The sequence below is a fragment of the Protomyctophum parallelum genome (genome assembly GCF_964188405.1).
Source record: "Protomyctophum parallelum genome assembly, chromosome: 3".
Taxonomy (NCBI): Eukaryota; Metazoa; Chordata; class Actinopteri; order Myctophiformes; family Myctophidae; genus Protomyctophum; species Protomyctophum parallelum.
This window is the reverse complement of record NC_139698.1, coordinates 56,730,287-56,802,375: the sequence shown is the minus strand read 5'-3', so window position 1 is coordinate 56,802,375 and position 72,089 is coordinate 56,730,287. Positions and strand designations below refer to the sequence as shown.

The following is a 72,089-nucleotide window of genomic DNA, read 5'->3' as shown; positions in this document are numbered from 1 at the left end:
CCTCTTCTCACAGGTACTGAAGCAGCTTAATGTCAAGCACAACCTGGCCTCTGCTTATCATGCGCAGAGTCAAGGTGCATTGGAGCGGTTCCATCAGACATTGAAGTCATTGCTGCGTGCCTATTGCACACAAATGGAGGGGGATTAGGAGGAAGGTTTGCCTTGGTTGATGCTTGCAGCCAGGGAGGTTACACAGGAGAGCACTGGGTTTAGCCCAAATTACTTGGTTTTTGGCCACACTGTACGGGGGCCTTTAGCCATTTTGAGTGACCAGTGGAAAGGTGTTGAAGCTCCTCGTAACCTGCTAGACTATGTCAATGGTTTCCGGCGTCGACTTTATGCAGCTGCAGAGATAGCTAGAGAAAAGTTAGAGTGTGCCCAAAGTAAGATGAAGAAACTTTATGACAGGCGCACAGAGCTGAGGGTTTTCAGCCCTGGCGATCGTGTGTTGGCATTGTTGCCAATCATAGGCTCGCCATTCCAAGCCAAATTTTCAGGTCCTGTAGTCAAGAAAATTTCTGACTTGAACTATACGATTTCCACTCCTCTGCGGAGGAAATCCACTCAACTGTGCCATGTTAACTTGTTAAAGCCGTATCATGATCGTGCGTCCGCTTCGCCTGATGCACAGTCGAAGGTGGATGGTGTTCATGCTGCGTGCTTAGCAAGTAGAGCGTCGGTGATCACTTCTCCTCATTCGGTTGCGGATGAGGAAGAAGACGGTTTGCCTGCTGTTGACCCAGCATTGTTACAAGGTCGGTTAAGAAACTCTGAGACACTCGGTAATCTGGATGCTTTGTTACATCATTTGCCAGGGAGAGAGAGAGCAGATTTGACTGAGGTTATCCGGGCTTTCCCATGCCTGTTCAATGATACCCCTGGTCAAACTCACCTGATCGAGCATGACATTGAGGTCGAGGGTGCTCTCCCTATCCGGCAAAGGTTTTACAGAGTAAATGTTGAGAAACGAAAGCATCAAGATGCCGAGATCACTTACATGTTGGAAAACGGTATAGCTGAGCCGTCAAGCTGGGCGTCGCCCTGTCTCCTTGTTCCGAAATCTGATAACACTTTCAGATTTTGCACAGATTTTCGAAAAGTAAATGCTGTTACTAAACCAGATTCATTCCCTCTTCCTCGTATGGAGGATTGTGTAGACGAAATTGGACATGCCAAGTTTGTAAGCAAATTTGATCTACTGAAGGGATATTGGCAAGTGCCTTTGTCCAAACGGGCACAGGAAATGTCAGCCTTTATCACTCCAAAAGGTCTGTTTTCCTACAAAGTAATGCCATTTGGGTTGCGGAACGCACCTGCGACATTTCAGCGACTCATGACATATGTGCTGGGAGATCTTGAGGGTTGTACAGTCTACCTCGATGACGTTGTGTTTTCGGACTCATGGTCTCAACATGTGGAACGCATTCATGCTCTGTCCAGGCGCCTGGCCGAGGCTGGTCTCACTGTGAACCTGGCAAAGTGTGAATTTGCCAAGGCCACAGTGACCTACCTTGGTCGAGTGGTTGGACAGGGTCAGGTTCGACCAGTTGTGGCAAAAGTGAGTGCAGTTGCACAGTACCCAGCTCCAACCACAAAAAAAAGAGTTACTGCGATTTCTTGGTCTAGTAGGTTATTACAGATGTTTCTGTCGTAATTTCTCTACTGTTGTGGCTTCCCTAACTAATCTGTTAAAGTCCAGTGTTGAATACATTTGGTCTGAAGAATGTCAAAAAGCATTTGAATCCATCAAGGGTCTGTTATGTTCTGCTCCTGTTCTTGCAGCACCTCGTTTTGACCGTCCATTCACTCTACAGGTGGATGCCAGTCACGTGGGTACTGGTGGGGTTTTATTACAGACAGACGACTTGGGAATCGACAAACCTGTGAGCTTTTTCTCAAGAAAGTTTAACTCCTACCAGTTGAATTATTCCACTATAGAAAAGGAGGCTTTGGCTCTAATATGGGCATTGAAACATTTTGATGTCTATGTAGTGTCTGGGGCTGCGCCTGTGGTGGTCTACACTGACCATAACCCGCTAACCTTTCTAAATTCACTGCAGTGTCCCAATCAGAGATTAATTTGCTGGTCCCTAATGTTGCAGTCTTATTGGCTGGAAATCAGATACATTAAGGGGGTAGAAAATGTTGTGGCAGATGCCCTTTCCAGAGTGCCTTAAAATGGAGGCAAAAATGTAACTTGTGTTTTTCTTGTCCCATCTTCTGGTCCTCCTTTTCTGTCTGCTCCTGCCTCCTGCTCCTCTCCTCTTAGATGCTCCAGGAATCCATGGTCAATCTTGGTTGTGCTGGTTGTGTACAGGAATGGTTGGAACGGAAATAGTTTGGAGGCAAGTTGGGTTTAAATTCACTTTCAAATTTTCATTATTGTTATATAGTAAAAAAAAAAAAAATCTTGATTTTGATTTGTTATTAAGTTAAGGTTTTGACCAACTCGGTCCCTTATGGTCCCTCATTTTGAAGGGGGAGGGTGTCACGGCCCCTTGGCCTGGCCTGCAGGGCCTAAGCTGTGTACATGGTGTACTGCCCTGTCTGTGTGTTTCTCCCACAGATCATGTGGGCGTCGGCCCACTTGAGACAACTCATTAGGTGCATTAGGAGCACCTGATCAGTGCTCCTGAAACCCTATAAAAGAGGGCTTGCCAGCCATTCTCTTGGTCCCACTCCAGATGACAGCACCTTTCTGTTTGTTGCTCCTCACTGTTTGATTTGCACACTACAACACACCTTCACATTAACCACACATCCACACTGACACCACTGATCTTACTGACTTCCACATCTCATACATTCTGTAAGCATTATCCTTTATATTAAGTTATTATTAGTTCTCTCTTACAAATAAATTATTGTTATTTTGAACACTGCTCTGTGTCCTCCTCAATTTGTCATGGCCCAACGGGCCGGGTTATGACACATCTCAGACAGCGAGGTCAGCTTGCTGCAGTTAGAGGTTGTTATGTCTCAAGTGGTGTTGTCACGTCATTAGGATCCAGCTCTATAAATGTTCCTGTGTGTGTAATTAACTTTAGTGAACCTTTAGCGTGATACTGTTTCGTGTCCCGTTATTGTTCTCCCGGGCCCGTCGCCACTGTCGCCGTACCAAAGGTATACTTCAACCGGATTGTCACACACCACCCAGCCGGCACACACTATACCTGTCTGTCAAACCAGATGAGGGTCCAGCACTTAGAGTTTTACAACAGATGTTTTTCAGTATAAAAGTGGTGGTATTATAGGGTCTGTGTGTGTGTGTGCCTCACAGCGGTAGAGTATCTACTATCTGCTTGCTGGTTGTGGTGACCCTGTCACGGCCAAATGTCAGGGCTGAATGTTTTACCCAGTTCAGCCCTGTCGAATACCTTTTTTCACTGACGAAATCTATAACAACTAAGCTGTACTTAGTTTGCATGTTCTCCCCGTGTCCCCTATAGGGTAGGTACCCTCACATGTTCTCCCCGTGTCCCCTATAGGGCAAGTACCCTCGCATGTTCTCCCCGTGTCCCCTATAGGGTAAGTACCCTCACATGTTCTCCCCGTGTCCCCTATAGGGTAGGTACCCTCACAAAAAACATGCAGTAATCCTGGTCTCTAAACTGTCTCCCCCTGGCCAGCTGGGGCGCCTGATGGAGGGGAAAGGAACTGGTTGGAATAACGTGTTCCTTCCACGCGCTATACGTCCAACCAGGGAACCCCCCCCCCCCCTGCCAAGGTGTAAAGGAGCAACTTGGACACTCAGGCATGCAAGGAATGCATGAGTTCAAGTCCGTTGCTCTCCCCAGGTTGGCGGAAGGTGTGTAGAGCCCAGGATCACATTAGATAATTGACACAGGGCTGAAAAATGGGTTACAAAATCGTGGGATAGAAATATTAGAAAAATAATAATAAGCTACTGCATTACTAAGGCCCAAACCACAACAACCACCACTAATTGCAACTCCTTGCAACAGAAACTGTTTTAAAGGGACACTTCACCCTTTTTGCAAAAAAATATATGTTAATGACGTTTAGAAGCTTTAGAACACTTTCCTGGAGATCTTTATGTGTGTAATATGTGGTTTTAGATATTTTAGATTGTAGCAGTGAGCCTGTTGTCTCTGATGTCATGGACACTGGGCTCACTTCCTTCCTGGACTACATGTTGTCTCAGTAAGACAGCTCTCCCCATATCCACAAGGAGGAGCAGTGCACCATAATTATGGGAATTGTAGTCCAGGAAGGTAGTGAGACCAGTGTCCATGACATCAGAGACAACAGGCTCACTGCTACAATCTAAAATAACTAAAACCACATATTACACACATAAATACCCCCAGGAAAGTGATCTAAAGCTTCTAAACGTCATTAACATATATTTTTTTTGCAAAAAGGGTGAAGTGTCCCTTTAAGGACGTGTCACACCAATGCAATACGATGGCTATACAGCAGTCCGCTCCGGCAACCCGAAATGGATCAGTGCTCGATACATAAACCGGCTCGCCGTCGCAGCCCTTACTACTACGGCAGAAACTACGCTTACACGCAGTGACTACAAACGCCATGTCATAACCATGTTTATTGAAATTATAGCTGTCATACATTTACACCGATTGCTCCATCACCTCTCTTATGCTGTTTATATTGTGGCGTCAATGCTCTGAATGAAGAAATAACACTAATACCATATGTCAGGGGTGGGCAACTGGCGGCCCGGGGGCCACATGCGCCCCCCCACCTTCACTTAATGTGGCCCTCAGGTTAATGTGAGAATACTGATACAATGTTGGTTTCAGCGGTCACTATTCCACAACATGCAAAAACGACTCGCTTTTATTACTTCCGTCTAAATTAGTAGCTCATTGCTTCAACACAAGTATAATTAAAGGCATTTGAAATTACATACAAATGTACATTTTCAGGATTCCAATTCAAAAATAGCAAAAAAATCTAGATTTCAATTTGAATATAGCAAAAATAGCCGATCTACAAGCTCAATAGATCGGCTATTTTTGGTACGACAGTAATATATGCCCCTAGGGAGTGAGTGTGGAAGTATAGTGGCCCTCTCCATCGTCAAAGTTGCCCACCCCTGCCATATGTCATATAAACCAATGAAACCATGTTTATTAGAACGGTTTTAGAATAACACAGATTGCTCCAGCACCTTCCTCTTTCCACTGATGATCATGTCCCGCACATCGGCAAGTTAGCTGACGTGCGATGGGGGGGGGGGGGGGGGGGGGGTGTTAAAGAAATAAATAATAATAATGTGTTTAAGTTTGACACATGCTGCATAGACGTGTCACCATGGGAACCAATGGGATGTCGTTTACATTGCATTCCTCTTCACATACAACTCAATTTTGTTCAAGATTACTCACTTTACTTTTGTTTTGTCTATCTTCTTCTCCATCCCATCGTTCCAGTGTTGTATCTGTGTGGAGCGTTACATAGCGGTGGTTCACCCCGTGGTGTTTCTCAGGTACAAAGCTCTTCGGTACAGGGTGGCCTGTTGCTGCCCTGTCTGGCTGACGGGGCTTGCAGTCAGCTTGTTAACTGTTATATTCGATGCTAGGTATCCTTACTACTTCTTGCTGGGTTTTTGGGTGGTGTGCATTTCTGTGGTGTGTTTCTGCTGCCTCTCGGTCCTCAGAGCACTGAAACAGCCTGGACCAGGAGAAGGACAGAGGGACAGTGGGGAGGGAAACAACCTGAAGAGAAGAGCTTTTAGAATCATTCTGATCAGCTTGGTGGTAATGTCACTGACTATAATGAGCTGTGTTCCTGCTGTTCTGTTTCCACTACTGAATTATTCCAACTCAGTTGTTAGATGGGAACCCGTCGCCTGTTTGCTTAACAATTTTGACAGCTACGGCGATTGCGTCATAGCCGCCGTACTTCCGCCTAGCGGAAGCATTGGTGTGGTTTTGGGCTTAAACTACGACTAATAAAAAAAATATATTACTAAAATGACAGGCGCCCGTTTTTCCGGCGAGGCGGGCTGTAGCTGGGTCCCTTTGAAGTTGACCCCCCCCCCCCCCAAGGGAGACAAAATGCCCCCCCCCCAACCCCCCAAACGCACCATCGGGGGCTGGGGTGGAAATTGCCCACCATCGGTGGGCCTCGGTTGGCCCATCAGCCTCCTATTCGCAGTCGTTTTTTTTTTTTTTTTTCAACCGGGGCTGCCTACCTATAACTATAGTTACAACCAGCATCATGGGTCGTTGATAAACAAATGATCGGAAAAATAGGTGCTGCCTGAGTTTATCCAACTTAGGACAAAGTTTGCATAATGACCATATACATTTCCATGGAATCCAATGCTTGACAAATCCTCTTTAGTGCAGGTGTGCAACAAACAGACATCAGTGGAAGGAGGAGCAGGGAAAGGCATAGTTAGAGAAGGCAAAGCACAGAGTTCATCATTTGGAGGATCTGCTCTCATCGGGAAGAAAGTGACCGTCGGACGAAGAGACTTCACCAAAACACCAACTCAGGGATCTGAGACACTCTGCTGGCATCAAAAGGTGAGATCCCTTTAACCTTGTGTTCACTGTTCATTAGAATACTTGTTGTTTTCAGAAGAACATTGAGAAGAGTTGTTAAAAATGTTTACTTGTGTCATTGTTATATCAGGTCAACTGTGCTCAAATCCATCTTCTGTCTCGGTTACAGGACGCACACAGAGCCTGAAGATGAACGACACACTGGCGAATGGCACCAACTCCTCCGTCTCCTCCGGTCTGGCCCTACATATTACTCTCGGCTCGATCAAGCTCCTGGGTCTGCCCCTCAACAGCTACATTCTGTGGCTGATACTGAGTGGAGCTGGTGGGACGATCGCCTCAGAGTTCTTCTATCTCAACCTGATCGTATCTGTGATCCTCTCTACCTTGACCGATGTCTTTTACATTGCATTCCTCTTCACATACAACTCAATTTTGATCAAGATTACTCTATTTACTTTTGTTTTGTTTATCTTCTTCTCCATCCCATCGTTCCAGTGTTGTATCTGTGTGGAGCGTTACATAGCGGTGGTTCACCCCGTGGTGTTTCTCAGGTACAAAGCTCTTCGCTACAGGGTGGCCTGTTGCTGCCCTGTCTGGCTGACGGGGCTTGCAGTCAGCTTGTTAACTGTTATATTCGATACTTTGTATCCTTGCTACTTCCTGCTGGTCTTTTGGGTGGGGTGCATTTCTGTGGTGTGTTTCTGCTGCCTCTCGGTCCTCAGAGCACTGAAACAGCCTGGACCAGGAGAAGGACAGAGGGACAGTGGGGAGGGAAACGACCTGAAGAGAAGAGCTTTTAGAATCATTCTGATCAGCTTGGTGGTAATGTCACTGACTATAATGAGCTGTGTTCCTGCTGTTCTGTTGCCACTACTGAATTATTCCATCGCAGTTGTTAATACCATCGCATATGCAGTTGCCTTGATTTCAAAGTTTGTTCATCCTTTGCTCTACCTCCACAAAGCTGGGAAACTGCCATGCTTCAAGTAGTCACAGAATATTAAAATAATAATAATAATCCGTTAATAAATTCCTTACCAATGCATGTCTTCACCAATGTGTTTGTAAAGGTGTCTTCAATCTCAGATTGAAATTCAGTTTCCCCAGGAATTAATTTCAAGCATTTGTTTTGCACTAAAAGCACTCCTTGGGCTATAAACTGCCATAGCCACTTTTTCATCATCTTTACAAACACATTGGTGAAGACATGTCTTGGCAAGGAATTTATTCACAGATTGGACATTGTTTTGATAATATTCCCTGACTAAAGGGCCTCTGAAAGCAGGATAGATCTCTTACCAGACCCGTGTGTGATAATAGACTCTAATCCATACACAAATCTATTCCAAGTATCACACTGTGTCAGAGAAACCTACTTCAGTTATTCAGCTAATTGATGTGTTTTGTTTATTGAATTACTCATCATGGTAGAGAAAATTAGTAGTGATAATTACACTTTAATAATGACATTATTCAGCATAATTAGATTTGTTTAAATTGAAAAAAAAAACATTGTTTCTCAGGCTAAATGCATGTGCATCTATTAATTATTGTAAAATTGCACAGAAGCTGAAATGATCTAGCAGGTGATTTGACACCTCTTTATGAAATGATTGGTGGAGAATATTTAACCATCGGATAATATGTGTGTCTTTCGATCAGGGCCGTTAAGGCCGTTATAAATAGACATGTCTTTGATGTGGTTTAACACATTCAGGACGAGAACCCCTTTGTGTTTTAAGCATATGTTATACTTTAGCTATTGAAAAATAGTGCCACGCTACGAGCTTGTAGATCTATTTTTGAAAAATCTTGAAAATGTAGCGCACATCTTTGAATATATATTCTTCCAGAGCGAACGTTTTTAACTCAAATCTTTGCTTCTGAGGGGAAGCCCTGGAACACCATATTTTCAGATGGGGGTCGGTGGCCAATTACATATATACATGAGGCCAAAATGGGTTAATCTCATAACTTTATTTAACCCATTAAGACCCTGTTACGACCCTATAGAAGAGTCATCGTTCCTTTTCCCTGCAGTGCCAAGGTGATCGGAGATACAGCACCTGGTGGTCATCACCAATCAGCCAATCCCTTTGTTGTTGTTGAGATTCCTCACCCTACTGACATAATGTGACCAAATTTGACTGAGGGACTGCCATTGGACTTTTTTGTATTTCATTTTTTCATGTTATATGAAAGCAGGGAATCATAGCTTCAAAATGACACATTGGTTGTTCAGTTTGACCCAACAGTTTTGGAGATATGGCTTATAGAGTAATGTCTTGCAGAAAACAACGAGTTGAGAAAACATGAAAGGTTGAAAGGTTCACTTCTGTGGTCTCTAACATTACACCTCGCTACATGTTTAAGCATTTATTTCATATTTACATGTCGATTTCAGCTCTGACACGTATTTCAGACATGCTCTAGTATGTGAAGAGTCTGCCTGTGCTATTAACTAATTTTTTTGTGGGGGAAAAAAACGCTTTTGTCTGGTGAAAAGCTGGAATTTGCGCGATGGCAGGCTCCCAGTCAAATCTGGTCACATATCTGTCTGCAGGCAGTGTGCCTTATTTTGTTTGAGGGTTTAAAGTAGAAGAAAGGTGTTTGCACACGGTTGCATTTTTTTTTCTTTTTTCTCCTTTTCTTCATTTTTTTGGCCAGATATCGTTGCAAATTTCGACGGGCGTAAAAAAAATAATCAACCTGCACCATTCAATCACACTGTCGCCGAATATTTCGTCTGTATAAAGTTTTTTGCAGCTTTTTTCTGCAGCCGTCTAGCGGGGTCTAGTGCACGCTTGGCACAATATATGCTGTGTAGAGTGCATTGCTCTAATTTGGATTTCATTATTTTCTCCCGTTTCTCTGTTAGCCAGGGAGACTAGAACTGTAATGTATCTGGGAGCAGGTTGGTGTGTTTATTTATTATTTAGAGTGGTCTTTGGTTTGTTGTTGTGACCACCTCGATGTCTAATATCCTTTCCCCATTAAAATGTGTATGCCGTTCCTGTAACCTCGACTTCAATATTGTTAATAAATGTACACTTTTCCCCCTCCGTGTGTGTGAAAGTAGAACTACTCTATTACAAGTAAAAAAAGATCTGGAATTCAACATGCACTCGAGTAAAAGTACAAAAGACTTTTGGCATCAAAATGTGCTTAAAGTATCAAAAGTATAGAAAGTATACTATTCATGCTGAATCACCTGAATGTCTCATTTCAAGTTTTCAAATGCATACAAATATTTAAATAACTAATGATCAAAAGGTAAAGCTGGAGTGAAGGGATGCCCTCAACAGGCCCGAAAATTAATGCCCGGCCCTATCTGGGCCCTCATCAAACCCTGTACACTCAAGACACTGCCCCCGCTGCCACCCGTATATCTCCATATATGGAGCTGACCTGTTCTGACATTCCATATGTTGCTCTGACCTCATCACACCCTGTACAGTGTACACTTAAGACACGCTCCATATATGGCCAGTACATAATTCATTCCATAATTATGTTGATCTGACCCCCCATGTCAAAGCGCCAGCGCTCGCTCAGAAGACTGCTGCCACCCAGACGGATGCCTGCCGCGGCCAAATACAGATAATTCTGGGGGTCCTTGACATGAAAAAGGTTGAGCACCACTGACATAGAAACATAGTTTTTTCAGAAGACTTTTAGGATTCAGAAGACATTTGTTTTACAATGTGCCTCAGTCCTAAATGGGTTAATACTGTGTGTTCTCAGAAGATGTCTAATGTCTCCAAGCTTCTCCAATTAGTGGTGGAAAAAAGTATTCAAGTAAAAGTATCAGTACATAAATGTAGAAATACAAGTAAAAGTCCGGTATTCAAAATGTAGGCCTACTTAAAAGTACAAGTAAAAAAGTAATAAAGCTAAAACTTTTCAGATGACTAAAATATGACTAAAACTAAATGACATATGTTACCGTAACCAGTATGAGTAAAACGTAACGGGGGGGCACCTGTTTTTCCACAGGAGGCTGTGGCCGGGTCGGTGTTGGGTACCATTGAGGCCGGGCCCTCCCCCAAGGGTGACAAAATGCACCCACCCCCCCCCCACCCCCCCAGCCGAAAAACATCATTGGGAACTTGGGTGGAGATTTCTTTTTTCAACCGGGGCCACCTACCTATAGCTACCTACCTAGAATAGTTACAAACAGGATCATGGGTTGTTGATAAACAAATGATCGGAAACATAGGTGTTGCCCGAGTTTATCCAACTTAGGACAAAGTTTGCATAATGACCATATACATTTCCATGGAATCCAATGCTTGACAAATCCTCTTTAGTGCAGGTGTGCAACAAACAAACATCAGTGGAAGGAGGAGCAGGGAAAGGTATAGTTAGAGAAGGCAAAGCACAGAGTTCATCATTTGGAGGATCTGCTCTCATCGGGAAGAAAGTGACCGTCGGACGAAGAGACTTCACCAAAACACCAACTCAGGGATCTGAGACACTCTGCTGGCATCAAAAGGTGAGATCCCTTTAACCTTGTGTTCACTGTTCATTAGAATAGTTGTTTTCAGAAGAACATTGAGAAGAGTTGTTAAAACTGTTTACTTGTGTCATTGTTATATCAGGTCAACTGTGCTCAAATCCATCTTCTGTCTCGGTTACAGGACGCACACAGAGCCTGAAGATGAACGACACACTGGCGAATGGCACCAACTCATCCGTCTCCTCCGGTCTGGCCCTACATATTACTCTCGGCTCGATCAAGCTCCTGGGTCTGCCCCTCAACAGCTACATTCTGTGGCTGATACTGAGTGGAGCTGGTGGGACGATCGCCTCAGAGTTCTTCTATCTCAACCTGATCGTATCTGTGATCCTCTCTACCTTGACCGATGTCTTTTACATTGCATTCCTCTTCACATACAACTCAATTTGGAGCAAGATTACTCTATTTACTTTTGTTTTGTTTATCTTCTTATCCATCCCATCGTTCCAGTGTTGTATCTGTGTGGAGCGTTACATAGCGGTGGTTCACCCCGTGGTGTTTCTCAGGTACAAAGCTCTTCGCTACAGGGTGGCCTGTTGCTGCCCTGTCTGGCTGACGGGGCTTGCAGTCAGCTTGTTAACTGTTATATTCGATACTTTGTATCCTTGCTACTTCCTGCTGGTCTTTTGGGTGGGGTGCATTTCTGTGGTGTGTTTCTGCTGCCTCTCGGTCCTCAGAGCACTGAAACAGCCTGGACCAGGAGAAGGACAGAGGGACAGTGGGGAGGGAAACGACCTGAAGGGAAGAGCTTTTAGAATCATTCTGATCAGCTTGGTGGTAATGTCACTGACTATAATTAGCTGTGTTCCTGCTGTTCTGTTGCCACTACTGAATTATTCCATCACAGTTGTTAATACCATCGCATATACAGTTGCCTTGATTTCAAAGTTTGTTCATCCTTTGCTCTACCTCCACAAAGCTGGGAAACTGCCATGCTTCAAGTAGTCACAGAATATTAAAATAATAATAATATTCCGTTAATAAATTCCTTACCAATGCATGTCTTCACCAATGTGTTTGTAAAGGTGTCTTCAATCTCAGATTGAAATTCAGTTTCCCCAGGAATTAATTTCAAGCATTTGTTTTGCACTAAAAGCACTCCTTGGGCTATAAACTGCCATAGCCACTTTTTCATCATCTTTACAAACACATTGGTGAAGACATGTCTTGGCAAGGAATTTATTCACAGATTGGACATTGTTTTGATAATATTCCCTGACTAAAGGGCCTCTGAAAGCAGGATAGATCTCTTACCAGACCCGTGTGTGATACTAGACTCTAATCCATACACAAATCTATTCCAAGTATCACACTGTGTCAGAGAAACCTACTTCAGTTATTCAGCTAATTGATGTGTTTTGTTTATTGAATTACTCATCATGGTAGAGAAAACTGTATTTTGATAATTACACTTTAATAATTACATTATTCAGCATAAGTAGATTTGTTTAAATTGAAAAAAAAACATTGTTTCTCAGGCTAAATGCATGTGCATCTATTAATTATTGTAAAATTGCACAGAAGCTGAAATGATCTAGCAGGTGATTTGACACCTCTTTATGAAATGATTGGTGGAGAATATTTAACCATCGGATAATATGTGTGTCTTTCGATCAGGGCCGTTAAGGCCGTTATAAATAGACATGTCTTTGATGTGGTTTAACACATTCAGGACGAGAACCCCTTTGTGTTTTAAGCATATGTTATACTTTAGCTATTGAAAAATAGTGCCACGCTACGAGCTTGTAGATCTATTTTTGAAAAATCTTGAAAATGTAGCGCACATCTTTGAATATATATTCTTCCAGAGCGAACGTTTTTAACTCAAATCTTTGCTTCTGAGGGGAAGCCCTGGAACACCATATTTTCAGATGGGGGTCGGTGGCAGTGGTGGAAAAAGTACAAAAATATTTTACTTAAGTAGAAGTACTGATTCTCTACTTGAAAATTACTTAAGTGAAAGTACAAAGTACCCATTGAGAAAGTTACTTAAGTAAAAGTACAAAAGTACCTCAAATTAAATGTACTTAAGTACAAAAAGTACCCGGTGTAAAATGTACTTAAGTATAAAAGTAAAAATTACAAAGTACAAGTACAAAGTACAAGTAAAAAGTACAACATGCTTTTCAAAATGCCTACAAAGAAATGAAGTCCAACAGTGGCTTTATTTCAACACTCGTCTTGAAACTGGCCAATGGCATTCAATGTTTGTGTTGGGATAAACACTAGAAACTGTCCATTCATTATCAATGGCATTTAATGTTTGTGTTGGGATAAACACTAGAAACTGACCATTCATTATCAATGGCATTTAATGTTTGTGTTGGGATAAACACTAGAAACTGACCATTCATTATCAATGGCATTTAATGTTTGTGTTGGGATAAACACTAGAAACTGACCATTCATTATCAATGGCATTTAATGTTTGTGTTGGGATAAACAGTAGAAACTGACCATTCATTATCAATGGCATTTAATGTTTGTGTTGGGATAAACACTAGAAACTGACCATTCATTATCAATGGCATTTAATGTTTGTGTTGGGATAAACACTAGAAACTGACCATTCATTATCAATGGCATTTAATGTTTGTGTTGGGATAAACACTAGAAACTGACCATTCATTATCAATGGCATTTAATGTTTGTGTTGGGATAAACACTAGAAACTGACCATTCATTATCAATGGCATTTAATGTTTGTGTTAGGACAATGTTTGTGTTTACTATATCATTACAAACATTACAAACAACTCAGGTTGCAAGCAGCTCACACAAAAATATATTTCAGATGGGGGTAGACAGTCATTTAGGGGAGAATGGGGAGAGCCATTGCAATTTGCAAAACAGACATTATAATTGCGTGAATTCACACATTATAATTAGTCCTTAACTATTTAAGCCCCACCCACTCCACTCTGTGAGGGCAAACTGTCTCCCATTGAGATGCATGTAAATGATTTCTCCATAAAAATAATCGGTCATTTCAGTAGCAAGAGCTTGAAAATGTCTTCTAAATCTAGTCAAAAAAGCCTACAGTAGGCTATAGGCCTATGCACAAATGTGGATTACATTATTGGGGAGAAAGTTAAAACCGATATCAACTTTAACAACCATCCCGTTTGACAGACGTTTACATGCAATGCACTAGGCCTACAGTGATTATTATTGCAATCACCTGGATCGGTGAGTGTAACGTTCCTGAAGTTAAGCTCGGTATGTGACGAAAACAGAACTGCAATAACCAGCAGATGCAGCGCACGTCACACACACACACACACACACACAGCGCGGCTCGCTGTAATTTATTCACCGCGCGAGAGAGATAGACGGGCGCTTCTGTCCAGCTTTTTCACCCCACCGCACCAACATGCTTCTGCATGAATGTGAACCATAGAGTATTAAAAGGATAGAGACTGATCTGGCGCGAAGCTCCGCCCCTCCGCTATTCATGTCAGTGGAAGTTGCTCAGTGGCGTTTTGAAGCAGCCCCTTGATGTGAACGAATGAGTGAGGCGATCAAGCGAGCCCCGCATATTTCTCATATTGTGCGCGGAAATGTGTAGCGAGTAACGAAAGGTGTCCAATTTTAATGTAGCGGATTAAAAGTACGATTTTTTACTTGTAAATGTAACGAAGTAAAAGTAAAAATACAGCAAAATAAAAATAGTAAATAAAAGTACAAATTCTCAAAACGTGTACTTAAGTACAGTAACGAAGTAATTGTACTTCGTTATTTTCCACCACTGGTCGGTGGCCAATTACATATATACATGAGGCCAAAATGGGTTAATCTCATAACTTTATTTAACCCATTAAGACCCTGTTACGACCCTATAGAAGAGTCATCGTTCCTTTTCCCTGCAGTGCCAAGGTGATCGGAGGTACAGCACCTGGTGGTCATCACCAATCAGCCAATCCCTTTGTTGTTGTTGAGATTCCTCACCCTACATGACACATTGGTTGTTCAGTTTGACCCAACAGTTTTGGAGATATGTCTTGCAGAAAACAACGAGTTGAGAAAACATGAAAGGTTGAAAGGTTCACTTCTGTGGTCTCTAACATTACACCTCGCTACATGTTTAAGCATTTATTTCATATTTACATGTCGATTTCAGCTCTGACACGTATTTCAGACATGCTAGTATGTGAAGAGTCTGCCTGTGCTATTAACTCATTTTTTTGTGGGGGAAAAAAACGCTTTTGTCTGGTGAAAAGCTGGAATTTGCGCGATGGCAGGCTCCCAGTCAAATCTGGTCACATATCTGTCTGCAGGCAGTGTGCCTTATTTTGTTTGAGGGTTTAAAGTAGAAGAAAGGTGTTTGCACACGGTTTTTCTTTTTTCTCCTTTTCTTCATTTTTTTGGCCAGATATCGTTGCAAATTTCGACGGGCGTAAAAAATAATCAACCTGCACCATTCAATCACACTGTCGCCGAATATTTCGTCTGTATAAAGTTTTTTGCAGCTTTTTTCTGCAGCCGTCTAGCGGGGTCTAGTGCACGCTTGGCACAATATACGCTGTGTAGAGTGCATTGCTCTAATTTGGATTTCATTATTTTCTCCCGTTTCTCTGTTAGCCAGGGAGACTAGAACTGTAATGTATCTGGGAGCAGGTTGGTGTGTTTATTTATTATTTAGAGTGGTCTTTGGTTTGTTGTTGTGACCACCTCGATGTCTAATATCCTTTCCCCATTAAAATGTGTATGCCGTTCCTGTAACCTCGACTTCAATATTGTTAATAAATGTACACTTTTCCCCCTCCGTGTGTGTGAAAGTAGAACTACTCTATTACAAGTAAAAAAAGATCTGGAATTCAACATGCACTCGAGTAAAAGTACAAAATTCTTTTGGCATCAAAATGTGCTTAAAGTATCAAAAGTATAGAAAGTATACTATTCATGCTGAATCACCTGAATGTCTCATTTCAAGTTTTCAAATGCATACAAATATTTCAATAACTAATGATCAAAAGGTAAAGCTGGAGTGAAGGGATGCCCTCAACAGGCCCGAAAATTAAGGCCCGGCCCTACCTGGGCCCTCATCAAACCCTGTACACTCAAGACACTGCCCCCGCTGCCACCCGTAGATCTCCATATATGGAGCTGACCTGTTCTGACATTCCATATGTTGCTCTGACCTCATCACACCCTGTACAGTGTACACTTAAGACACGCTCCATATATGGCCAGTACATAATTCATTCCATAATTATGTTGATCTGACCCCCCATGTCAAAGCGCCAGCGCTCGCCCAGAAGACTGCTGCCACCCAGACGGATGCCTGCCGCGGCCAAATACAGATAATTCTGGGGGTCCTTGACATGAAAAAGGTTGAGCACCACTAGGGATGGGTATCGTTAGGATTTTTGCGAGTCCGGTACCGATTCCGGTTCTGCTTATCGATTCCGGTTCTTAACGGTTCCCTATTTCGGTTCCAAAATGATATAAAAGAGGTCAAATGTTTAACAAAAAAGCTCAATGTCAATTTAAGACATGTAATGAATAAATAGTGTAACATCCTCTTCCACAGTAGACTACCACAGTACTGTGGTAAAGGCCTACAGTTAGGCTACTGACAAGTTCAGATGCAAATAATAACATAAAAATTAAATGTATGATAGGCTATTTCATATACCGGTAATATCACATCAGAACAGTGCAACACTACAGTGCTTCAACGGGAGGGAGGGGGAGAGAGAGAGAGAGAGAGAGAGAGAGAGAGACGTGTTAGAGAGAGCGTCTCTCTCTAACGAGCGTGCGAGAGAGAGAGAGAGAGAGAGAAAGACGTGTTAGAGAGAGCGTCTCTCTCTAACGCGCGCGCGCGCGAGAGAGAGAGAGGGAGAGAGAGAGACGTGTTAGAGAGAACGTCTGAGAGAGAGAGAGAGAGAGAGACTTGTTGCTAACAGGGTCCCGTTAGCAACAAGCTAACAGCATACCGGTGGTACGTTCGTTCCATAAAATGAGAGATCCACAACGCGCATGGAGCTGCGCCAGTGCGCCAGGCTGCAAAACCCCCCATGCGCTCATCGATATGCCCTTCGTTGCATGAAGGGCAGATCTGTGGGGGCTCTCTCCCGAAGTTAACTTTGTTGTTGTATTGTGTGCGAGCCGAGCACCGCGGCCACGGCATCTGGACAGTGGACGCTAACTGCTTTGATTGTCTACTATAGTGAAGCCATACTTTTGAGCGACAAGAGCGATTACCACGGTCCATTCTGTTGCTGGCTCTCCGAGTAGCAGGATCTGATTATAATCAGCTGTTTTATGTGCGTGCGCGCGTGCATGGTGTCACCCAGGAACCGATAGAGAGAACCGAAATTGAATTATTGTAATGGGTACCCGGTACTCGAGCATGTTCGGTTCGGTACCGGATTGGTCCCGACCCTATCAATGCCCATGTGAAAGTTCTGATCAATTGGTCAACCCACTGAGGAGCAAAAGTGGAGCAATTTCCTTCTTCCAATTGGCTTTGCAACGCAAAGTAGAGTTGGGCCACCCGGAGGGCAGCAAATTCTAGTATAATGCACATACTTGCATGCATGCACACATACACACACACACACACACACACACATACACACACACTCAGATGTCCTGTGTGTCTCTGTGTGTTTCAGTGTGGATTCTTCGACCGTGCGCGACCACCAGCCGACGACGACATCTCAGACAGGGAGCAGCTGACGTCCGACCAATCAGCAGATGGGATTCTACAACAACACAGCTCCTGATTGGTCGTTGCTTGACTGAGGGGTCATAGCACCTCCGCAGTGACTTAACCACTTGAACCCCAGCTGGGAGAACAATCGCCAAAAATAGCCCATCTACAAACTCACGAGGTTGTTATAGATCGGTCATTTTGGGCGAAGAGAGTTGGTTGTAGAAGGAGAAGAAAAAGCGGTCCAAGTACAGTTGTAACTCAGGTCCGTTTCTACTGACAATAGAGGGTTTAACCCATTAACACTAGGAAGGCTGAAAAAATTTCACTACTACTCAGTCGGCTGAACGGTCAGGGGGACCGTGTTTTTGGTGCGATTTGATTGGCCACTCTCTCCCCCACTCGTCCCTCTCCAGCTGGAGAAGACATTGTTCAAGCCTGCATCCCATTTCCAACAAATTAAATCATATATGTTTCTAAACACATGTTTTCACTCCTAAAATGTATAAAACTAATAATACATGTGAAAAATATATATTTTGCCGTTGCCCGTTAGTGCTATATTGCAACATAGCCATGGAAGAGTGTCGCGTTGCTGCCTTCTGTTGTTTTTTTTTTCCTTCCAAAAGAGCAAGATCACTTGTCTTTTCTTGTGTGTTATCGATGTAATTAATATATGTGACCCCACGCGATGTACAGACTGCTTGACTAGGCATGTAAACATGACATAATTGTATTAATGTTTAAGTGTAATGATGTTATTTACCGGATTGTCCGTAGTCCTCCAGCCGTTAGCTTACAGTTGCTAATATTATAAGCTAACAACATTACTAAAGCCAATGTATTGCATTAAATGCGGCCTGTCCGCGGTAAATTACTTATACAAGTGAGTCGCGTTATATTTACCTAAATTACCAGCCAAAGTACATTCCAAATAAACAATTATTAGCCACGTTATGTTGTTATATCAGTTTAATTAATAAAAAACATCGTTCAGAATACGGCCGTTAGCACTGTGAATTCAACATCCGGTGAGGAGAGGATACGGATCGTGTATGTGTTGTGTATGGAAATCAGCGCATACAGTGGCTTACCGGATGTAAGCCTTGCACACTAAATAGAAAGCCTGCAGCCTGGTGATACAAAAAATAAACTCCACACGTGAAATGCCACTGCATGTTGAGGAGAAACCCCAGCTCAGCTGCTGTTTATAACATCGTGCAGTTATTGAATTCATGAACATTTGCATGCTTCCCTGAGAGGGAGAGAGAGAGAGAAAAAGGAAAGTTCCACGGATCTGGTCGCTTGCAGAAAAGTTTACAGATAAAGAAGGACGGACAGGCTGAACTATTTTGACTGACAAAGAGCTGGCGATATTTAGCCTATATGCCAGAATAGGCTGTGCTGTGAAACAAATTAATCCACAGCAGCAGGCCTACATACGTTCCACGTCGCTTGCAGAAATAACTGTTATTTTGACTGACAAAACATTTAGCGGTTCGGGAGGTCTATCTGGTTGGAATTATTTCACACACTTTTTATTTTGTATCGCGCATCGGCAAGCGTTCTCGCTTCATGGAAAGTAAATGTCGGGTCGAGTCTAACCGAGCATTCAATAATAATAATAATAATAATAACAATGATAATAATCATTGTATTCATATTCCTATAATCTTATCAAAATAATAAGATTATACCAATTTCATTTGGTATATAAGGCGCTATATAAGGCGCTCTCTACGAAACGATATCAAGTGAAAAGGAAATGTCGGGGAATCACCATTAACGTCACCATTATCAAGCAGCGCAAACAAAAGGGGGAGAAAGGGTGACGGCGGTCGATTGTGCCGATTACAGTTAGACTGAGTAAGAGATATATGCCTAAAATCATATTTACAAAACGTTTCAAATGGAAAAAAAGATGATTTCAATCGAATATTTAGACAAAGTCATGCAAGGGGAACTTTCTCTGGACTCCATGGGCTGAGAAAATAAACATTGAAATCTCAAATTCGGTCAGAACGGCTGCTCAGACTTCCTAGTGTTAAGGCCTGAGGCCGATTCTACAACTGTCTTCTACATCAGACACACACGAAAACAGTTTTCGGAAAACAACCTTTGTCAGTGGTGCTCAAACCTTTTCATGTCAAGGATCCCCACAATGATATGTATTTTTTCATACAAAATAATTTGTTCCAGGGACCGCCAGAAGCAAATATCTGAGTTAAAAACATTCGCTGTGAAAGATTTTTTTTCTTATAAATCAGTCCTGGGATCTGCTGGTTGACTCCACACGCACCCACAGCCGAGCTCCTCCTTCAACTCTACACTGAAACAAATGGAATCTCAAATATATACATATGTTTTTTCGTAAATGAATGACCTACTCGATCATACTACAGCATCAAACATGCTGCATTTGCTAATTTTGAATTTGAATCCTGAAAAGTAACCGTTTTGGACATTCAAATTCACGTTCAAATTCCATTCAGAAGCCATCAGCACGTACAGTATACAGTATAGTATTACTCTGAAAGTGTACACAGAGTGCCTGTCAGAGTATAGACCTAGCCTGGCATGGCCAGACTAATATCACTGTGGGGGCAATTATTTTATTTTATTTTCCTTTTTTGCAATGGCAGATTTGTCTGGTTTCCAGAGCTGTAAGGGACCATTAGGAACCCTCTCAGGGAACCCTGAGGGTCCCTTGACCCCACTTTGAGACACACTGCTTACTGCTTTAGGTTTATGTATGCTCCATCATGCAATGCTGTCTGGATTATGGCCACGATTAATTATTTTCTCTTACTCATTTCTCTGACTATATTCGTTCTCGTGCCCGAAGGTTCCATTCTCGAAAGACTCATATGGGTTGTCACCAAGCTTTATGACTATATTTGGTTGTGCGCGGTATCGGAGATATTGACCCGAATGGTCAGGGTTCTGTTCAGCGACGTGTGGAACCAGAGAGGCCATTATTGGATCAGGGGTCCTTTAGCGCATGTTGGTCAGTTCGTCGTTTATCTGGTCCGTGATTTTTCATATTTGTTTTTGAAGACACTGTACGAATGCATGTGGGAAGAACCGCTGTTCGTTTTGGGCTATTCGACGACCGTCGTGTTGATCCACCATCTTCAGCGTTGGATTATTCAGCTGCGGCTGTGAAAAGGGCTTCAACGGTGAGTTTTGGTGTAGGCCTACTCAATATGGCAGAACATATTGGTAGAACATATATCTAGGAGATTGAGTGCGCATGCGCCGGCGTGGCATGGTGCGGTGAAAACCTGTGGCTCAAACTTAACACAAAAAGGGTGAAAATACGACTTATTACCAAGTAAATTCGCTGCGTATGTAAGTGATAAATATGGCAGGGCAGGGAGGCCATGCCACAAGGCAAAGAGACAAAAAAGACACCGATATGACGGATATCAACGCTATCATGGTGGAACTCCGAACGCAGAGAGAGGAGTTCAAAACACTCCTCACATCAAAGATTGGTGAAGTGCATACTTCCCTCGAAAAAATTGAGAAGCAGCTTGACAGCAATGTAAAGCGCCTGGAAAATCTCATTAATGATAATCGAGAAGAACTCAAAGCTGAGCTGAAAGCTAATATGAAACAAATACAAGACAACCACGACATCGATATTGGGCAACTTTCTGCTAGAATCGATCGTGTGGAGGTGAAACTAGATGAAGCGAAACGGCCAGCCTGCAAATTCAACCCAGAGGTTTCGATTGTTATTGTGGGTCTGCCGTTTATCGAAGGATGTGCTGCTGCGGGTGGAGACGCTCCTGGTCGAGGGTCTACAATGTGATCCAATACCAGAGCTGGTGAATGTGGAGCGCCTGGTGCCAAGAGGACGTGGACCGGGAATCATCAAAGTGGAATTTCGCTCAGTACAGGACAAAGTGGCTGTGCTCCGTCTCAAGCGGAGCCTAGGAGATAATGAAGACTATCAACGGATTTTCATTAATAATGCGAAGTCACATGCGGAGAGGCTCATGGAGATAAACTTTAGGACTCTACTCAAAGAGTTCTCTTGTGGACAAGACTACTTCTTCACGGGCAGCGGGCGCCTCACAAGACGTGAGGAGGAGGAAAGGGACCGACGCACACATCCCCGTGACGAACGGAGCCCCCGTCGGGGTCGAGGTGGATACGGACGGAGAAGAGAGATTCCGGAGGAGGGGGAGAGAGACAGACCTCCCCATACTCACCTCCGTGAGCGTGTTGCCGACGCACAGAGCCCCCGCCGGGGTCGAGAGGGACAGGTTCAGAGAAGAGATACTCTGGGTCCGGAGGAGGGGGAGAGTGACAGACCCCCGCATACCCACCCCCGTGAGCATGATGCAGACGCACGGAGCTAACCCTGACATTATCTCTTTAAATGAGACCCATTTGACGTGTCACCAAGATATAGAACTGACAGGGTACACTTGGTTTGGGCAAAATCGTAAAATGCATAGGAGAGCTGTTAAAGGATCAGGGGGAGTTGGTATTTTAGTAAAGAATACAATATTTGAAAGTTATGAAGTTAATATAATTGACAAAACCGTGGAGGGAATATTGGGAATGCGTTTTAAGAATAGGTTTTCTATGAATTGTTTTGGTATTTTTACCTGTTACTTGCCGCCTGAGGGATCTTCAAGAACTATTTCTTCTCATATATTTTTTAGCCATTTACTGGCTCATATATATAGTTTATCTGATGTAGATGATTTGTACCTGTGTGGGGATTATAACGGACGTATTGGCAATCTTAATGACTACATTCCAGACGTTGATAATGTACCACAAAGAAATAATCTAGACACTTCGATTAATAAATATGGAGAGGTTTTAATTGAATTCTTGAGAGATGCAAAATGCTGTGTAGTAAATGGGAGAACATCAGGTACTGATAACTTTACCTCTGTCTCCACTAGAGGCAGAGCTGTAGTAGATTATATGATTGTTCCCCACGAAGGGTTAAAAATTGTAATACATTTATTGTTTTAACCCCAAATGAGTTATTGGAGAGTTTGGGGCCAGAGGGTATCTCTTTACTAGGAGACAGATGTAAAGTGCCTGATCACTCAATATTGATGTTATCATTTCAGACTAGGACAACATTTTGTAAAGAAGTGGAAGTACCCAGGAATCAAAATAAGTTAAGATCGCAAATAAGAAGTTTCCCTGAAGGCTTTTTGTCATCTAACACATGTAATAATATCTTATTGGAGCTTAATGACCAGTTGAAGTTAAACCCAAATAACCAAGCCCATATGGATGCTTGCTATGATACATTTTGTGAGTGTTTATATACAGAAATTGATAAATGTGGTAAAAACCATATTAAAAAATGTTCAAAAAGAATACGTAAACCATATTGGAACCAAGAGCTACAAAGGTTATGGGACCATTTAAGAGATGCAGAGAGGAAATTCCTAAAATGTGTAAATAAGACATTGAGAGCAGATTTGAGAAAGAAATTTAAAGAGAGTCAAGGGGAATTTGATAAAAGGTTGCGTGCAGTGAAGCGCAAGTTTAACAGAGGAATGTCGTTACATATTGAGCAACTGCAGACTCATAACCCCCAGACATTTTGGAAGGAAATTAATAAATTGGGTCCCATTAAGAAAAGAGAGATTCCTATGGTTGTAGCATTGGAGAGTGGGGAATGCTGCTCTGACGTAGGAATAGTATTAGAAAAATGGGAGAAGGATTTCACAGATTTGTTTTCCGGGTGTAATCACTCTTTATTTGATGAGGCTTTCTTGAAAGAAGTTAGCAGTTTAAAAACGTTAATGGAATGTGAAATGAGTGCAGACACTTACAATTGTAATCCTTATTTAAATGGTAATTTCACTACTGAGGAAGTAAAGAGAGTGATTGAAAAAAGTAAATCAAGAAAAGCTACAGGAATTGATGACATTTCATATGAGGTATTTAAATCACCTACGTTGTTAGAAATTTTGTTTAATTTGTTTCAATCCTGTTTCGATAGTGGTATTGTTCCTTCGCAGTGGTACAAAACTATCATAAAGCCTATTCCAAAGTCCTCAAAAATGACCCTAAACTTCCACTTAGCTATCGAGGCATAAGTCTAATTAGTAATGTATACAAATTATACTCGTCACTCCTAAATAATAGACTTACAGATCATTTTGAACGGTCAGGATTTCTTGTTGACGAACAGAACGGTTTCCGTAAAGTAAGATCTTGTATTGACCATATTTACTCAGTCACTACCATTGTTAGAGCGAGACTTCAAGAAAAGAAATCTACATATGCATGTTTCATTGATTTTCAAAAAGCCTTTGACTGGGTAAATAGGGAGCTCCTTGAATACAGATTATTAACATCAGGGGTAAATGGGAAGTTCTATGCCGCCATTAAGGCCCTGTATCGGGCCCCCATCGCTTGTGTTCAGGTAAATGACTTCAGAACAGGATGGTTTCCTACACACTTTGGTGTGAAACAAGGAGATGTCTTGTCACCAACGTTGTTCTCCATGTACGTTAATGATATAGCAATTGAGATTAGAAACTCTAAATTGGGGGTGGAAGTAGCGGATATGATTGTAGGCATACTTTTGTATGCAGATGATATAGTTTTACTTGCTAATTGTGAAAAGGAGCTGCAAAATATGCTCAATATTGTTGCGGATTGGTGTTTGAGGTGGAGGCTGGTGATAAACATTGACAAAACACAAATTGTTCAATTTAGGAAACCATCTGTAGAAAGGAGTCCATTTACATTTATGTGTGGGAGAACTGTATTAACATACACAATATAAATATAAATATATATAAATATCTTGGCCTCACTTTAGATGAGCATATGAACTTCAAGGAAGGCACTCAGGTTCTTTCTGATTCAGCTGGTAGAGCCCTGGGGTCAGTAGCCTACTGAATAAGGTGAAAGCCTGTAAGGATTTAGGATATTATACATATACACAATTATATCAGTCTTGTGTATGCCCTGTTTCGGATTATGCCTCCGGTGTATGGGGTTTTCCGAACAATGAAAGTTGTAACACAATTCAAAATAGAGCCATACGGTCATTTCTTGGAGTTCATAAGCTCATGCCTATCTTGGCTATTAGCGGTGATATGGGATGGATGCCCGTAAATATCAGACACAAAGGTGAGATGTTGAGACTTTGGAATAGACTTGTTAATATGTCCGATGACAGACTGACCAAAAAGATTTTTAACTGGGACATTTCTAATGGTTACCCCTGGGCTAATGAAGTAAAGTCTTTATTCTTTAAGAATAATTCATAATTTATTTATTTAAATAGACTACGCTGTAATATTCATGAAATACAGAACTATATGTTCCTTGGGTATAAGGAGAGTTGGGCTGTTGATTTATGGTACAAACCTAAACTAAGAACATATCGTCTTATTAAAAATATGACCCTGATCCTTATGTTACACAAAATATATCCAAAGGTCAAAGATCTTTTTGTGCACAGCTGCATTCTGGGACCTTACCATTAGCTTTAGAAACGGGTAGATTCATTGGTACTCCTGAGGAGGACAGAGTGTGTCTAGTGTGTGATTTGAAAGAAATTGAAAATGAAATTCATTTTTTGTTTTACTGCCCTTTATATGAAGAGTTAAGACATGTATTGTTTTGTAAGATGACAACCATCTGTGCTGGCTTTTTCTGGTTGGAGGACTATGAGAAGCTGGAGTTTTGTTTTGGGAGGGGTATTTTTGCTTTGGCAGACTTTTTATGCAAATCGTGGGAAATGAGGCAGAATGTTTTGTTTGTGTAAAAATGTTTCTTTTACACAATGCAATATTGAAGCAATGTTATGGTGTGTCCTGTAAGTCCATGTGGGCTGGGCAACTTTGGTGCATGACACAGAAATAAATAATCTATCTATCTATCTATGGCAAGTGGACTAATAATTATATCAAAATAGATTATCTACACCAGCCGCCCTAAACAAGTCACTATGCGACCGCTGTGAGCTTGTCAATAGGGTATTTTCAATATTTGAACTTATAATTATGCCCTAGCCTATATTGAAAATAGCCGACCTACAAGCTCACATGTGTCGTGACGCCAGGGTTGACATGACAGTCAGTCCGAGACGTGACACAGTTTTTATTATTTCCTTTTGTGGAAAGTTCAAAGCTCGCGCTACGGACAGTCAGTGTACACGCTTGTCGAAAACGAACAGATCTACAAGCTCACTAAGCGTTGCAACGTGACGAGTTGTTAGGAATAGACTATGTGACAACCAGGTATAGTCTGGTGACCACCGGAGAGACGGGTGACAGCCGGAATGTAGACATCACCCGGGTGAGCAGTATGGGTTAGCGCCCCAGCCTGTGTCCTCCGTGAGGAGGAAGCCCAACAACCCTCAGTGAGGCCTTTGGGAGGGCTATGCAAGCAGCAAGCGGAACCGCAGCACCATGTCCCTGCGGAACCATTGCCCACCACTCCTGAATGAACTGTCTGGTGCTGGGACTCTGGTGCGACGCACAGGTACTGAGCCTGGTGAGAGCAGGAGTGGACCTGGTGAGACGTAGGAGGGGCCCGGACAGGAGACAACCCACAGAGCCTAGTCCCTCCAGGCGCCAGAAGTGTACCTCCCAGCCCTGGCAGAGTAGTTCTGGAGTAGTTCCAACGGATTATGTGCCCCTGGTTTTTCCCTAGTGGGACTGATTGAGGGTAGCTACTGGGACGTAAGTCGGGACTTGATCACTCCCGGCTGGGTCACTTGAGTGAGGGGTATGATGTTGAGAGACCCGAAACCCCGTTGACCTCAGGATGTATCACTGATACGTCCCAGGTGCATCCATGCGATGTTTTTTAGTTATTTATGTATCTCTCTCTCTCTCTCTCTCTCTCTCTCTCTCTCTCTCAACCTGCTTTACGCCATGGAGATTCTCACACCGACGGACCAATCAGCTGCCGGAGCCACACTGCCTCAACCCCCTCGCTTTACAGGTAACGTGCGCACACACACACACACACACACACACACACACACACACACACACACACACACACACACACACACACACACACACACACACACACACACACACACACACACACACACACACACACACACACACACACACACACACACTGCTCCACTCTTTCACATTTTGAAATCAATCAGTCCATTATGTGGCTCAATAGAGAAGAGACAGGTGAAGCATGTTAGCACAGATTGATACATGACATCAAATAGTATACAGTATAGTTATAGATTTTATTTACAGTATACCGGTAGTCTTGCCACTACTCCTACTTTGGCTGAAATGACTGAATTTCCACATAATGAGATGTTTGTGGAACAATGAGAGGTACACGCTTCTGATCCTAGGCTCTAGGGAAAAGGAGAGAAAATGTTATGGCCACATACGGTCCCCTCGAGAGCCACACGCCCAGAAAGACCCTAGGTGCCAAAGTGTTGTTCTGGGGGTATGAGATAAATGCCTGTCCTATCTTGCCTAGAAGTAGTTTCCCTTGACTGGCACAGTGAAAAGAGAGGATTAAGTACAAGGTGAAACATATTCCTTAATCAAATATTTATTTGACCATTTGAGATACTGGGACAGGCAATGGCATGTTTGTATGAGGAATACAAATACAATGAAATGAAAAGTGCACTGTCTTGTCTGTCACATCACTTGCAAAAGCAAAGACGTTTCTGTGGCTACCAAAGTGGGGGGGATTTTTTTTAACCAGGGCTATTATTTTCATTGTTGTTTGTGTAGCGTCGCAACGTCCCCTACCTTCTGAACTCCACCGTGTCCTTCATGGTGACGGAGATGCCCTACCGCATCCAGCCCCCCCTACCACAACACGCCACCTCTGTAAGTGTGTGTGTGTGTGTGTGTGTGTGTGTGACATCCACTGTGTCCTGTCCTGCAGTTGATAATGGTTTTCATGTTCAGCTGGTTCCAGTTAGAGAGGCCTCAGAGTCTCACTCTGGCAGAATGTTTGCCCCGCAGCACCGCCATCCTGTGCTGTACGGACCACTCTCTGCTGTGTTAATGACTGTGTGTGTGTGTGTGTGTGTGTGTGTGCGTGTGCGTGACGTTGCGTGTGTGTGTGTGTGCGTGCGCGTGTGTGTCCGTGTGCGTGTGTGTGAAATTTTAAATTAGGCCCTATATTAAAGTGCCACAATTTTTTTATTTTTCCAGTTTTTCATGTGTCTATGAGGTCACAGTACTTCATTAGACACCCTGGAGTCGTTTTTATGTGCAATGGTGTATTGACTTTGTATTTAGGGTTTCTTTCTGGAGGTTGAACCCTTGACAGTCAAACGGGCCAATAAAATAAACAGTAATATAGTGACACAAGTAAGACGCACAAACGGAAAAAGTTCTTCCTCCTTATAATAATACCTGATGATCATGTTTTAGGGTGGATTGAATTGAAAGGGAGAGAGGGAGGGGGGGGGGGGGGGGGGGGGGTTGGAGGTGTTTGACAAGGGAGCCGTGAGGATTTATTGAGTTGATGGTTCGTTAAACCTCATAATTCACTGAACCTTTCCTTTTACTGTTGAACTAAGACTTTACAGAAGCCACAGGTCTCGCCATACCTTCCCTCTAAGCACCATTGTTTGTTTTGTAATAATTTATCATAGAAAAGGTCTATGTGTTCAGCTGCTGCTCGTCAAGCATATTTAGCCCTGTTCTATCTACTGTATAAAAGGTGCTGGTATGGAGTTTACTCCGGCCTTACAGTCGTGCCTGGTTGCATCACCACACGGTTAGCATAATCTAATCACTGGAGAACAGCTCAATGGAGAACAGCGGAACTCTCTCTCTCTCTCTCTCTCTCTCTCTCCATTCATAGTATGCAGTTACTGGGGACTAATAGGCGCCGGAGAACCTCCATATCCTGATAACATTCCATTTCCGTTCTCTCTATCTGTCTGGCTGTCTCTCCATTTATGAACCCCTCTCTCTCCTCTTTCCAACCATCTCTCTCTTCCCAACCTCTCCCCTCTCTCAACCCCTTAATCTCTCTCTCTCTCTCTCTCTCTCTCTCAGTCAGTTCAGGGATGTTTTGCTGTTGACCTCAGAGGGTGATGTCATAATGTCTCTCCCTGAAAAGGCTTTGATAGGGGAGCTATAGTCTAGAACACAGCTGGACGACAAAGTCATCACAACACCTCCTGTCAATGGAGACTTGCTAATAAGGACAATGAATGTCGGGATGCCGTTCGTCAAATGTATGAAAACCAAGAAGGGGGGCTCTCAACTCATTTTTAAATTGCAATTTTCTCTCTCTCTCTCTCTCTCCAGCTTCATAACTCAGGTCCCAGTAGTATCAGACAGGCAGAGCTGCTGATTGGCTGGCCCGCTCGTTTCCGTGACGAGAACCTGCTTTACGCCATGGAGATTCACACCGACGGACCAATCAGCTGCCGGAGCAACACTAGCCTCAACCCCCTCGCTTTACAGGTAACGCACGCACGCACACACACACACAGTAAATGCCGTTGGGATTGGGAGTCGAACCTGTGGCACACTGCCAGACTGGATTACCAGCCAAGGTGCCTGGACCTCTTAGCCACGGCCCAGGCTAAGAGGCCAGGTAATTGGCCCAGGTAATTGTGACCTTTACCTTGATTGTGACCAGGCCCGGTTTGGCCATCGGGAGCACCGGGACTATTCCCGGTGGCCTGCCGTCCTAGTGGCCTGCCTGGCCTGGCTGTCAAAAAAGAAAAAGAAAAAAAAGAATATATACAGTATTATTTTTTATTTTGCATCAGGTCAGGCCAGCCAGCCAGAACCAGCGCAGCGCTTAAGTGCGCAGCAAAAAAAAATCTCTCCTAAACTGAGGCAGGCCAGCCACAGTCAATTTCAATTCAATGCAGCGCACTGCCCCTCTCTCCCCCCGTCGTAAACAGAAAGGCAATGTGCTCTCACACACAGCTCTGTGATCAGAGGGGTAGGGATCCCGGATTGGTCAAAATGACGTTACTGAACGTTTTTTTTAGAAGAATCAATACGTGATTGGTTAGTTTGGCTTTTTGGCCCGCCCTCTACACCATGCTGCATGGCCCGACTGTGAGAAAGGAGAGGCGGAGTTAAGGAGGAGAGAGAGACTGAGAGAGTGCAGAAAGCCGGCGCGCGCGCTGGTTATTAGACGTCACGTCGACAAAATTTAATTTTAACTTAAGTAACGTTACGTTTTAATATGAATGATGGATCCAATTAAGGGAAAGAAAAGGAGGCCAGGTGGAGCTGAAAGAGAGAGGGCAAAAAAACAAAGAGCCCGTGAGGAGGAGGGGGAAAATGTCGAAAACTCACAGAAATGTTCAGAGTCCCCTCAGTCCCCAGGCCCAGCATGCAGTCTAGTGACAATGACGATGCTCCAGCAACAACAAGTAAGTTTATAAAAGTAAACACTGGTGGTGGTGGTTCTTCTCAGTGGTGGAAGTACTCTACAAGTAAAAGTCCCAAAAGTGCCATTAAAAATGTACTAGTAAAAATACAAAAGTATTGGTATCAACTATCAACAACATCATTCACTGGTCATATAAACTTTTTGACTTATACAGTCAGTTTGTCAGTGTGGTTGTGCAGCTGTGCTGTATGTGGTTGCACTTGCAGCTGTTTATATGCTTGTTGTTTTGATTGTGTGTGTGTGTGTGTGTGTGTGTGTGTGTGTGTGTGTGTGTGTGTGTGTGTGTGTGTGTGTGTGTCACAGTGTGTGTGTGTGTCACAGTGTGTGTGTGTCTGACTTGCAATATGTTTGTGACTTGCAGTATGTGACTTGCAGTATGTTTCTTTTCCCTTTTTGCTTCCTTTACGATTAATTCCTGTTCTGTTCTTTAACTATATAGAAGTGTATTTGTATGTCTCTAAATGTTTTGATGAATTGAACATGGTGGACCCTGTTGTAAACAAGTGTAAAGGTCATTACACACTGGCGAATTAGCGACGCGATGCGAATAAGCGATCTGAAAATGCGAAATATTTGCCCGGCGAATTTATTCGCGTTTGCCTATACAGTGTACACATCTATGCGACGCGTATTGTGCGATTATATTAGCCTCTCCTCTCCCTCCTCCTCCCGCTTTGGTATCCTTTTTTTAATACCCTGCAGGCACTGCAGGATCCAGTACTTCACAGATGGAGGGGTACAATTGGTACCGGCCCACATGGTACAATTGGTACCGGCCGCGCCCGTGCATGTGGGCAATTTGAAGCTATGATTCCCTGCTGAGAGAGAGCGAGAGAGAGAGAGAGAGAGAGAGAGACGCGTCTCTCTCTCTCTCTCTCTCTATTGAAAAAAGTTAAAATGACCAGTGAACAGGCTCATCAAAAAGGTAAGATTTGCACTAGGCTATTTCTGCTGTGCAGACCCGTTTTTGACCCCAAAATAAATACTTTATAACTCTCTCTCTCAGAGGGGTCCAATTGGTACCGGCCCACATGGTGCAATTGGTACCGGCCGCGCCCGTGCATGTGGGCAATTTGAAGCTATATGATTCCCTGCTGAGAGAGAGCGAGAGACTGAGAGAGAGAGAGAGAGAGAGAGAGAGAGAGAGAGAGAGAGAGAGACGCGTCTCTCTGAGAGAGAGAGAGAGAGAGAGAGAGAGAGACGCGTCTCTCTGAGAGAGAGAGAGAGAGAGAGAGAGAGAGAGAGAGAGACGCGTCTCTCTGAGAGAGAGAGAGAGAGGGGTCCAATTCGTACCGGCCGCGCCCGTGCATGTGGGCATATATTCCGGTTATAAAGTCTTTATTTTCGGGTCAAAAACGGATCTGCACAGCAGAAATAGCCTAGTGCAAACCTTACCTTTTTGATGAGCCATTGGTCATTTTAACTTTTTTCAATATTGGCATATTGCCTATGGTAAATACCATAATAACGTCATCAACACATCAATTTAACTTGAACAACCAATGTCAATTTGAAGCTATGATTCCCTGCTGTGAGAGAGAGAGAGAGAGAGAGAGAGAGAGAGAGAGAGAGAGAGAGAGAGAGACGCGCCACATCGCTCATGGGCGGCCGCATGGTCCAAGTGCCTCCCCTATTTGAGGCTTTTTTTATTCCATTTCTCTTCACCGTGGCCGGCGGCCCAACAGTCGGTTCGCGGCCGGGCCGTGAGCCGCTCCGCGGAACCACGGGGGACTACTGTCCCGGGACCCCTAAACGGGACCCCCGTGTCTCCTCTGCAAGTGCCTGACTGCAACGTAACAACGTTGGTCTTTAATAAATGTGTTTTGTATCGTCAATACAAGCTGCCCTTTACAAGTTTTGTCTCCAGTGGTCAGCACGCAGCACCTCCCCACTTTTTATATAGAAACGGGAATTAATAAATAAATTGTTTTGTGGCATCACTGGCGTGGCGGGAGTTGCGTGGCGGGAGTTAATTGTTTCGTCACTGGCGCAGCGGGAGTTCTTTCGCGCCACAGCTACTGGGAACAATGGAGTCTACCTCAAGCGATGAAGAGCTAGTTATGATGATTTTAAATAAAAAAAGAAAGAAGAGAAGTTTTTGGGTACACCCAATATTATGTTTGCGAAAGGACATGGGTGAGTTCCACACAACAATACAGGAGCTCAAGAAATACCCCAAGAAATTCCATCAATATTTCCGAATGTCCCTCGGACAATTTGAAGAGCTTCTCCGTCAGCTGACTCCACGTCTCCAGAGGGAGACAACCAATTTCAGGGAGCCTATTGATCCCGAACAGAGGCTAGCCACATGTCTGAGGTAAGAAACCGTATTAATATAATATATATAGGCTATAGTATATTCTATATGAGGAGTCCCGTTATGTCCATATGCAGGCTGCGTCGACCGCCTCCTATGTGTGCATTCAGGAACTGAATGGGATGGCCTATTGCGTGTTTAATAAAATGATAAACAGGCCTCCATACATCTGTTCTATTCAATTGGCCTCTCTGTGCGCTCCAAAGAAAGACATATTTTAACTTTGAGATTAATAACTTTCCCATTAATTTGTAGGGGTGTTATATTTTATGTTATATTTAGCCTACTTGTAGGGATACGATTAAGCATAATAATTCATAAACCATACGTTTCTAAATAATAACATCTGCATCACTGCATGTTTTAATATTGTACCACGACTACAACACTGTTCATGTTGCCCAACAATACCTATAGCTATACCTAGTAGGCTACCGCCTGTTTTTCAAATCCCTTTTTATATATCGACAGGCTATAGGCTATTTTACTCCCAGCCAAGAACGATACAGGGCAGGATATAAAGATTTCCTCACTAGCCTATAGTAGTCACTCACTAACCTGTGAAGACAAATAACTTTGAGCATTGAATAGACAAATAATAAAATTAAAATACACCTTATAACAATCTGTTTTAACCCGTGACGGTCAAACTTCCTCACCTTACTCAAAGGCACAGCCTGCTGGGGGAAACCGTGCACCACACCCACAAAAACAATACTAATTATAGGCTATTAATCAGGGGTCTGCAACCTTTTTGCCGTGTCTTTATTTTCTTGATAGTCGGCGTATCGACATTACGTTTAATTATGACACCACATCCAAATTATATATTTCCATCCGATTTTGATTTGTAGCCTACATCTTGTGATATAAACATTACCTGTATAGAAAATAAATACATATTATAAGCAAGCCAATTTGTGTGTGTGACCATAAGGATAGATAAGTAAGAAAAGCTAATACTCCTTCTCATGTCTTTGCAGATTCCTAGCCACCGGTGACAGCTTCACCACAATCGCCACAAGTTTTCACCTTGGGCACAGACTATGGCACAGATTGTGCGGGAAACATCACAAACTTTGGCATGTTTAGCACAAACTTTGGCATGCCACTAGTCCTACTGTATATTTACACCTAGAAACCCCATTCAAACCCATTTAGGTTCATCTTACGGTGGACATGTTTGCCTGAAAAGGAATCTTTGAAATGTTCATGTTCAAATTGACATATTGGTTGTTCAGTTTGACCCACCAGTTTTGGAGAATTGGCTTATAGAGTAATGTCTTGCAGAGAAACAGCGAGTTGAGAAAACAGGCTTGAAAAGGTTCACTTCTATGGTCTCTAACATTACACCTATAGCTACATGTTTAAGCATTTATTTCATATTTACATGTCCTCTGTGGTCTCTAACATTAGACCGTATACATGTTTAAGCATTTATTTCATATTTACATGTCCTCTGTGGTCTCTACCATTACACATAGCTACATGTTTAGGTTTGTTATGGGCCTAATCCTTGTTTTCAAACGTTTTGTGCCCAAGGCAGACCAAAGGTCAAGTCAAAATCAGTTCCTCCCTGTTTATCGCTGCCCTGCTCCTATTTTTATTTCCCTCAGCCTCTCCCTGAGGCAGAGAGTCTGATTGCAGTGCATCTCCTGTACAGTTGAGCCTTGACTGGCAGACGAGACTAAAGACTGTGTTCTTGTTATGTGTGTGTTTAGTGCTGGCCTGGGTGAGTGTACCTTCAGCTAGGTTCTGTCAGTACCCATTTAGAGTTTAGACCTGGTGTAACTTGTACTTGTTTTACCTTTCATGCTGGGAGCTACCTGTGTCTCATACACGTTACCATATAGCATTTATTTTTTCGTTCCTCAGGTCTAAATGGGTTAAGACTTAAGTGTTTCAGTGTTGGAGATTTACGGTTGTATTGTATTGTATTAGCCCTCGCCATTTCGGCTGTGAAGTACTCCCACAATTGAAAGGGGCCAGGCTTTGAATCTACCTGGGGCAACATTCATTGCAAAGGCAGATGAAGGCTGGCTACGCGAGACTATATACATACAGTGTGTGCTTGTTCATTGTTATTCATTCAAGCAAATAATTAGTTGTGAACCGTGTCTCCTGCGTTTGATGTTTGAGTTCCTATACATAAATAATCTATACATTGAAGGCAGCTATGCAAACTATAGGATGCCAGGTCAACAAATGAACCCGTCACCTGTCTAACAATTACATATTTAATGGATGTATATATTGCAATAACAGAGGGTAGTTGTAACACACATGGGACACAACGGTGTGGCTAGACAGTAGGCACACTGCAGTGGGGTGCTGTGAGACAATCCGGACGGGTTTCTGATGATTATTTTTAAGAGTGGCTTGATGACTGCAGTTTTCAGGGCTTCTGGGAAATAACCTGGGAAAAGTGATGTGGTGACATTTGACAATTTGTACAAGATCTGTAGCCAGTGAAACATTTTTGAAAAAGCAGTAGGAGGATTTCAGATGTTGTATAATGTCCTCCATTGATCAAATTAAATTGGGTAATGGTATATGAACTAGTTTGGAAACCGGATCCTACATATCCTGTACCTGATATGGACTTACTGACTGCTTTTCAAATTTTGAAGAAGGACCGCCTTGCATTTCTCAGTTACAAATAATTAATGCAATGTCTATCTTTTTAGACGTCATAATGACTGTTTGTCATAGATTGTGCATTCACCAAATCACACACAAATGCATACACCGATGGCGGAGGCATCAATCTGCACATCAGGAGCAATTTGGGACGTCTTGCTCAAGGACACTTTGACAGTTGACACTAATGTGTAATGTATAAATGGGGCTCAATGGCAGACATTGGCATGTCAAAGAAATCACCTAGAAACTCCATTCACACCATTTATAATTCAGCTTACTGTGTAGACACATGGTGGAACCTTTTACTTTGAAATGTTTTGTAGTTTCTGATTCGTGTAGTCTACAGTAGGCCTATGCCAGTTTGAACATTTTGTTTTCATTTTGTTTTTGAAAGAAATACCTGTAATAACACTGACGAAGGCCACACAGACCGAAACAACGTCAGAGGTAAATAAATTAATATAAAAAGGACCTACAATGAGTGCTGGCATTTTCTTCATTTCAACTTGTATATTCGAGCCTTGCACCGTAAGGACTTTATTCTAACCTGGAGTGCTGGGTTGTCTGCTTCGGCAGTACTTTCTTACTCAGATTTTGTTTTTGAACACATACCATAAATAAAAAATGCCATGTTTCTTGACTTTGTTTATGTAATAAACAGAACAGTTACATATAAAAAAAAATAAACAATTAAATGTAACAAAAAAACTAAAAGTGCTTAAAAAAGTGCTTCAACAGCGAACAATAGCAGCGAACAAGAACTCAAAATACTACTACTGCTGTGGGCAGTTCAGAAACCCGTCCACCAGTGACATCATCGATGGGGAATCCAAGCTAATAGAAACCGCAGGCTTTCTATTCCTTAAAAGTTGCAATGCGAAAATGGAAGCCATCGTTCTCACGATGATAGAAATCTAAATCTAGAAATCAAAAAAAAAATCTGCTGCAAATGATGTCACTGGTGGACGGGTTTCTGATTGTGGTATTTTATCATGGACTTATATGAAGACACATTACAGACAGGTAAAATCCTGGTACTGCTGCTGCTGCTGAGAATAGGCCGGTCCAAATTCGGCCTCATGGAACAGCCCTGTGATCTTGTGCCTCAGCCAGGATTGCCTTTCTTGGGACAATCGCCTCATTGCAGGTGCTAAACTCAGCATGAACAGAGAAACATCTTCTCTCTGCTCTTCTCTGTCACGCTGCTCTGCCCTGGCTTCCTTCCTCAGAAGGTACTCCTCCAAGAAGGTGTCATCACTTGCCTTTCTTTTTGGCCTGGCTTGTCTGGGAGTAGAGCTAGAGGGGTGCAACAGGTATACTAATCTGTTTGATCGATAAGCTCATAAAGCAACTAATATACTGTAAGTAATTGATCAAATAATTGCTAAAAAGATAATCGATAGTTGCAGTTCTACCTGGAGGCTACAGCAGAACCACTGCTGGGCACAGCATGGTCTGATGGCCCTGCAGCACCATCCTCACCATCGTCACCCTCCTCACCATCCTCCACCATCCTCAAATTGCTCTCTGTCCTATTTAGGGAGAACTAATTAGAACTGTGCCACCACGTGGTAATGAGACATTTAGGAGTGCTTTGTTTTAAATAAATAACATTGAGTGACAGAATGACAGTGACAATTTACAAAAGACAAGATACGTTATGACCTTTATATTATCCCCTTTTATTACAGTAGGTTGATGACATTACGAGTTGCAACATGGCTATATCCTACAGCAGTGGTTCATGGATCATGTTTGAACTGGTAGTAGTATAATGTCTAGTATTATGTCTCTGGCGAAATTGTGTAAAGGCAAATATTAATTCACTAAAATTAAATAAATACACATGGAAGTGTGAAATTTGTGGAAGTGTGAATTATTTTCCAGCACATTATCGGTAAATATCACTGCCTCACTTGTATACAAAACTTCCCATATCCTTAAAGGACAACTTTCGTTTTTTTCAAACAAGGTTCATGTTTTAGGTTGTTATTACAGAAAGAATCAGGCTCAGAGTGCATCCACTATAAGGAAAGTAGGCTTTCTAATAACACAAGTCGCCTTTGTATTGGTGAGTAGGTAAAACGTTCCTTATATTTCCGCAACAGAGACGAGGCTGGTCTGCATTTCATGCGAGGGCAGAACAGTCCCATATCTATACTATACTAGAACTAAAAAACATCATGTACTAATAGTACTATTTTTCATTTATTAAAATTATGTGGGGAGTGACCCATGGGTGTCCCGACCCACAGGTTGAGAACCATGGTCTTACAGTACCTCCTGCATGCAGTGGGCCTCTCTAACAGGGCATGCATGGCATCCCAGTGTGCCCACTTCTTCTTTGTCTTGCCTGCTGAGCCACTCCTCTCCTCATCTTTTTTCTCCTTGTGACGGATGTAGGTGTCCCGCAGGTTCTTCCACCACTTCTTTGCCTCACCAACTATGAAGTAGAGGCATAGTAGCTTTCAATGAATTGAGTACAAAGGACCACAAGGTCTCAATGAATAAGGACCCCAATATAAACAAGCCATAGTACTTTCTTGGGTTTAAATCAGAATCATCTGTATTGTCAATTTGTCACATCACAAAAGTAGACCTTGTATGAGAACAGTACTGCCCTGACAGCCCTTTGCTTTTCCTATGTGAACTGCTAATAAAATATTACCTCAATATATCACTCAATAAATTGCTTTGCCCCTTTCGGAACCCTGTATAAATTGTAAAGTGAATCATTTTTTTGTATTTGGGATGACGGTATCCCATTCACTCACTGGTATTACATACAGCCAACTAACTCAACACCAGAGTCCAGACGCAATATATTACATGCCAATAATAAAATAGCACAATTGACATCGTTAAACAACTCCCTATGAAACCATATACAAACTTTTAGTTGACTCTGAAAAAGTTACAGCGGCAGCCGGGCAGGTTAGTTTAGCTACTTAGCTTCATATGCTAGCTACGTTACATACGTTTGAGCTGGGGATATATATATATATATATATATATATATATTATACTCACCACCGAGTTCGAGATCCTTCTCGATCTCTATCCAATTGTTTTCCTTCAGGAGAATGTCCCTATAGTCGTTATGGGACTTGTCCCATAACGCCCGGTGCTCCTGCACATATGATATAAAAGTTTCCGCCATGATGAATGGGGACTTGCTGGTTGTTGTTGTGACGTCAATCACCCACATGTCAACAAGACAACAACATGCGTTGTGATTGGTCAGAGGTGCTGCAGTTCGCCTGCGAATGTCTGCAAAATTCGACACCAGAGCGAACAAATAAAAAGCGAAAACTGTCGCATTTTCGCACATTCGCACATTCGCCACTGATGTGGAAGCTTGCATTGACTTCAACTGGTTTTTAAAAAATGCGAATTATTCGCACGAATAAATTGCGTCGCCAATTCGCCAGTGTGTAATGACCTTGATACTTAATTGGGTCGTCCACTCACAGTTAACAGTCTTTGTATTGAGTTTGTGCTTGAAATGTACTGTAATTCTGCAAACTGTTAATAAATATTTCAATCAATCAAAAAAAAAAGCCTGCCCAGTACATTGTAAAATGGAGTAGTTTTTACAATATGTTGCCATGTTTCCTATGTAAAGGTGGATATCATACCAGTGCTGGGGCTTCAGCGGGAGAGCCCAGTGGTATCTCAGAGCAATTGGCAGGTACAGAGCAAAGACTCTACAGCAGGACAAGTCATTTAATTGTATAACATTGGGCAATGCATGTGTGAGATTTACAATAGGCTATAACATGAAACAATTTAATACAAACATTTGATGACAACTATTAAATATGTCATGTTCTTTCATAATAATTTAAATGGTGCATTTTAGTTCTTGTTGGCACTTGTTAGTTATAGTTGAATTGTAAAGAGTTGTAATTATTCCACAATGTCTTCCTAACTGAATAGGAAGTTCCATAGAATATTCCGAGGGAGAGGTGCAAGCAGAGCCCACTCTGACTCCAACCATTGATAGCTCAGAGTCAGAGGAAATTACAGGTACATCGTACATGGGATCCAATGTAAAGTAGGAAAACAAGTTATTGGTAGTATGGTATGTGATAAATAGATTATGCTATGAATATGAAACAGCTGAACAAAAACATTCAAAACAAGTTATTGGTATTATGGTTTATGTAATATGCAGATTATGCTATGAATTTGAAATGGCTAAACAAAAAAAAAGGCATTTTTTAATAATGCAATGATTTTGCTGGTTCTTCTTATTCAGAACCAGCAGATGTTGAGGTGTCCAGTACAGGAGAAGACAGGGAGAGAGATACAGAGGAGGATGTTGACCCAGAGAGTCAATTTGATTATTTTGCTCGCCCTCACCTTAAAGACTTTGATTTATTTTTCCAATACCACCCACAGCAACCTGCCAATAAACAAATTCCAAACATTTTCCACACCAAAGATGGGACACATAGAAAATGGCTGACATACAGTGAATCTTCTCACTCACTGTATTGCTCATTATGTCTCATGCTTGCCAAGCCTTCTGCCAGTGGCATTGATAATTATTTTGTGAGGGAAGGAGGCATGCAGTCATGGACGCATTGAAGAATTCAGGAACATTAAAAAAGTGAGACCCATAAAAAAAGTCAAATAGTGCTGACGTCAGAAGCCTACTCGCGCAGAAACAAATGTCCATCCACCGAGAGCAAGTGGGGAAAAAAAGACAAGTGATGGAACGTGTGGTCAATGTCATCAAGGTCATTGGTAAGTGTGGCCTCAGCTACAGAGGTGATAAGCATGAAGCCGCATACAGTCTTGACAACATGGCCGTGGACCATGGACATTTTTTGGAGCTGATATTGCTGCTGAAAAAGTATGATGTCTGCCTTCAAGAACATGTCAGTCACTGCATTGAGAAGAGCAAGGCACAGCATGAGACTGGAGGTAAAGGAAGGGGGTCCCTTTTAACTATGCTGTCAAAGGATACAGTGAACAAGATCATCGACATTATCAGGCTCTTAATTCAAGAATCAATTGTTGGTGAAGTCAGGAAGGCAGGTTTTCAATCCAACTTGATACAACCCAAGACATAACATCCAAGGACCAGTGTGCAATAGTTCTGAGGTATGTCACTGATATTGTCCATGAGAGGCTGATAGCTGTTGTTGATTGCGAGGCATCCACTGGCGAATACTTTGTGAACATGGTGAAAGAAACTTTGGAGAAAGTAGGCCTTGATATCAAAGCTTGTGTTGGTAACTCAACTGATGGAGCTGCTAACATTTTTATTTTATTTTTTATTTAACCTTTATTTAACCAGTAAAAACCACATTGAGACTGAAGTCTCTTTTACAAGTGTGAACTGGCCAGAACAATAGGCAAAATAAGTGACACAACTCTGCCAGTAAACAAAAAATAACAACAAAAAACAGGACAGACATACAATGCTCATAAATACAGTACCCACTACCAAAGAAGCTAAAAGGGAGAACAGGAATGCGACCAATAAGGACTAAAAGATCTAAGCAACGGGAATTGCTAGTTGACTAAAAAAGCAAGCAGACAGTTGCTATACGTCAAAGCAGGAGCAGTGTATGGGAAGTGTGCTCATGGCAATCCATTTAAAGCTCACTAGGGGAATCACAGCAGCCAGTTTGAGTCTGGACTGTAGGTCATTCCAAGACCAGGGTCCGAAATAAGCAATGCTTTTTTTCCCAGCCTCAGATTTTGTTGGGGGCACGACATAGCGTAACCAACCATTTGATCTGAGGTTGAGAGAGTTTTGGACAAGTTCAAATTTAGAACCAATGTAACGTGGGAGGTTACCAAGAATGGCTTTATAAATGAGAGTATACCAATGTAGCAACCTGCGAGACGTTAAGGAATACCAACCCACAAGGGCGTACAGAGTACAGTGATGAGTCCTATAGGGGGAATTGGTTATAAACCTCAATGCAGCATGAAACAGGGGGTCAAGTTTGCTCAGAGTTGAGGAACTAGCAAAGCGGTAGACAGTATCTCCATAATCAAGCTGCGACATGAAAAGGCCTGTAACCAGCTTTTTGCGAGAAGCATTAGAAAAGCAGGACTTCATTCTGTAGAAGAAGCTCAGTGTGAACTTAAGCTTTTTTGCCAAGGTGTCAATGTGGTGTTTGAAGTTTAACTTGTTGTCCAACCAAATCCCAAGATATTTATACAAATCAACCCATTCGATGGATACTCCATCCAGACTGGTGATATTTGAGGGGACATTGACTAGGCTATTTGGAGAAAATAGCATGGCCTTGGTTTTGTGGCCGTTTAATAGCAATTTGCTGTTTAGCAGTTCATGCTGCAAGGAGACAAAGTCAGAGGCCAAGTTTGACACTGCCACATCAAGTGAGGGGGCACAGGAATACAGAATTGTGTCATCTGCATACATATGATACCTACTATGCTTGGATTGACTACAAATATGGTTCACATACAGCAGAAAAAGCAAAGGTCCTAGAATGGAACCTTGAGGGACTCCTTTCTCTAGGGTGATAGAGTCAGACAGTGTGTCACCAAATTTAACACACTGTGTGCGGCCAAATAAGTAGCATTTAAACCAGCCTAGCACATTATGGCGAAAACCAGTATTCGAGAGGACATTTAGCAAGACATGATGGTCCACGGTGTCAAATGCCTTGCTAAGGTCAATGAATAAGGCTGCACAGAACGATTTTGAGCCCAGGGCATCCCTGATGTCATCCATGACATTAAGGCATGCTGTCACAGTACTATGTTTTGCCCTGAAGCCAGACTGCATTGGGTTCAGAATCGTATGTGCATCAAGAAAGAGTTTAACCTGAGTCGATACTTGGCCCTCCAAAATCTTAGCCAAGGCTGAGAGGTTGGAGATAGGCCTGTAGTTATTGACGTCACAGGGGTCGCCAGCCTTGAGAAGTGGTGAAACATGAGCCTGTTTCCACACTTCTGGTAAACTCTGAGTAGTTAAAGAGAGATAAAAAATGTCAGTGATCGGTTGTGCAATCACCAAGGCCGAAATTCTTAGAAAATAAAGGTCGAGACCATCTGGACCAGAGGACTTTTTTGGGTCAAGTGTGGACAGGGCACGCAACACATCTGGAACTAGAATAGGAGAGAAGTCAAAATCAAAATCAACAGGTGAGCCAGTATTCACATGGGCGCCTTGATGAGGGACTCCGGCATTTTGCTCGTCAAAACGATGACCAGCCCTTTTAAAATGAGCATTAAATGCATTTGACATAGATTTTTTGTCAGAAATAAATGAGTCTCCAACCCGAACTTTTGGCGGGGGGCCAGCAGCACCTTTCTGCTGAAGTGTTTTGACTACTCTCCAGAAGCTGGAGTGATTACTCGCAGTATCTACTGTGAGAGATAGATAGTGTTCGGATTTGGATTTTCTAATAAGGGCCTTACATTTGTTTCTCAGCACCCGAAATAAAAGCCAGTCGTTTGCAGACTTAGATTTTCTGGCGAGTGACCATTGCTTATTTCGAGTGTGCAACAAGTCAGCTAATTCCCTAGAGAACCAGGGATTTGCTCTATTCTTAATTCTTATTTTTTTTAAAGGCGCATGCTTGTTTATCAGCCAGAGAAGATGGTCGTGAAAAAAACGAAAAGCCTCATCCACAGTTGGAATTGAGGAGATCCGAAACCAATCGACTGATGCCAAATCATGGAGGAAGGCTTGTTCCGAGAAGTGTTTAAGGCACCGCCGGAGGATAGTTAGGCCATTTCCTTTAGGTAGCTTAGTGCTCCTAACACAAGAAATTGCACAGTGGTCACTTAGATCGTTTGCAAATACACCGACAGCAATGTATTTATGTACAGCATTTGTTAATATAATGTCAATTAAAGTGTCACCACCAGTAGCTGGATTATGCCTGGTGGGACAGCGAATGATCTGGACTAGGTTTAGGGTGTCACATTGCTGCTTAAAGCTAGCAGCTTTGTCACTAGCCCAATCCCAGTTCATATCGCCGAGACATAGAAGTTCAGTGCTAGCACACTTGGATAGCAGGTCCGTTAAATTACCCAAGGCTTCCGATAAAGCAGACGGATAGCAGCAGATGATGGTCAAGGGTGAGTTCGCCACCATTATCTGAACTGCTAAGAACTCAAATTGTCTGGGAAGTGATACTGAATAAAGTACGGACCCCTGAAACCTATCAGAAATGTACAGAGCAACCCCCCCACATCTGCCTTTCCGGTCAGTTCTATAGAGATTGTAGCCAGGAATACGGACCACATTATCTGTGGTGGATGGTTTTAGCCACGTTTCTGAGATGGCAACCACATCCGGTTTAGCTGTTTCAAACCAGGTACTCAGAAAGGCAAGTTTAGGCACTAGGCATCCTGGCATTGAAATGGAGGAAGCCTAGGCCATTTCTACAGCTGAATTCTAGCGGAGTAGACAGAATGGGAAGAGGTTCAAAAAGAGGATCAGGACCAGGATTTTTGGAAACATTTCCTGAGATAAACAGCATCAACAAAATCAGCAGCCTAGTTGTTGTTTTCCTTAATACTGAATTCACTCTGGGAGTAAAACTGGAGCAGGACATGTGATTGGATATTTTACCCCAGGGGCCTTGGGGAGATCCAGAAGACATCGTATGCAAAAGAATAAGAGCAATCGGGAGAGTACGTTTAAGACAGTCAAGCTTACGTGGACATTGCAGAAAAGTACCTGGGAGCCCTGACGTAACACGCATAGTGTTACTAGAAAGATTCATGTTCAAACGTAGCAATGGAATAGCAGGGCTTTGCTGGCAATTGTCAGTGGACATGCAACTCATGAGAAGTAAAACAAAAAATACAGCCCTGAGCAACATGGCTAGCAGTGGATTCTGGCTAAAGCAGCCTAAACAGCAAAACACACACCAATAAGCAGTTTATAATGTGTAATGTTTTTGCAAGACCAACCGTGTACCACACTGCAGAGGCAGAGCAGCTAGTAGTCCCAACCAAGTCCAGGAGATATCCGAGATTGCAGACGGTCGATGAGACAAAAAGTTACAACCTGGTTAGGCAGGAAAATAGATCTGACGCGACGGGCAGCTGTGTGCTAAAGGATTAGCCAATTGAGGCTTCCCCGTCAGGCTACAGTGAGCCTCCAACTGGGATGGCAGTGAGCTCCAGCCGTACAGATGAATCCTTAGCGACGGGCAACTGCGTGCTAACAGGTTCGCCGCTGGGGCGTCCTCCGTCGGGCTCCGATGAGCCGGATGACGACCGGGGCTGGGGACCAAATCCTATCGGTCAATAGATCCAAGACGACGGGCAACTGCGTGCTAACAGGTTCGCCACTGGGGCGTCCTCCGTCGTGGTGGCGGACACGAGCGTCTGGGCAATCCACACCGGGAAACAGGACAGAGACAGCCTGTGGTGCCCTTCAAAGGCATAGATCTACACCACCCTTAGGTACAGGTAAACAAAAGTTTGTAGCCGACAAAGTAGAGAGAGAGTCTCACTCGGTTTGTGAAGCGGCGTCACGAAAAAAAGGTAATAATCCAGAGCAGCAGATAGAGCAGCAGATAATGTACTAAAAAACTAAAACGCGAGAGGTACTGGATTTACAAACAAACAAACAAAACAGGACAAAACACAGACATGACAGAGAGTGAAACCATGTTTGCCGCCATCCTGGTGCCGCCGCCGGCAAGCTCTCCCGACGTGACTGACTGACATGACTGACTGACTGACTAACATGCAGGGGCAGTACAAGGGATTTTCTGCAGTGCTCACTGGAGAATCGCCCAAACAAGTTCACATATGGTGTTACGCACATGTGCTGAACCTGGTGTTGACAGATACTACTGGAGTCGTCGTGGCAAGTACTTCACTATTCTCATTGCTAAATGATGTAATAATAATAATAAACTTTATTTGTATAGCACTTTTCATACATGAATGCAGCTCAAAGTGCTTCACAGGGCAGGACACAAAAATAAAATACAATAAAACACAAGTAGTTAAAAAGATAAAACAATAGCAGAGAACAAAACTGAATATAAGAGCATAAAATAAATAAAAACACATAAAAAAATAAGAAATAAAAATAAAACTCAACTAAAAGCAAGGGTGAAGAGGTGAGTCTTGAGTTGAGATTTAAAAATGTCTACTGTGGCAGTATTCATCCGGGAGTCCTACAAGCGGATGCTTCTGTGGGAGAGAGTCAGTGAGGACAAGAGGCACAGACGGCTTGCTCCAATAGGAGCAACTCGGTGGTTGGCGAAAGACGAAGCCCTGAGGAAAGTCTTTGGCTGTTTTGGAAATCCTGACAATGCACTTTACATTGACTTGGTGATCACCTTGACAAAGATTGAGCAAGATGAGTCAATGAAACCTTCTGTAAGAGCCAAAGCCAGAGGATACTTTGAGGCCCTTCTGAGACATGAAACCATACTCACAGCTCAAATCTTTCTCCGAATATTTCAGGAGACAACCCCTCTTTCCAAGTACCTGCAGACCAGTGGTATGGACTTACTAACTGCCCAGGGCTTCGTGGCGGGAGCTGAAGACAGCCTAATTAAGGTTACCAGGGACTTTGATGGTGTTAGGAGAGCAGCAAACTTGTTTGTAGAGTGGGCAAATGACCTTCTACTGGAACAGTGTGATGATGTTGAGGTTCAGTCTGCCCTCCCAGAGAAGCGAGTTAAGAAAAAGAAAGCCATGCCAGGTGAACTGGCACAAGATGAGCCTCTTCCAGATGCTGAGGCAGACTTCAGAGTCAAGGTCCATAATGTTATACTCGACACCATCAAAGAAAGCATCCATCGCCGATTTGCAGCTAGTGCAGTGCTCTGCTCAGACTTTGCATGCATGAATCCAAAGAACTTCCATCTAATAAGGAAAGAAGGGCTGCAGAAAACAGCACTGGAGGAGCTTAGTAGATGCCTGCTGAAATTTAATGAGGATGCTACTGTTGCGAACTTGCAGGCAGAATTGAAACACCTTGCAAACCAGTGGGAGACACTGAAGGAGCCACCTTTGAGGAGCTATAGAGTCAGGAGAGAGAGAGACACTGATGAGCTGCCTGAGGAGGACAGACCCAGACCTGAGGAGGAACTGGAGATGGAGAGCAGTTGTTCCTCGTGTAAAAACTGCCCCATATGCTGCTATGTCATCCTGTCCCACTACAACGTGCTAAACGATGCCTACTCCATCATTGGTCTAGGATATAAGTTTTTGCTCACCCTGTCTGTGACGCAAGTGGCCTGTGAAAGGACCTTTTCAACACTAGCATGGCATAGGCAAGTTTCTCTATATTTGGTTCCTTCTTAGTCGATACCCATACTGGTACAACCATAGAGGTGTTAGGAGATCCATCCCTGGCCACACTAAGTGATGTTACTGCAGTTAAACCGTTAGTATCGTCTTCTGCTGGAGCTGTAATAGGTGCATGTGTATCCCTGCCACGACTGAAATCATGGAGGCAGGTAGGGTGTTTTGCCTCACAGACCTCACACACATGGGGATAACGACAACGTTTAGAGGTATGGCCGGATCTCAGGCATCCGTAACAGAGTCCCCTTTCCCTCACATAGTTATGTCGCTCCTCCAAAGACATTGCCGTAAACCTTAAGCAGCCCTGAAGTTGATGCGTGCCGTCTTGGCAGAGCATGCATGGAGGTTTTGAACTCTTTGGATATTGATAGGCGCCATCCGGGTCAGCTTGAGTATGGAAAACCCTAGCATTGTTCCCCTGTGTTTCTCTGTGATGTATTTTTCCCATGTTGGAATCTGAAGATCTGAGAGCGTGGGAAGATGTTATTGGGTTACATGCAATTTCCGCCTCTAAGCAAACAAAATCAGAGAATGTTTTGAAACTGGGAAAATCCTCGTTATTATGCAGACGCTGAGCTACTTGCCGATTCCACATGGAAGCTGTCCATTCGGGTAGCCTTTGAATGAGCCTTTGATTTTCCTCGCAGTCATTCAAAATTTCTAAACCCTTCACGTGAGGCATGGCATCTTGGCAAGTTTTTAGAAAGTCTGCAAATTCCCGCAATCCTAGGGCATCTCTGTTCTGAATCTTAGGCCATCTTGTAAGTTTCTCTCTGAAGGCTCTCTGAATAGTAAACGGCTGTCCATAGCGCTGTTGTAGTCTGTCCCAGGCTTCACGATAGGCCTCACCATCGTTCCTATAGAAGGTACCCTCCAGAACCTTACGAGCCGATCCACCCACGTATCTCTTTAAGTAATACAATTTTTCTGCAGGTGAAATGGGCCTATGCTCAATCAACGAGCAAAATGAAGCCTTCCATTCAATGAAGCTTATGGGTTCTCCAGTAAATATGAATGGTTCAGGAATGGGAAGTCTGTTTAAAACCATACTGCTTTGAATTGCCTGGGTGACAGAAATAATGTCAAGGGGTACTTTTGGTGTAATGATGTCTGAGTGCTGGATTTCCTTTGAGATGGCAGACTCTCCTATATTGGTGTTAGGATAGCTGTTGTCCCGAATGGCAGCCTCCTCTTGTATTGCCTGATCATAAATCTTTAGTTTATCTCGAGCTACCTTGACTCCTCTTGCTGCTTGTAGCTGCTCGAGTTCTCCCTTCTTTTTCTGCTCTTCCACTCCTCTTGCTGCTTTTAGCTGCTCGAGTTCTTCCTTCTTTTTCTGTTCTTCCACTTGGGCCTCATATTCAGCCTCCTTTCCAGCAAGGTCAGCTGCTGCCTCTAGTCGACTGGCTGCTACAGATGTAGTGCTAGAATGGTGACTAGAATGGTGGCTTCTTCTGGAACTGGCTTGTGACTGAGCACCAAAAATAGAATGGGAGGAGTCACGGTTACGCAGTTCATGAAGGCGATCATGTTGATTTTCCACATTGATATCATCATTCAGCATTATGTCGTATGCTATTTGCACAAGGTCTTTTGTAATGGATTCACATAAGTCAACCCGCCGCCTCATATCCATTTCTGGCGTGACATGATCCCGAATCTCGATGAAGAGCCTTGAGACATTCTCCTTGCTTCTTTCCAATTTGTCAATTAAGAGTTCTATTTCACTTTCCGGAATATTAGATTTTAAATTCATCCTTAATGTACGCACTATGACCTTCCATTGTTCGTACATACTGAGGAATGTTTTGACCTTTTTATCTGTAGTTTCCTTTTGATACGCAAGCATTTTTTCTGTTGGAACTTGTTTACGGTTGCTGCATCGAGGGCTTATGGTTTCGTCCTGAAGTTTGTCTTGTAAGTCCGTCCATATTTCTTTGAGATCTGCTAGCGTTTGTTCTTTATCATGAATGGCTTCCTTTAATTTTTGTCTTTCCTCTGATTCATTTTCCCTTTGGAGGGCATCTTTCAAGTCCTGAATTTCCTTGTTGACATTTTCCATTTGTTTGTCAAGTTCTTGGTCTAGATCAGACCCATGTACCTAAACACTTATTTCTGGCATTTTGAAAATGTATCACAGAAAATGACCAAAAATAAAAGGTGAACCCAAGAAAACCTCTGTACCGGATCAAACACTGAATGCACCTTTCATGAACGGCATTACACCTTTGCATAAACGTCAAAAACCCACAGTATCAAACTGTATGGAAACCTTCATAAATACCTTTGCATAAACGTCAAAAACCCACAGTATCAAACTGTATGGAAACCTTCATAAATACCTTTGCATAAACGTCAAAAACCCACAGTATCAAACTGTATGGAAACCTTCATAAATAATGTCACCACCTTACATAAACATAGAACCATAATTCATAGGCATGGCCACAAGCACTTGAAACCATTTTCCAAAAGAGCATGACAATGTCCAGTTCACATTCCTCTGTATGAACCTTTATTTTATTTTTCCTGAAGCTGTGTGTAATGTTCAATTATGTATTTGCTGTTGTTGTGTTTGTGTTGAAATGATCAACCATCAGACCACTAACCACTGTGAAGCAGGCTGATGGAGTGAAGTAGGCCGAGTTCTGATGTACAGATCTCAGAATCTGAGTCTGTGAGGCAGTTAGCCCCTCTCGGGACCCTACGTAAAACTTTTCTGATATTTTGTTGAGTTTTACGTAGGGTCCCTGCTCACTACTGTATTTTCGTATGGAAATTCCTATACGCGGAAGTGGAGATTCTCTCTAAAATAGGACCCGCGGCATGTGACGCCATTATTTTCCTTGAGTTATTCTGAATTCGGTAACTTTAAGTAGCTATACATCCAGCTGCGAATATCTCCTGTGGCGCGGAAGCCGTTAAGTATTTTTAATCTTTGTTTGACCGATTTGGTCGCTTTATTTCTTCTTGTTTGTTTACCGTTTATTGTACCGCCTCCCGGTGTGCGGTTGGCTTGTGCGGCTACGTCCCTGCCTCTGATCTGCTGTGTCATAGCTATAGCGCCACTAGCTAGCCAGATAGGCGGTACAATGAGGTGTCAATAAACAAGGAAGGAAAAGAAGAATCCAAGCTTCCAAATCGGGCAAACATATATTAAAAATACTTAACGGCTTCCGCGCCACAGGAGATATTCGCAGCGGCATGTATGGGTACTTATGCTTTACATATTCAGAAAGCCTCACACTGAATAATATCGTCATAGAGCGCGGGGAGCAGCGAAACATGTTGTTTATGTTTTAAAATGGGTGCGTATCAGGTGGCATGGTACTGCTGGAACAGGACCCCATGGTCTGTGTCGTCAAAATGTCAGAAACTTCAGTACCATTGGGTTCTGCTTGGAGGGCTATGAGGCAGTGTAGATGTCTTGAAGGGGGGGTGGGGGGCCATGTTGGGTCAAGTCTTCACTGTAGCGAACCAGGCTGGACAAAGAGGTTGAAGGCCGACTGATGATGTGAAGTTTCTTTAATGGATCAACGTGAAAACTAAAAACAAGACACAAACATATAATCAATACAGACAGACATAACCAATAATGTGAGGCATTCATATAAACAATTAAGTTTACAAATAACCAATAAAAAGGTTCATATCAAACCATAATACCATATAAACAAACCAATAAAACAAGCTCCCCCAACAACATGACACAAACCAATAACCATAAAAATAACATTCACCTTGTTCCCTCTCCAGCTAGGTGCTAACTTGTTCCAGGGTGTCCCAATGTCACTCAACCATGTCATACTCCAGAAAAGTCACTAAAACCAATGAATCAACAATTAAAATCCGGCAGTTCCATTTCCATTTCATTTGTTTGTTATTTCATTGGTCTGCACTCACTTGATCTGTTTGTTGTTCCATTTCATCCTGTTGTGTTGGTGAGGTTAGGTTAGGTTGTTGGTGAGCTTTCCATGCTCATGGTTTGGAGCACATGAGGAACAAACATTTCTCCCTGGGTGATGCATGCTGGGCTTTCTTTATCAGACAGTATGACCCTGGTGAGTGAGCAAGCTTCCTGTTTTCCCACATAGCCTTTCAAAATAAAAGCCTTTCATCCATTTCATTCCTGGGTCCGTTACACCCGGTACTCGAGAATGTTCGGTTCGGTACCGGATTGGTCCCGACGTTCGGGACCCACCCCTACCTGAGGGGGTGTGCTGTGTTACAGTAGGGTACCTGAGGGGGTGTGCTGTGTTACAGTAGGGTACCTGAGGGGGTGTGCTGTGTTACAGTAGGGTACCTGAGGGGGTGTGCTGTGTTACAGTAGGGTACCTGAGGGGGTGTGCTGTGTTACAGTAGGGTACCTGAGGGGGTGTGCTGTGTTAGAGTAGGGTACCTGTGGGGGTGTGCTGTGTTACAGTAGGGTACCTGTGGGGGTGTGCTGTGTTACAGTAGGGTACCTGTGGGGGTGTGCTGTGTTACAGTAGGGTACCTGAGGGGGTGTGCTGTGTTACAGTAGGGTACCTGAGGGGGTGTGCTGTGTTACAGTAGGGTACCTGTGGGGGTGTGCTGTGTTACAGTAGGGTACCTGTGGGGGTGTGCTGTGTTACAGTAGGGTACCTGTGGGGGCGTGCTGTGTTACAGTAGGGTACCTGAGGGGGTGTGCTGTGTTACAGTAGGGTACCTGAGGGGGTGTGCTGTGTTACAGTAGGGTACCTGAGGGGGCGTGCTGTGTTACAGTAGGGTACCTGTGGGGGCGTGCTGTGTTACAGTAGGGTACCTGTGGGCCTACGGGGTTGTGCTGTGTTACAGTAGGGTACCTGTGGGCCTACAGGGGTGTGCTGTGTTACAGTAGGGTACCTGTGGGCCTACGGGGGCGTGCTGTGTTACAGTAGGGTACCTGTGGGCCTACGGGGGTGTGCTGTGTTACAGTAGGGTACCTGTGGGCCTACGGGGGCGTGCTGTGTTACAGTAGGGTACCTGTGGGCCTACGGGGGCGTGCTGTGTTACAGTAGGGTACCTGTGGGCCTACGGGGGTGTGCTGTGTTACAGTAGGGTACCTGTGGGCCTACGGGGGTGTGCTGTGTTACAGTAGGGTACCTGTGGGCCTACGGGGGTGTGCTGTGTTACAGTAGGGTACCTGTGGGCCTACGGGGTTGTGCTGTGTTACGGTAGGGTACCTGTGGGCCTGTGGGGGTGTGCTGTGTTACGGTAGGGTACCTGTGGGCCTACGGGGGTGTGCTGTGTTACGGTAGGGTACCTGTGGTCCTACGGGGGCGTGCTGTGTTACGGTAGGGTCTCTCCTTCTTGGCCTCAGAGATGAACCTCTGGCAGCCCTCGTGTTCTTTCACCACATCCAGACACAGAACCACAGTGGGAAGGTAGGAGGGACTGATGAGAGGAAGACGGATGAGCTCTAGTACCTTAAAAATTAAAATAAAGTGGAAGACTCATTATTTATTAGTTCAACTGGACATTGGGTAAAACAACAATTATTCAAATGATTGTTATAAGACACAAAATCTTGTGTCAAAGGTTTAAAGAAAAAAGGTTTAAAAAAAGAAAAAAAATGTTCCAAGACGGGCGCCGTCCAAAATCCCCCCCTGTCAGGTGAAAAGAAGCAGCTTGGACATAGAAGGAAGCATGAGGTCAGTCCGCTGCCCCCCCCAGGTTGGCAGAGGAAGTGTAGCGCCCAGGATTACATTAGATAATTGACACTGGGTGAAAAGAAATGGGATAAAAATTATAGGGAAAAAAAAGTAGTAGTAGTAGTAGTAGTATCAATATCATATACTGTAGGTCCAGGATGTGAGAATAAGAAAAGACTGACCTTTCCAAAGCTGTGCCTGCAGGTAGCAGGACACTTGTCGAACCACATCATAGCAGCCTCAAACACTGTGTCCTCCTTGGGAACACTCAGGTGATCACTGGAGAGGATCTCTGTCAGTCTCTCCACAGAGAGGGAGAGAAACTCTGGCTGTTGGTAGAAGAAAACACAGGTGGTTAATATCTAAAAGATGAACTGACTCTGGGACCTGTTGGTAGAAGAAAACACAGGTAGGTTAATATCTAAAAGATGAACTGACTCTGGGTCTAGTTTTTATTTGTTGACGAAATTGTCAGTATATTTAGTCATAGTTTTAGTCATCATAGCTTAGTTTTCATTTTGTTTTCGTCAGTGGAAAAAGGTAGCCGACGAACATTTTTCGTCTTAGTTTTAGTCGACAAAATCAACACTGGTCACAGTTGACATGACTGATGTTTCTACCCAGGTGTAGGTCAGTTACTGGTGAGGGTGACACCTTGGAGAAATGGTAATAAAACAAAGTCATGGGTGAAAAAGCCAACAAACAAAACAACTTGGTAAATGTATGATGCCTCAATAGAGCACCGAAGTCTGACGTCAATATCGGTAGAGGGCACAAATCCACGGGTTCATGTACTTTTTATTTGCATTGTAATCCCCAATTACAATCCCCAATTTTAGATCGTCTCATATAAGAACTGTGTTTGAAAAATAAACATGTCACCCCGGCTGTTTCACTCATATGGATATGAAGAATCAACTGACTGAGAGACAACGCTAATGTTACTGCTGCTGAATTAGTTACATTTTCGCTAGAAACAGACTATCATAATGAGTGACTGACTGTCATAAACCTCCCTGACAATAACGCAGAGACAGCTTGTATATTTGGACCACAATGCTTATAGAGCGTCGCAGTCCTGCCCCCCCCCCCTACCAGGGCCCAGAAAATGATTCCCCGTTCATTTTACAAAAAGTATTTATTTAAGATTAAGTGTCGTACAATGCCAACTCTTGTGGCGACAAATCATGACAACCAACCGAACAAAGAATTAGAAAAAAACAGCAGTTTTTGTTGTTTTTCTTCTTTGTAATTGTTGGTTTGGTCCAAAATATTGTGTTTATTGTCATGATTTGTCACAACTCGAGTTGGCTTTGTCTGCGACGTAACCGTCTTTAAATACTTTTTTGAAATGTCTATGAGGAAAAATGCATTGGGAATCATTTCGTGGGCCTGGCGTCATCATGAAAGGGGGCGGGACTGCGACGCACAACATTAAGATCACCCCATGCTATTCTCCATGGAGAAATTACTTCCGTGAACCAGGGGGATGGAGGGGACGAGCGACTGGCGTCAGGACATCGGCGCTCTATGACTGACCTGTTGATAGAGAACACAGAAGTGTTCCAGAATGTAGTCCATGCTGTGTTTCTTCAACGTGTCACAGGAGTGGTCCTCAGAGAAGCAGAACATCTCTACACAGTTCTTCCTGTCGATGTGAGGCTTCATGAAGTCACCGCAGGCGTTTCCAACAGCCGTGACGTCCCACAGGTTGGCTGCTGCCAGCAGGGCCTGGAGTAGACCAAACACACATGTGTTTATTAACCCATTTAGACCTGAGAACAGATTCTACAAATGTTTTCTAAATCCTGACAGTTTTCTGAAAAACCCATGTTTCTATGTCAGTGGTTCTCATGTTTCTATGTCAGTCGTTCTCATGTTTCTATGTCAGTGGTTCTCAAACATTTTCATGTCAAGGACCCCCAAATATATATGCAATTGGCCGCCGACCCCCATCTGAACATATGTCATTCCAGGGACCTCATCCACCAGAAGCAAAGATTTGAGTTAAAAATGTTCGCTCTGAAAGAATATATATTCAAAGGTTTGCGCCACATTTTCACGATTAAAAATAAATAGCAGATCTACAAGCTCTACAAGCTAAGAGCTTGTATATCTGCTATTTTTCTATAGCTAAAGCATGACAATGCTTAAAACACCAAAAGGGGTTCCCGCCCAGAATGGGAAGTAAGCACGCACATAGGACAAATTAATGATGATGATGATAATAATGCAGTACCTGCACATTTGCTGTGGAGATGGACACCTTTGCAGTGTAGGCGTAGTTCACCAACATACCAACAATCTCAGGTTCCACGCCACTGAGGGACACCCGGTCCTGTGTGGACTCCATCATGCCAGATGTAAACATGGCCTGTGCAGGGTGAAAAGGTGATGTTTTCAGGGTTTAGGCCTTTCTCATTTCAATTGCGTCAACAATGAATACATTAGATATAGCATGTTAGGTTCACTTTATAGTATAGTATAGTATAGGATAGTAATAGTATAGTATACATGTATAGCTTATATGTATACGGTAGTTTAATTATATAGATACTCCACTGTTACGTTCTTAGCTTACGCATGTTTCATGATAACTACTTTTTATGTATGTGATTTGTTATTGCTCAATGTAAGTCGCTCTGGATTAAGGGCGTCTGCTAAATGCCTAAATTGTAAATGATGTGAATGCCAAGGTCAAATTAAGCGAATGTGTGAAATGACCTCAAAGTATGAGCAAAAGGAGGCCAGTACGTATCGATGGCAGGGGAACTCCTGTCCCTCACAGCACAGAATCACATCACACAACAAGGCCCTCTCTACGTCCTTCGGCCTTTGCTTGGGTCTCGGTCTCTGGGTGTTGGGGGAGGCAGAGGGACTTCGTAACGCAGCCCGACGTGTGTGTTGAGCCTGGAGTACGGCGCAGCCTGTTGAGGCCCTTTAACACCTTCTGGGGATGGACGGAGTCCTCAAACATCTCAGCCTCCTGTGAGGAGGTGCTGGACTCCTGAAATGCAACGACAACATCCCAGAAGGAGATTTATAAAGCAGACAAATTACAACTATTCACCTGTGATTGTGAATGTTGATCTGTTAACGTGGCTTTTTAAAACTGCCCTTGCGTACCATGTTGAAATGCCATTTTCCCTTGTATAGAGGGTATGCGCGTGACATCGTACCTGGAAGTTATGCGGGAACGCCCACTGAGTGGCAAAAAAACTAATTTCTGGCCTTGACAGCCCATCCATCCAAACAGAAAAGTCCTGTCTGATTGCATTAAACAATGTTAAACTCACCAACATTAAAGTCCTGTCTGATTGCATTAAACAATGTTAAACTCACCAACATTGCAGCTGTATGAAAAGCTTCAATTATCCTCTTTCTATCTGCAAAGTCTTTGTTTCATAAAAATCCACCATAGAAACATATTGAGCTACTTTCTGTCAAGAAATACGCTTCCAAACTCCAACACTCCATGCTGCTCAATGTTTTGCCACTCAGTCTAAATGAGGGGCATATCAGGTGTCCTGATGGGGAAATCATGCATTTGCATACTCTCTATATTAGTGACAGCTTAATGGAAATATTAAACACATTGGTTTCCTATTGCTATCGTCAAGATAAGATTGTTGGTTTTCCAGCTAGCATGTTGACCTGTCTGGGTCCGGGTGAGTTTCTCCAACATTCTAAACGGAGTGGTCCTCCTCAGAAAAGCAGTAAATCCCTACACAGCTACTCACATCCATGCCACGCTTCAGGAAGTCACTGCAGGCATTTCCAACAGCGTTTCCAAACGTTGAGAACCCCTGATGTAGAGGGGAGACAATGAATAAGGTTCATGATGATAATGCAGTACCTGCACATTCACTGTGGAGACGGACACCTTTGAAGTGTAGGCGTAGTTCACCAACACACTAATCATCTGAGGTTCCACTCCACTGATAGTCACCCTCTCCGCTGTGGACTCCCTCGTGGTAGATGTAAACATGGCCTGTGCAGGGTGAAAAGGTTTGCCTGTAGTGTTCAGGGTTTATTAGGCCTATCTTATTTACATTGTGTCAGCAATATTAATTAGACATACTGCATGTTAGGTTCATGTGAAGCAGTGTCATTTTCGTCGACTAAAACTAAGACGAAGTCTAGTTTTTCACTGACTAAAACGAAATAAAAACTAAACTAAGACTAAATATATTGACAATTTCGTCAACAAATAAAAACTAGACTAAAATAGGAACTAGTGGACAAGAGAACCACTTTTATGCTAGGTTGCATGCTGAAAATAGCATATCTACAATCTCACAACGTGCTGCGACGCTGTTATTTTCAGCATGCAACCAAAGTGTAAAATCTGCCATTACGACGACATCAGGGCCTGTCAAAACATCTTTTAGTCGACTGAATCAACTGTAGATTTAGTCGACTAAAATCGTTGACACGTGATGTGAAGCCAAGGTAGAATTGAAATATCATTCCCTAAACAGCAGGTCAGTGTGTGATTGTCTTACCTCAAAGTGTGAGCTGAAGCAGGCCAGTACGTATCGATGGCAGGGGAACTCCTGTCTTACCTCAAAGTGTGAGCTGAAGCAGGCCAGTACGTATCGATGGCAGGGTCCAGGGGAACTCCTGTCTTACCTCAAAGTGTGAGCTGAAGCAGGCCAGTACGTATCGATGGCAGGGGAACTCCTGTGCCTCGCAGCACAGAATCACATCACACAACAAGGCACCGTTGAGCCGCAGCCTGTTCAGGCCCGCTAAGACCTTCTGGGGATGGCCGGAGTCCTTAAACATCTCAGTCTCCTAGTGAGGACGGTGGTACACTGGTGGTGCCGGTCCTCCTGAGATGCAACGACAACATCCCAGAGGGAGATTTAGTAATCAATAGACAAATTACATGATGTGTACCATGATGTGAAATGCCATTATTTCCATGAGTCTGAGGAAGATGGAGGTTTTGATATGTTAGTTACACTTGCATAGTAGCGGTACATGCAGTAGCAGTGATGTAAATAGGTTTTCAATGTAATCAGTCTCAGGAGGCAGGGATGGTCTTTTAGAAATGAGTCCCAGGGACATTTGATGAGTCCCACTTCAACCACTTTAGGAGTCACATTTTGCCATTTTTACAAATCGCAGCATTTAACTCCCATTTAATTTGATATGGTTATAATGTGGTTATATTCATGTAGAAAACAGAAGAAGAAATGATTATTATAACTAAAGCTAGCAAAATAAACTAGAATGAAAAACAGTACAGTAGTGCATCCCGTGGATGCAGAGGTTGTTGTTTTATTGCATCCCTTAACTATAAACTGTGTTTTGGGATGTAACATGCACCCTATTTTAATCTCTGCAGTAGTGTGCAAAAAGGGTGAAGTTTCCCTTTAACAGTATGCAGAATAGGTACATTTCAAAAGCTGTTAACTGTGGACGACACCATAAAGCATTACACTTGTTTCCAATAGGGTCCACACATGCAGTTTTCAATTCATCAGAATGAAATGTATTGAATGTTTAAATCCAATCCAGGCTGAGCATATATCAGCCCCCAACTGGTTCCTAAAGTGGGGTCCGGGGACCCCCAGGGGTCTTTGAGGGAGTTCCAGGGGGTCCCCAGCTAAATGATAGTTTGGAAACCAAATGGACCCTTATGGGTCTGTAACTCTTGAGTGTACAAATGGAACCAAATGGACCCTTATGGGTCTGCAACTCTGAGTGTACAAATGGAACCTAAATTAACATTGATTTTACAATATAAATTGGGGGTCCCAGAGATAGAAATGCCATTAAATGGGGGTCCGTAGACTATAATGCATGTCCAAACTGGGGGGTCCTTTTTATAATTAAACGGCTTGAGAATCACTGCTAGAGCCATAACATTATTCTCTTGTGGGGGTCCCTCCCTGGCATATCTTTTTCAAATGGGGGTCCGAATTAGTGTCAATTTGGGGGTCCTTGATGTGAACAAGTTTGGGAACCAACTGCACAATACAAAGCAAACATGAATAGCCACAACTAAATACTGTACAACAACAAACCGTTGCATTGATTGATTGAAGTATGCATTAACAGTTTGCAGAATTACAGTACATTTCTAGCCCTGGAACATGACTGCCATGATGATTATCATGACAGTCATGCAGAGACTTTGCCCTGTTTTTTGCGCTCTGCATTTACAAGATTTCCGTATATATAAAGATTCAGATTTAAAATATAAAGTACTCACAAAGTGTCCCACGGGTGTTAGTTAGTAGCAGCGCCAGCGATTAGAATTGCTGCGTCCCGCGTTGTTTAATAAAAAGCATTTTTGTCCGAGCAGACTTAACTGTGAGTGGACGACACCATAAAGCATTACACTTGTTTACAAGAGGGTCCACCTTGTTCAATTCATCAAAACATTTAGAGACGTACACATACACTTCTATTTAGTCAAAGAACAGAACAGGAATTCATCATAAAGGAGGTAAAAAGCACAAAAAAGTAAACATACCTCGTCGTTGTCTGCATACAGAAACAACTCTAAAGGAAATTAGTCCAATTCAAACAGTGTCCACAACAACGCAGTCGCACACAAACCAAACGGTAATGGTGTTATAGTCCGTCAACCAATACTAATGATTTAATATAGACATTTGGACGTTTAAATTAAAACTGAAGAACAACAACAAACTGTCCGCGTCGCCCGCTTCTGCTCTTTAAAGGGACAGTGTCACCACTAACTGTGTCCCCCTTAGACCCATTGCTTTTGGTTCCGGCCACAAACGGAAATTAAATAATACTCTTAAATAATGATTTGAATTAAATAAACCACATTTGTTTTGGTTATTTCCTATGTGATTTATTTCATGGACTTTGTTTTGTTAGCACCGTAACGTGGCGGGATTGGGAAGAGTATTAGGCCCCTTTTCCACTATGGGGTGGAGCCGGAACCAGAACCAGAACTTTCCAGGACCCAGAACTACCAAGAACCATGTGTAGTTCCAGAACCAAGTTCTGCTTCCGTTTCCATATAACCAGAATCCAGAACTTCCAAGAACCATGTGTAGTTCCTGAACCAAGTTCTGCTTCCGTTTCCATATAACCAGAACCCAGAACTTCCAAGAACCATGTGTAGTTCCTGAACCAAGTTCTGCTTCCGTTTCCATATAGGCCTATAACCAGAACCCAGAACTTCCAAGAACCATGTGTAGTTCCTGAACCAAGTTCTGCTTCCGTTTCCATATAAACAGAACCCAGAACTATCTATAGGCCCTCCTCTGCTGAGTAGGGTCAGTGCATGCAATGCAGAGATATAAAATATATATATTTTGAGAACTAAATGCATCAAATTTACTTTCTATACTTATCCATGAATATGTGGATATGTACAATATTTTATTTCAGAATAGGGCTTTTTTTTTATTATCCCCTTCATGCTCAGTGAACTGATAGATCTGTGTATTTCCATTCAAACTACTCTGGGTTCCATGCTGGTGGAAGATGCCCATCAACATCGTGCCACAAAGCTGCTTAAAAGTAGGCCCTCTTAACATTCTCAATGAATGATTGATGTGTTAGGTGTTGAAGTAGACCTTTCCCATTATTTTCTCCCATGCTAGTAGTCTAGTTTCCTCCATAGTTGTACTTTTACTCCACTACAATAATTTTAAACCTTTAGTTACTATTGACTACTTCAGCCCTATTAGTCCAGTAATAATGTAATTTGACCTCAATCTAATTGCAAAAAAAACAAACTCAGCTGATTTTGCAGCTTCAATATATCTTGAACTAGAACTGCACTCTGTCGAGTGCATACTTGCTTGTTGCACACTAGTAGGCCATAAATGGCCAACTAGTGCGCAAGCAGAGCGCGCAAGTCCTTTCGACCGCTGTAAACTGTCGAAAAAAATCTCAGTATCTCTGTGAAGGAACGTTTGAAATGATTAATGTTTAGATGTAACTATTTGCTACCTACCTACTTTATGCATATAAACGTATGGTTCAAGTTTCTATAGATATAAGAAATACTGTTTTATCGTTGTAGATATATTCTGGATCCCTTTTTAGTTTTTCAGAGACAAATAAATCATTGATATGTGTTGATATCCCCCAGCTGTTCCGCCATTTGATGTTTATGCAAGAAAACAGCAAATCTGTGCCTGGTTTGCTGGGACCAAATGACCACAAATGACCATATTTCTTACGTCATCATTAAGAGCTAGTCATACATATACACACCACGTACTCTGGTCCCAGCAGATCTGGCACAATTTGCTATTTTATTTTTACTGATTATGTATATAGTTGCGAACGCAGTGAGCCACTTACTATGACAGCAAGGGCTGAATGTCTGTGTGTCTGTCCCGCTGTTACACCACCCGCCCGCCACCAGAGGGCGCAGCTGTAGCACACACACACAGGGCGCAGCTGTAGCACACACACACACACACACACACACAACCACACACACACGAGCTGCGTTCGCTTCACGCGTTTGCGCGTCTTACTTGTATACGTATGACTAGCTCTAAATGATGACGTAATAAATATATATAGTATATATATAGTATATAGGCATATACTATATACGTATACATATATACTCTATAAAGTGTGTAGTTGTAAGTTGATTAGCGGTATACTGTGGTTACTTTGCGCCAAAAACCGTGACGTATACTATATACATAATCAGTAAAAATAAAATAGCTAATTGTGCCTGATCTGCTGGGACCAGAGTACGTGGTGTGTATATGTATGACTAGCTCTTAATGATGACGTAAGAAATATGGTCATTTGTGGTCATTTGGTCCCAGCAAACCAGGCACAGATTTGCTGTTTTCTTGCATAAACATCAAATGGCGGAACAGCTGTCACGACGAAGGAGACCGGGCGAAAACATTACTTGCGCGCTCTGCTTGCGCAAGTAATAACAGAACAAAAGTTGACTGGAATTGTCTGAGGGGAAAGTGTTGAAAATGGCCTGTACAATATGGCCACCATTTACATCCTATTATAAGGCAATATTTTCTAATTATTTCCTTGCACTTTAAAGGTTTTATGACATTCATTTTCATTTATTTTTATTTTTTATTTTAGGTTTTATGACCTCAATTACACCCAAAAAACCTGAACTTTGAACATTCAGTGGATTTTCTGTGGTCTGAAGTTTTCTTTGGGGGTTTTTGGGCCTTTTGAGCTACAATGAAAACAGGCAACACAGTGAAACAGTGACATCTGCTGGCAAATCCCATTGACATATATGGGATTTGCAGTAAGTGATGTCACTTACTGCCCGCAAATCAGAGCACCTGTTTGAGCCAGAAAACCCCAGATCACAGAAAATCTACTGAATGTTAAAAGTTCATGTTTTTTGGGTGCAATTGAGATTAGAAAACCTAAAAAAAACAAGAACAATTCCAAAACCTTTTTTTTAATGTCACAATCCCTTTAAGTACATAACTACATATCAAACTAGGGGGGTTTCATGATGCTGAAGCCATTCCAAGCATTAGTTTTGCACAAAAACCCTCATTGGGCTAGATTTTGCCATAGCAACTTGCTCAAATGTGCAATGTGATGATGAACATGACTGTCATCCTTGAGGGGGTTCCAGGGGTCCTTGGGGGGGTTCCAGGGGGTCCTTGAGGGGGGGGGGGGTTACAGGGGTCCTTGAGGGGGTTCCAGGGGTCCTGAACATGTGTTGTACCAGGGACCCCCATCTGAACATGTGTTGTACCAGGGACCCCCTGGGTCAGCACATTTGAGCACGTTGCTATGGCAAAATCTAGCCCAATGAGTGTTGATGCAAAATCAGCTGAGTTTGTTTTTTTTTGCAATTAGATTGAGGTTGACTCTGTATTTTCCATAGATTTCCTGTACTATATATACATTTTGGCCATTTGAAAATGGCCAATCTACAAGCTCACAATACTTCGTCATAGGGGAGCTTGTAGATCAGCTAATTTCACCCCTTACGTCATTATCATGCGACAATCAGAATAACAACAGACCAGAAGAGAGACGTACATATATATGGAAGAGACTTTTAAAACTTTTGAATTCGTCATTGTCAAATATTGACACCCACGGTGTTTCTGGCATAATGGAAGACACCGTCACGCAAATATGCTTTTTATTAACGTTTTACGCTTTTGTTAATGCAGCCCGTACTGTTAAACGTCAGTGGAGGCGGGCAGAATATGAACGGAATATGATGAGCTTAAGAAAGAGAAGAAACTAGAAAAAGTGCCCTACTGGGCACAGGTCTCCACCAGGATGAGCAGATGTGAAGAATTCCAGGCAAAGGTTTTTCCTTGGCCTCTAGGGAGTTGGCATACAAAGTTATCCACAGATCCGTGCAGTTAGAGGTAAAAACACTTTTCGGCCAGTTATAGCGCCACCTTGAGGCTGAGTTGAAATTGTTCATGTGGCATTTCGTCCTCTGCCTAGTGGGAATGTGGGTGCACAATTTCACGGAAATCACGCGATGTGTTCATGATTTGCAGCATTTTGTTTGAAACTGAGCACTCCTGTGAACTTTGGAAGCCAATCTTAACCAATCAGGATGGAGTCTGAGAAATCTGAAAGACCGGTTTCGTTGAATGGCTCTAGAGAGACTGTGTACCAATTTGCGTGATGTTTGGACAAAATCTGTAGGTGTACTGTGCAAAAACTTGTTTTGCACAAAGCGGCCTCCTGGTGGCGCTATAACAGGCCGTTCTGGAAAGTTTGGGGCAGAGGTTCATGGTTGGCATCCAGGGAGTGTGTGTGCAAAATTTGGCATCGACCGGGCTTGTTTTGCACAAAGCGGCCTCCTGGTGGCGCTATAACAGGCCGTTCTGGAAAGTTTGGGGCAGAGGTTCATGGTTGGCATCCAGGGAGTGTGTGTGCAAAATTTGGCATCGACCGGGTTAACGGTGGCTGAGATTAGCTGTTCACGGACGGACACACGGACGGACGGACGGAGTGCAAAACATACTCTCCCCATGCCTTCGGCTGGTGGAGACAATGAAATGATAAATGAACTTGATGAAACGGCAAGACAGCGGATGAAATGCATACGTCGACTTGCTGAAACAACACACAGACGCCGTTTTTCCAGGAGGGATCGTGTACATCGACAAATGGTAAGAGGATCATGGTTAAACCCTACATTAATGACAATTGAAATAGGCCTACTGTACGGGTTACAGGATAAGTGGGGACATTTGTGCACCTCGATGTAGAATTGTCTCTTTTGCCCAAAATGTAAAAAGATAGCCTATATAACAAAACAGTAATGGAAAGTGTTGACTAGATCATATCTTAAACATTTGACAACGTCTAACATTTCTACAAATTGGTACAAAACCTGCATATCCAGTCATTTTAGGGCATAAACAAGAAGTTGATGGATAAAAGTATGCTTGATAATGTACGTGATGTGTATGTTCACTTCATTTATCCTACTTAACTTTACATTACAGGGAAAGGGCATTGAGGGTTTTAAGTGTTTCAAATACACATTAACATGAATCAAACAATAATAGAAAAGATAAGTAAAAAAATCAAGAAAAATAAAACACTGACAGTGCTGTCAAGTCTATGAAGCTATATGAAAAAGTTTAATCTGCAACACAATTTTATACAATATGGTGGGGTCCCTGCTTCATCTCTCTCAGCTAAGGGGTCCTTGGGTTAAATACATGATTGGGTGGTACTGGTACATGGTTGTTACTTTATTATATTTGATGTCTGGTGAATCATATGCGTATTTCTACTACTCTGTTTTAGGTTCACCGCTACGTCCTAAGCAGACGCAGATCACCAGAAGTTTGGATGGCCGTGGAAGACAGATCCACTGAGTGGTGGGACGTTAAGGTGCCACACTGGAGTGACGTGAAGTGGATTGACAACTTCAGAATGTCTAAAGAGACATTTATGTACATCTGTCGCACATTGCAGCCTGAATTAGAGAAGCAAGACACGAGCTTCCGCCTGTGTGTGCCTGTAAGCAAAAGGGTAGCCATTGCATTATGGAAGCTTTCAACCAATGTAGAATACAGAACTATATCCCACTTGTTTGGTGTTGGCCTAACCACAGTGTGGCGTTGTCTTCGGGAGTTCTGTGCAGCTACAGTTAAGGTCCTTATGCCTCAAGTTATTACTGTACCGAATGCAGCCAAGCTTGAGGAGATTGCCTCATTTTTCGAGCACAAATGCGGACTACCACAGTGTGTCGGGGCAATAGATGGATCTCATATCCCAATAATTGGACCAGAGTACTTTCATACTGACTATTTTAATCGCAAGGGTTGGCATTCAATTGTATTACAGGCAGTTGTAGATGGCATGGGACTCTTTTGGGATGTGTCAGTAGGCATGCCTGGTAGTGCACACGATGCTAGAGTTCTGAAATTGTCAGGACTGTGGCAGCTGGCAGAAAAGGGATTACTTTTCCCAAATCACACCAAAAACATAAGTGGATATGATCTAGGCTACTACTTGCTTGGCGATGCTGCCTATCCCTTACAACCATGGTTGTTAAAGCCATTCCCTGACTATGGACACCTCACACCTCAACAGCAGTCATATAATTATCAAACAAGCAGAGCCAGAGTTGCTGTTGAGAAAGCTTTTGGCAGACTGAAGGGTAGGTGGCGATGCCTTCTTAAGCAAAATGACTTCCATGTAGACCTAGTCAAGTCAGTTGTGTTGACGTGCTGTGTCTTACACAATCTTTGTGAAAGCCATGGTGATGAATACAGAGAGGAATGGAGAGACGATGCACCAGAACTGCCTGTGCCAGCTGTGGCAGACAATGTAGATGATCCAGGTGCACCTGCACGCAGAGCTGTGATGCAATTCTTAAATCCTAATTAGACATCCCTGTAATATGAACTCAAAATATATGAACAATATGAACTCACAATATGAACTCACCTCAGTCACCTGACCAGTAAGGATATAGTTTGAATGATTTTGACATTTTCTGTTGTGCCTTAACAGTCCTTATGTAAATAATCAAATACTGTCTGTTTTTCGCTTTTTATTTATTGTACTTGTTTGAACTGTACATCAATACACATGTAAATGTACAACCAGAGTGCATTTATCCTTTTAAGATAAGCTTGTGTTCAAAAACTAGTAAACTAGTATCATACCTGTATTTCAACAAACTGTTCAGTGCAAAAACATCAGCCAACTGCTCTTTAAACAACTGTATTACAGTAACTCTATTCTTAACCCATTCAGGACGAGAACCCTGTGTTTTAAGGATTGTTATATTGTTGTGGGGGTTATTGAAATAAAAAATGTTGAGAACCACTGAAATAGAAACAGGTTTTTCTGTTGAGGACTTTTTTTTAAAGAATCGGCCTCAGGTCTAAATGGGTTAAATACACTTAAATAAATAAATAAATAAATACAGACACTCAAAACAACTCATTGAAATGTTAGCTACCTCCACAGCATTTGACTGATTGTGATAAAGCCATTCAGGGACAGCTGGGGCTAGATCCTTGCATCTGGCCAAAGAGAGCAATAATTTAATTGTAATTTAATACTGGCTCCAAGGGGTCAAAACAATACATGTACAGTAGTAAACAATTAATGAGACTGTCCTGTAAACGAGTAGCCCCAAATCCACGTGGTCCATCAACAATGACCAGCCAGCTACAGTATATTTTAAAACAGTAACAGAACCTTTACCTTCGCACACTAATATATAGTGATTACTGGATAGAGGCACAATGAGTTATTATTATTAGTTCATGTCCTTTTGGGTTATTTAATGAATGAATACACAGAAAATATTCCTGCAAGGGAGGCATAGTGGTCTGAACTCGGCCATTTGTAAAGAAAAAAAAAAGAAAAGTAGAATAAAGTGTCATTCGGCGGTTTTGGCCCTACAGTCGAGTGCTTTACTTCTGCGACATGGAATCGACCAGACGCCCGAGAACAGAAAGAAAACCTTGCTGGAATAAAGCGTTCTCTCTAGCTTCCTGCTGTCGTATTGCCATTTCCTGCTCTCTCAGAGCAGCCTCTTCCATCCTGGCCTTTTCCATCACCGCCACACGTGCAGCAGCATCTTTTTCCATCGCCTCCATTGTCATCGAAAACTGCCGTTCCTTCAGCGCCAGCTCCTCTCTCTGAAACTCTCTCTCGTGTTCCAGCTTCTCTTGCTCCATCAATTTCATAGCCTCAATGAATTCGACATCTCGAGGTCTTTTCCCTAGATAAATAAAGACAAGTGTGATTGATTTCATTTCATGCAATTCAATGTTTGATGGTCATCGTACCACTATTATTAGCTATTATTTGATATTTGCTATTATTTGATATTTCAAGGGACAAGGGGAAAAATACATGAATTAACCAGTTGGGGCACAGTCCCACCGTATTCTACATTCAATGCATTTCAATGGAAATGGTGTGTTTTTTTTGTTTATCCGCAAAAACACACATGCTCCATTCTCATTGAAATGCATTGGCAGAATAAAATTATCATAGGCAGAATAAAAGTGCACTGTCCCTTATGCCCTATTTAATATTTTTGAGGGGCGCTAGCCCCTCCTATATACAAGTTTAATGTTTGTCTTTAGTTCAATTGTTTGTTTGTTTTGTGTTTTAAAAACACCATTGACAATGAAGGGAAAATGTACATCATCTTGTCCCTAACACAAACATTAAATGCCATTAACAATAAAGAGAATTTAATGTTTGTTTTACGCCACCATTACATCACCTAATCAACATGAGTTAGACTTTAATAATGGTTTAAATCTTAACACGCCGTGTTGCAGCTGATCCTGGTGTTGTGCTTCCACCACTGCTGGTGCCCGTGTCTCCATCAGTAGGAGAAGAGGGGTTAGCAGAACCCGCATTAGTCGCAGGCAATGGACTTGCAGGTGAAGATGTGCTTGTGTCGGTTGCGTAAGTGTCTGACAAATGAAAACAGTGTAACATTAAACCAGCAGGGGAAATGTGGCCCAGGCCAGTACAGATATATCTAGAACTGTCTGCAAGAGTGCCTATATCGCTACGAACTTTCAAATCTCAGCCTCTCTGTAAAACATTGAATAAATACTAAAGATCAGATCAGCCCTATACTTAGGGCTCGGTTACAGTAACAGTTAAAGTATGTATGTATACATGTATGTAAGTTGAAAGTACACAGAGACACAGCCAGGTACACACTACACAGGTACATAGAGGCACAGGGACAGGGACACAGCCAGAGACACAGAGACAGGGACAGGGACACAGCCAGAGACACAGAGACAGGGACACAGCCAGAGACACAGCCAGAGACACAGAGACAGGGACACAGCCAGAGACACAGGGACACAGCCAGAGACACAGGGACAGGGACACAGCCAGAGACACAGGGACACAGCCAGAGACACAGGGACAGGGACACAGCCAGAGACACAGGGACACAGCCAGAGACACAGGGACAGGGACACAGCCAGAGACACAGGGACAGGGACACAGCCAGAGACACAGGGACACAGCCAGAGACACAGGGACAGGGACACAGCCAGAGACACAGGGACACAGCCAGAGACACAGGGACAGGGACACAGCCAGAGACACAGAGACAGGGACACAGCCAGAGACACAGGGACACAGCCAGAGACACAGGGACAGGGACACAGCCAGAGACACAGCCAGAGACACAGAGACAGGGACACAGCCAGAGACACAGGGACACAGCCAGAGACACAGGGACAGGGACACAGCCAGAGACACAGAGACAGGGACACAGCCAGAGACACAGGGACACAGCCAGAGACACAGGGACAGGGACACAGCCAGAGACACAGGGACAGGGACACAGCCAGAGACACAGGGACAGGGACACAGCCAGAGACACAGCCAGAGACACAGAGACAGGGACACAGCCAGAGACACAGGGACACAGCCAGGGACACAGGGACAGGGACACAGCCAGAGACACAGCCAGAGACACAGAGACAGGGACACAGCCAGAGACACAGGGACACAGCCAGGGACACAGGGACACAGCAAAAGTGGACGTATAGTACAAACAGATGCAGTCCATTCACAGCTGCACTCCAAAATGAACCCGTCCCACATAATCACAATGACAATTCACGTTAACGTTCGACATGATATGCTAGTAGTTTGTACATACCTGGTTCAGGTTGGTCGATGGCGGTGTCGTTCGCTATTGCTTGCAAAAGCATTGTTGCGGATTCCATGACGTTGCTGGATCCCGCATACACCGGCCGAGGTCCTAAAATGGCATCCAACGAATCGAACCATTTTGAGGTTTTGCGTTTGGCACCACTTTTATTATTGTTGTCTCTTATCTTCTTGTAGTCTTGTTTCAGTTTTTTTATTTTTTCACGGCACTGCTTACTTGTGAATGTGCGCACGCCGACCAACTCACGCAGACGATGGGCCATTTTCCTATAAACTTGTTCGTTCCGAACAGACCCTTCCAACTCCTTCTGAATATTTTCTTCGCCCCACACACAAATAAGAGCCTGCACGTCCTCATCTGTCCAATGTGATGTGTCCGACTCCGTTGTATCGTCCGACTCGTTGGATGCCATTTTAGGACGATTGAAACTTGTTATACTATTGTTGTGTTGTTGTTGTCACAGTAGTTCTTTAAAAATGGCGCTGTGCGTTTCTCCTCCGGTCTCCTGTCCTCCTCGCCTCAGCTGCTCGACCAATCGAGAGCAGCAGCGCTTCTGGCCCCGCCCAGTGGTTCCAGGAACTCCGTTTTAGTACTACCTCAAAAGCAAGGAAGCTCTTAGAAGGAAGTGAAGTGGTCACGTGACTGGGCTGCGCCATGACACTTTCATGGACACTTTCACAGGAGCCAAACTACACCCGGAAGTTTGGCAGAATGCATTGGAGTCAATGAGAGCTCAGTGACCAGCTCATGAACAAACATTATTTATGAATGACTGAGTCTTTTGTAAAGTGATCGCTTCTGGAAAATAAAATAATATATATAACACGTTAATTTAGGCTGTCTTATTTTTTTATGTGCATACTACTTAATGTGATTTATTTTTTCAAAGAGCAGAGAGCAGCCCAGGCAGAAAACTTACTATGTGCTCTTCTATAAATACCTCAATAAAAATAAATAGTTATTAAGTCGAAAAACAACCACTCTGAAAAAACGTGTGATATCACTTATGTCTTCTTTCATATTCCTGAACCAATTAGGCCCCTTTTCCACTATGGGGTGGAACCAGAACTATCCAGAACCTGAACCTATTTTTTTTAGTTCTGGGTTTGTTTCCACAGCGCACAGCGCGGTACGGCACGGTTTCAGACCAGGTTCTCAGAACCTTTTTTCGGCCCTGCTTTTGAGGTAGTACTAACGCTGAGTTCTGGGAACCTATGGGCGGGGCCAGCAGCGCTGCTGCTCTCGATTGGTCGAGCTGAGGTGACAGCACTCTGAGCATCTGAGGAGACCGGAGCGAGGAGAAGCGCACACAACACAACAGCGCACATTTTAAACTCCTAAGTGCGACACAGCGACAGCGGACACACAGAAAAATAACCTGGAAAAGCACACAGAAACACTATGGCCACGAGAGAGGGAGAGACAGAGCTTGTGTGTGCGTGAGGGAGAGAGAGAGAGAGCCATAAAGCTGTCGCGACGAGTTGTTTGCTTGCAGTTGTTGTTCTACACTACAGCTAACAGCTAGGCTAACTGCAGATGTGTGTGTGTGTGTGTATGTGTTTGCGTTTGCGTGCGTGTATGTGTTTGCGTGCGTGTGCTCGCGCGCGAGAGCGCCATATAATCTATTCTAAATTGCCAGAACAGAATTTTCTTTCTTTTTCAGGGCAAGGCATTAGGCATATCATTACTAGAAATGTGCTACAATACAGTACAATACAGTACACAATACTACACATTGGAAGAATTAAATTCAACTAGCACAACGGTTAAATGATTTGTATTTGCACATTTCTTGATATTGACATTACAACTGGACTGGATGTTATGGCACAATTTGCTCAATCTGCTCAAGAGGCACTATATTTGCAACCCACACAATGTTAAATGCTATATTCAAAAGGTGGGTTATCATTTATCATCATATGAGCTATAGCCCATATGAGATATATTTTTCTCTTGCAGTTTAAGCAAAATATTGTAGACAGGTAAAGAACAACTGGTCGAATGCATTTAAAACGGGTGTTTTACTGTTGTCCCACTCCCCACATGGAAAGGAAATCCATATCGGCAAATATAGCCTATATATAATGTATTCTGCATATATCCATGTTCATATAAACTACAGTATGTGCATATACAGTATATCTATTATGTATAAGAAATATATGTGACAGCTGTGGCATGTGGCTGCCACAGCTGTGGCACATGTGGCATAAAAATATGTTCATATTATTGGTTTAAAAAAGTACAATAAAGCAAATAAATTTGAAAATAGACAATCTACAAGCTCACGTGTCTCATCGAGCTTGTAGTTTGTCTATTTTCAAATGGCCGAAATGTATTTAAGTAGAATACTATATACAGCTACTTTCCACCACTGTTGAATAATAACCAGTCATTATTTAAACATGAATATCTCTGTATTCCGGGACCCCCCCGGCCGTGCCAAGGGGTAGGGGGCCCTGCCGGCCAAGCTACTCAGCAGTGGGGGAATAGGGGGGGGGGGCAGACTTAACAGGTTCTGGGTTCTGGTTATATGGAAACGGAAGCAGAACTTGGTTCTGGAACTACACATGGTTCTTGGTAGTTCTGGGTCCTGGAAAGTTCTGGTTCTGGTTCTGGTTCCACCCCATAGTGGAAAAGGGGCCTTATATGACAAAGCTCGCAATCGTTCATGTATAATGTTTGTTATGAGCTGGTCCAGCCGGCTCCATTCACTGCCATGTATCCATTGCACTACCGGTGTGAGTTTGGCTCCCATGAAAGTGTCCATGAAAGTGTCATGGCGCAGCTCAGTCACGTGACCACTTCACTTCCTTCTAAGAGCTTCCTTGCTCAAAAGCAGGGCCGAAAAAAGGTTCTGAGAACCTGGTCTGAAACCGTGCCGTACCGCGCTGTGCGCTGTGGAAACAAACTCAGAACTAAAAAAAATAGGTTCAGGTTCTGGATAGTTCTGGTTCCACCCCATAGTGGAAAAGGGGCCAGAGTTAAACTGTGCTGTTTGTGTGATGCGTGCGAGCTGTTGAAATCTGTATCTCTACTGGTTATCTTTCCACCCTCCACAGCTGTGGGCCTGTGGCTTAATTAAAGGGAACCATGGAGCCATTTTCCAAGGCAACCAGTGGGGGGCGCCATTTAGTCACAGATATGTGAAATCAAGTAAAGATGGCTCCTACAATAACTAATCACTGTGTTTATCTCCTGTCAGGTGAGCTGCTCAACCAGACTCGTCCCGAGGGACTGACGGAGATCATCTGTCCAAAGTGTGGCCCTGGTCTACCCCCCCACGCCCACCGTGGCCAGCCCCTGCTTCAAGTAGAGACCCCCCAGCCTGGGGGTCTACGTCTACCCCCCCCACGCCCACCGTGGCCAGCCCCTGCTTCAAGTAGAGACCCCCCCAGCCTGGGGGTCTACTGTCTACCCCCCCACGCCCACCGTGGCCAGCCCCTGCTTCAAGTAGTGACCCCCCCAGCCTGGCCCGCGGTCCTGGGGTCACCGGACTGACCCCGTGGTCCCCCTCAGAGGGTCCTCTCTGTCCCCCCCCCCCCTCCTCCTGGGGTCACCTGACTGACCTCTGTCCACCCCCCCCCCCCCCCGCACGCTGACTGACACACCTTTTATGAACACGCTGCTGCTTTCTGACTCCTCCTATCCTTTACACACACACACACACGCACACACACGCACGCACACACACACAGACACACACACACACACACACACACACACACGCACGCACGCACGCACGCACAGACACACACACACACACACACACACACACACACAGAGCGCTGCAGGCTTTATACACTGGATCACAACCTCGACCCGTTGGATCAACTTGAGACAGGTACGTGTGCTGTTAGTATACAGGCCGGGTCTGATACCGTGTTTTTAAACCCATTCTGACCTGAGATCAGATTCTAAAAATGTCTTCTACACCCTGACAGTTTTCCATTCTGACCTGAGATCAGATTCTTAAAAATGTCTTCTACATCCTGACAGTTTTCT

General features: G+C 43.2%; 1 protein-coding gene across 1 annotated transcript; it reads right to left on the bottom strand.

The window, feature by feature from the left end:
- Window positions 1-44,193: 44,193 nt before the first annotated feature.
- Window positions 44,194-54,812, bottom strand: LOC310856030 (kelch-like protein 7; the record flags this gene model as incomplete). Its single annotated transcript, XM_083761248.1, has 6 exons — window positions 54,680-54,812; window positions 54,195-54,329; window positions 53,495-53,686; window positions 52,138-52,284; window positions 51,568-51,730; window positions 44,194-44,360 (listed from the first exon to the last, which is right to left on the bottom strand). The coding sequence occupies exons 2-6, from the start codon at window positions 54,324-54,326 to the stop codon at window positions 44,194-44,196; spliced, it is 801 nt and encodes a 266-aa protein (XP_083617374.1). The 5' UTR covers window positions 54,327-54,329; window positions 54,680-54,812.
- Window positions 54,813-72,089: the final 17,277 nt, after the last annotated feature.